The sequence below is a fragment of the Sciurus vulgaris genome (genome assembly GCF_902686455.1).
Source record: "Sciurus vulgaris genome assembly, chromosome: 1".
Classification (NCBI taxonomy): domain Eukaryota; kingdom Metazoa; phylum Chordata; class Mammalia; order Rodentia; family Sciuridae; genus Sciurus; species Sciurus vulgaris.
This window is the reverse complement of record NC_136461.1, coordinates 36,535,802-36,601,291: the sequence shown is the minus strand read 5'-3', so window position 1 is coordinate 36,601,291 and position 65,490 is coordinate 36,535,802. Positions and strand designations below refer to the sequence as shown.

The 65,490-nt window shown below is 35.0% G+C and overlaps 1 protein-coding gene across 4 annotated transcripts; it reads left to right on the top strand.

Annotated features, from left to right (window-relative positions):
* The first annotated feature begins 11,444 nt into the window (after positions 1-11,444).
* STIL (STIL centriolar assembly protein) lies at positions 11,445-63,837 on the top strand. 4 transcript variants are annotated; one of them, XM_079141719.1, is made up of 18 exons: positions 11,445-11,658; positions 14,069-14,154; positions 14,517-14,603; positions 17,805-17,912; positions 20,422-20,534; positions 20,835-21,022; positions 22,432-22,679; positions 25,864-25,947; positions 27,433-27,519; positions 31,373-31,523; positions 33,274-33,383; positions 37,276-37,390; positions 38,952-39,908; positions 45,990-46,155; positions 50,357-50,576; positions 54,778-54,988; positions 56,184-56,434; positions 62,105-63,837. In XM_079141719.1, the coding sequence occupies exons 3-18, from the start codon at positions 14,560-14,562 to the stop codon at positions 62,892-62,894; spliced, it is 3,843 nt and encodes a 1,280-aa protein (XP_078997845.1). In that variant the 5' UTR covers positions 11,445-11,658; positions 14,069-14,154; positions 14,517-14,559; the 3' UTR covers positions 62,895-63,837. The 4 variants fall into 4 exon arrangements, with proteins under 4 accessions (XP_078997845.1, XP_078997843.1, XP_078997846.1 ...); XM_079141717.1 differs by having other exon boundaries at positions 54,775-54,988; XM_079141718.1 differs by lacking the exon at positions 11,445-11,658 and adding an exon at positions 12,893-12,984 and having other exon boundaries at positions 54,775-54,988.
* Positions 63,838-65,490: the final 1,653 nt, after the last annotated feature.

Here is a 65,490-nt window from a genome sequence, read left to right as displayed (position 1 = left end):
CAATAGGGCGATGTCGAGCTGAATAAACGCAGGAAAAAATAAGTACAAACAACCGTACGGTTTTGAATGAAACGAAAGAAAAACAAGGATATGACTTGGTTTGGGTAGAGAAAGGGCTTCTGAAGAGGTGACCTTTAACCCAAGACAAAAGGTTAGGAAAACTCAAGAGCAGACAACTCCTGGGATAGCGTGACCCACAAAGGGAGGAAAGTATTTGGAGCCCTGAGACCAGGGCTCTGTGGACTGATGGGAGACTGGAAGAACAGGTAAGGTCATTCAAGCCTTTTAGTTACGGAAAGGAGCTTGAAATGAAAGGTCCTTAACTATAATTCCATTTCACTGCCCCTTTTAGTAGGGGGAAATCTTAACGGAGAAGAGTAAGAGCCCCAAAACTGAGGTTGGTGAACACAAACCTTTCAAAAGTTGGAGAGAGAAGGAGGACGTTGAGAAGAGCCAGAGAGGTAGAAGAGAAACGGGGAGAATGTACCCCCAAAGACAGGAGACTACTTGGAATGGGATTGGGGTGGTGTGGTGGCCAACAAAGTATTAAAAGCAGATATACAGATAAATTGGGTTGGGCAACAAGGAGGCACTGATGATGTTGCCCAAAGAAGGTCACACAATGTATTTAATGTGAAGGTACACTGAAAGAGTAATGGATAGGAGATGAGGAATGAAAATAAAAGGAGTTAAGGCAAAATTTATTTAGGATAGGAGATAGCAGTCATGTTGTAATAATATGATAGACACTACTATTATGTGGTTACTTAAATGAATTACATTAAATAAAACTTAAAATCGAGTTCTTTGGGCACACTGATCACATTTCAAGGGCTCAGTAATCTCATGCGGCTAGTGATAACTATTGGACAGTGCACATACAGAACTTTACAAACATCACAAAAAGTGCTATGATAGAGCTACTAGGAATAATTTGGTAGAAAAGAAGAGTCAGCTTCTTTTTTTAAAATATTCTTTTAGTTGTAGATGGACACAATACCTTTATTTAGTTATTTTTTTGCAGTGCTGAGGATCAAACCCAGTGCCTTATATGTGCTGGGCAAGTGCTCCACCACTGAGCTCTGACCCTAACCCAAGAGCCAACATCTTTTTTTTTTTTTTTTTAATTTGTTCTAATAAGTTATACATGACAGAATGCACTTTTACACATTATACATAAATGGAGTATAATTTCTCATTATAATGGTTGTATATGATGTAGAATCAAACAGGTCATGTAGTCATATATGTACATAGTATAATTATGTATGATTCATTCTACTATCCTTCCTATCTTCATACCCTCTCCCCTCCTTTCACTCCCCTCTACCTAATCCAAAGTACGTCTGTTCTTCCCTAGCACCCCCCCTTATTGTGAATTAGCATCCACATATCAGAGAAAACTTTTGACCTTTGGTTCTTTGGGATTGGCTTATTTTGCTTAGCATGATACTCTCCAACTCCATCCATTTACCTGCAAATGCCATAATTTCATTCTTCTCTAAGGCTGAGTAATATTCCATTGTGTATACATACCACATTTTCTTTATCCATTCTTCTGTTGAAAGGCATCTAGGTTGGTTCCATAGTTTAGCTATTTTGAGTTGAGTTGCTATAAACATTGACATGGCTGCATCACTGTAGTATGCAGATTTTAAGTCCTTTGGGTATAAACCTAGGTGTGGGATAGCTGGGTCAAATGTGGTTCCATTCTTAATTTTCTGAGGAATCTCCATACGTACAATCTCCATGCAATCTTCCATAATGGTTGCACCAATTTCCATTTCCACCAGCAACACTTCTTCCACATCCTCACCAATATTTATTGTTGTTTATTTTCTTGATAATTGCCATTCTGACTGGAGTGAGATGAAATCTTAATTTGCATTTCTTTAGTTGCTAGAGATGTTGAACATTTATTCATGTATTTGTTCATCAGTTATATTCTGTGAAGTGTCTGTTCAGTTCCATAGCCCATTTATTGATTGGGTTATTTGGTTTTTTTGATGTTAAGTTTTTTTGAGTTCTTTATATATCCTGGAGATTAATGCTGTATCTAAGGTGCAGGTGGTGAAGATTTTCTTCCATTCGATAGGCTCTCCATGTTATTGTTCGCTGAGAAGAAAGCTTTTTAGTTTGATTCCATCCCATTTATTCTTGATTTTACTTCTTGCACTTTAGGAGTCTTGTGAAGGAAGTCAGATCCTAGGCTGATATGGTGAAGATTTGGGCCTACTTTTTCTTCTTTTGGGCACAGGGTCTCTGTTCTAGTACCTAAGTCTTTGATCCACTTTGCGTTTCATGCGGTATGAGAGATAAAAGGTTTAACTTCATTTTGTTACACATGGCCTTCCAATATCCCCAGCACCATTCGTTGAATAGGCTATCTTTTCTCCAGTGAATGTTTTTGGCATCTTTGTCTAGTATGAATTAACTATTTATGTGGGTTTGTCCCTGTGTCTTCTGTTCTGTATCATTGCTCTACATGTCTGTTTTGGATGCCAATACCATGCCGTTTTTGTTACTATGGCTCTGTAATATAGTTCAAGGTCTGGTATTGTAATGCTTGCTGCTTCACTCTTCTTGCTAAGGATTGCTTTAGTTATTCTGGGTCTCATTTTTCTGTTGGGGGCTGTGCCATGTTGGCGGCGCCGGGATGGCGCCCGATCACCTCGGCAGCGAGGAGGTTAATAGACATAAGCACACTCAGGTGATTTTCTCGTCCACACACACAATGTATGCGCATGTGTTCTCGAGCACTAATTGCCTGCTCGGAGCATCTCGCCTAATCTTTGCGTAAGAGGCATGGCCCTGCTCTCCGCATCCTGGAGGTGATAAAAGCGTAGGCGGAGCGAGACAGAGACACAGCAGCCATTAGAAGCAGCCAGAGGGAAAAACACGCTACAGCAGCCATTACCAGAAAAACAGAAGAAGGACACACGTGCGGCAGTAGCCAGAGAAGACACGCCACAGCAGCCATTAGCAAAAAAGCCAGAAGAAAGAACACAGCAGTGAGTAGGGGCAGCGGCGGAAGGCAGATCGCGGAACAGAGAAAAGCCTGTCTTTCTTTCAAAGTTTCTCTCTTAAGCAAAGTTTCTTTCTCTCTGATAAGCAGGGTCTCTCTCTCTCTCCTCTCAAAGCAAGTAAACCTCATTTCCTCTATCCTCTATAAACAAGCAAGAAAGCAGTGCACTAAAGAGAAAGATAGAAGTGCCTCAGTTTCCACTCCACCACCCATAAGACCCGTGCAAGTTGTTGCTGCAGGCGGTGACAAATATCCATGGATTATGGAACCGCAAAGAGCCAGCGACGTTTTTCCAAATGAATTTCACAATTGCTTTTTCTAGTTCTATGAAGAATGTCATTGGGATTTTTATAGAATTGCATTAAATCTGTATAACTTTTGGAAGTATGCTTTTGGTAGCATGACCATTTTAACAATATTAATTCTGCCTATCTGGGAGCATGAGAGGTCTTTCCATCTTCAATTTTTCTTTAGTGTTCTGTAGTTTTCATTGTAGAGGTATTTCACCTCTTTTGTTACATTGATTCCCAAGTTTTCTTTTGTTTTGTTTCTTGAGGCTATTGGGAATTGGATAGTTTTACTAATTTCTTTTTCAGTTTCAGTAGATTCATCACTGACGTATAGGAATGTGTTTGATTTATGTGTGTTTATTTTATATTCTGCTACTTTGCTGAATTCATTTATTAGTTCTAGAAGTTTTCTGGTGGAATTTTTTGGATCTTATAAATGTAGAATCATGTCATTGGCAAATAGTAATAGTTTGACTTCTTCTTTTCCTATTCCTATCTCTTTATTTCTCCTATTTGCTCTGGAGAACCAACATCTTGAAAAGTGAATTCAAATGATTTTCAAAGCACATGAAGAAGTTCTCATATGACATAAAAGTTCTTAAAGAGGGAAAAAGTTCACTTCTGATAGTTGCAAAAATGGTACAATTGTGGCAAAGTTTGAAGATTGATGAGAGTATGAAGATGATAGAGGGGCTCTACCTAATGTTTATTTTCTCAGTAAAGAAAGTGCAGGATCAGCCTAGAGTAAGGAGAAAGAGTAAGATGGCTAAGGAAAGAGAAAAAATGAAATAAATACCTTTGAGTGTGAATATGTTGGTTTTATAAAGAAAGCTAATTGATAGGACTTCTGGGTACTGTTAAGAGCTCACTTGGTATTTAAGATAATTTAAAATAATTAAAGATGTTTGGCTGTTCAGGTGAAGGCAGAAAAGGCAGGTTGTTGAGTTCGTTTAGGGTTGGGTTTTCCTGGCAATTAAAAGAAGAGAGAAATCTAAGAGATTTGAGGGTATTTGCAATGACAATATTTATGATGATATATTTAGAGTCAAAACTATACAGGAAAGTATACAACTAATTAGAACAAAATTTTAAAAATTGTTAAAAACTATACAGGAAAGTAATGGCATGTGAGGGCTAATAGTGGGGCCTGGTGGGGGAAGAGACCAAGGTATTAGGGCATTGACTGAAGAATGGTTGCAGTGGGTTATTTAAGAAAGTGAATTAGCAGTACAGATTCTGGTGGTCAGTGTGGTATGTTTGGAATTTAAGTTTTAGAGATTGTGAGTTTCTCATCATGCCTAGGTACAGGTTAAGCTCATGTGAGGGTGAGGCTACAAGAATGGAAAGCTGAAGAACACATGCCTTGTTATTGAGATGACAGGGTATTAGATTTATCATCCAGGTAGAAGTTAAAGTCAAATATTATCACAGTGAACACAGACTATGAGGAAGGAACTAAGTTGTTGAGGGCAGAGTGATCAGGAGGTAAATGACAGCAAACAGGAGAGGGAAATGGTGGTATAGCCCTCTTTCTGACTAATTCTTTTCCTTCCACTACTTATTTCCTCTTTGTTTACCCTGTTCAAGACCACAGGCAAAAATGGCAAAGTCAGATTCAAACACAGTGTCTATAGCTTCAAAATCGGCATTGTACTATGCAAATGCTGACTCCATAAAAAGTTTTATGATCAAAAAATTACTCAAAGTATTATATTACAGACAAGAAAACTGATCTCAGAAGGATGTATAGCAAAAGCTATCCTTGGAACCCACCCCTACCCATATTTGTTTACTTATCATTAAGCACATTAGGTTTTTTGACATGTATTCAGTACATAAATACTATTCCCAGGGTATAGCTTTGTTCCTAGTGCAGTGTCTAGAGATTTAAGAAATAGGGCCTTGTCACCACTCATCTGTCCTATTTATAAAAATTGCCCATTAGAGTTAGCTCATCTGTCCCCATATTGTCACTCTCCTTGGATATATTCTGTTCATGTTTCTGGATTCAGCTCTAGGAAATTTTCTTGGAATTGCCAAGACTGGGTTATGTGCATCCTTCTTGTGTTTCTGCCAACTCCCTTATTACTTCTGTTGGAATGCTGTGTTGTATTGGGCAACTTGATACTAGATTTGGAGCTTCTTGAAGGAATGTGTTTGATTACTCTTTGTAAAGTATTGAACTAAATAAATGATGATGTTATTATTACAACATGATTCCCTCTCTTATGTATGTTGGTGTCATGCTTTGTATTCAGACCTTCATTGCCATCTATCTTATTGTGATCCATTTCCTACAGTGTTGCTTAGCTTTTTGCATGACTTGATACTTAATGGAGTTTACTAAAATGAAGGCTCCTATTACTCACATTTGCCTGGTCATTACTGTAAGACTTTGTCAAGATTTGAGGACATTAGTTAAGGGAAACATCATCTTTAAAAATCTCATGTGCTAAATCTGGCAACAAACAATATGCTTACCCTCTTGGGAGTAACATTGTCAGATGAGCTTAGTTCTATATTGTAGAACTGCAGGTAGGCCAGTGAAGGGAGATTGTCTTCAGCTGATATTATTGCATCTTTGCTCATTAAACTTTGCAAGTTTAGGTAGGTTGGTATACCTACAGTTTTCTTGTCTGCAGAATAAGAATGATGGTACTCAGTTTAGCAAGGTTTTGTTTTGTTTTGTTACCATGGATTGAACCAGGGATATTTAACCACTGAGCCACATCCCCAGCCCTTTTTATTTTTTATTTTGGGGCAGGCCACGTTAAGTTGCTAAGGCTGGCTTTGAACTTGTGATCCTCCTGCCTCAGCCTCGGGAGCCATTAGAATTATAGGTGTGTGCCACTGTGCCTGGAAAGCAAATACTTTTCAAGAAGTTACCAGTGTGTGATAAATATCCGAAAGGAATTTCACATAAATTGACAGATTGGCAATTGCCTTTAAAATTTAATTCCTTAAAAAACAAAGCTATAGTTGTTTTTAGAAAGCTGCCATACAACTTAGCTCAGAAGTATAAATAGGGAAAGTTGAGTATTTGGAGAAATTTAAAACAGTAAATAAGTAACTGAACAAGAGAAGAAGAGAAATAATTGATTCCAACCTCCCTGTTCCTGATGATAAGACTAGGTCTTAACTTCTCACAAACAGCTTGTTAGCAGGCAAATCAGGGTTTATAACATTGAACATTTATCTGATCTCATCATAAAGACCATGTCACATAGATCCTGAAAGGGAATAAGGAAAAACAATGCATTAGTGTAATGTAATTATAATGTAATTATTACATTACAAGCATTATAATATTATAATAAGTAATTACATTAATGTAATATAATTACTTTATAATTTAGTTACATGAATTAATGCAACCCCCGCTATAACAGAATACCCTAGACTAGGTAGCTTTTAAATAACAGAAATTGATTTCTCACAGTTGTGGAGATGAGAAACCCAAGATTTAAGATGCTAGCAGATTCAGTATCTGGTGAGGGCCTGCTTCCCATTTCATAAAAAGAACTCTTCCTGTGACTTCAAATGGGGAATGCCTTTAAGGGGGCATTCTGGGGGATTTCTTTTATAAGGACACTAATCCCAACATCAGGACTCTACCTTCTAAACTGATTACTGACAAAGGCCTCACTTCCTACTATCACATTGGGGTTAGGATTTTGACATATGAATTTTGGGTGGGACACGGACATTCAGTATACAGCAGTTAGGGTATAGAATTGTAGATGAAATTTTCCCTTTACAATTTTTTTCAATATAACATTGTACAACAAATACATACTTTTTTTTTTTTCAAGTATGACACACTGAAAATGGTTTCCTGTGAAATAAAGAACTTGGGATAGTAGCTTTTCTCAGAAGGGGTCAATAGCCAAAGCGATTCCACAGTGTCTTGAAATGATGCACAAATATGTACAAACAAGGACCAAAGAATAGCATGGTATATATTCAGTCTATTTAAATGGGCCTGCAAATCTAACAATAATTTATATTTGCTTTGGCTGATTACCATTTATAACCTAGCCTATAAAACTGTGCCTTCCTTGTTCTGTGTCTGCAAAGTCCTTTCAATTCCCCATACTATCTAGCACAATTAGTGTGTAGTAGGTCCTTGGTAAAGCATTTGTAGAGTTTCCTTCATTAAATTTGCTCTTTCTAATTTAACAAGTCAGTTCCCTTAATCTCTTTGAATGTAGGGCAGTGTTTTTCTCATCTATTTAAAATACCAATTTCAATACACCTAGACTAATAATATCTGGACAGCTTTCAATTAATTTTCAATTAACTTTCACATCCCTTATCATTAACTTTTTCATAATAGTGGATAACATGCAAATTATACCATAATTTCAAAAAATATTTTAAATTATAAGATTTGTTTGTTTGTTTTGGTACTGGGGATTTGAACACAGGGGTGTTTAACCACTGAGCTACATCCCCAGTCCTTTTATATTTTCTTTTTGAGACAGGATCTCACAAAGTTGCTTAGGGTCTCACTAAGTTGCTGAGGCTGGCTTCGAACTGTCGATTCTCCTGCCTTAGCCTCCCCAGCCACTGGGATTACAGGCATGAACCACCATACCCAGCTGAGACACTAGCTTTTTAATCACCTCTAAGCTCTTCTAAATATAAAGCTAATATTTCAGTCCCAAAATGAAGTTGAAATTACTTTGAATTTTGATTTTAAGTTTTTACTTAATGCATCACATTAAGTGTGTATATCCTTTGTAGAAGCTCAGTGATAATAAAGTGTTCAATTGAAATCTTTCTGGTATTTGAGTTATTAAGCAAAAACAAAGACATGTTATTTTAGTTTTTAAAAGAATTAGTGTATACATTGTCCAGACATAGTGGCCCATCAAGTTTGAGGCCAGCCTCAGCAACTCAGCAATTTAGTGAGAACTTATCTCAAAAACAAACAAAATGTACTGAGGTATAGCTCAGTGGTAAAGCACCCTGGATTCAATTACCCACCACAAAAAAAAAAAAAAAAAAAAAAAAAAAAAAAAAAAAAAATGGTATATGCTAATAGGCTTCATGTAAAAAAATTTTTTTAGTTGTCAGTGGATTTTTTTATTTTATTTATTTGTACATGGTGCTGTCTATCAAACCCAGGGCCTCCTCACACATGCCAGGCAAGTGCTCTCCCACTAAGCCACAACTCCAGCCCCCAGGCTTCATTTTTTAAAACAGCTTAAATGGGTACCGGGGATTGAATCCAGAGGGGCTTTACCACTATACTACATCCCCAGCCTTTTTTTATTTTGAGACAGGGCCTCATTAAGTTTCTGAGGCTGGCCTGAAACTTGCAATCCTCCTGCCTCAGCCTTCCAAGTTGCTGGGAATACAAGCATACATCACCATGCTGGCTAAAACAGCTTAATTTTTAATATTTATTTACTCATTTACTTATTTTGTAGAGCTGGGGAGCAAACTGAGGGCCTCATACATGCTAGGCAAATGTTCAAGCCCCCAAGAACAGTTTTAGATTGCAGAAAAACTGAGACTATACTACAAAATTCCAATACCCTACACCTGATTTTTCCTCTTTTAACATATTAGGATGCACATTTTTCACAATTAATAAACCAATATTGGTACATTACTACTAACTTGTCAATAATTTATTTGGACTGTTTTAGTTTTTACTTAATATCCTTTTTAAAAATTCCACTATTCCATTCATGATGCCACATTAAATTTAGTTATCATATCCTTTTTAGGCTTCTCTTGACTTTCCCTGGTTTTGATGAAGTTAACTTTTTTTTTTTTTTTTTTATAAGATAGAGGATTCACTTGCTATATTACCTGGGTTGGTAACTGATAGTCCCACTTCAGTCTCCCAAGCAGCTGGGACTTCAAGTGCATAATACCATGCCTGACAAGTTTAATAGTTTTGAGGAGTTCAGATAAGGTATTTTTATAGGATTGCTCATTATTATAATTTGTCTGATTTTTGTCTTAAGATAAGACAGAGGTATAGACAGAAAGTAGGGCATTGGGAAGAAGATCACAGAGGTAAAGTGCCATTTAAAATCACATCATATCAAGTGCACATACTACCAACATGACTTAGGACTATTGATTAACTGGCTGAAAGAGTGTTGTTAGATTTCTCCACTGTAAAGTTACCTTTACACCCTTCCCAACCAATTTACACTCTCCCTTTCCATATTGTACATTTTAAGAGAATGTCTTTATGTGCAGTCTACACCTAAGGAATGGGGAGTTAGGTGTTATGCTTATCCTTTCCTTTTTATATAATCCGTATCATTCTTCCATTTCTTTTCCACATACCTTAAAGTAGCTTTAAAAAAACCAAGTTTCATAAATAATGAGAGGCCCACACAGAGTTCTTTTCTTCTACGTCCTAAATTCAATCTGTAATCAAACCCTACTGAGTCCATTTTCAAAATACATCCAGAGTCCAACAACTTTTCCCCATCTCTGTTGCTACCATTCTGGTTCAATCCATCGTTAATCTCTCTCCTAGGTTATTGCAGCAGCTTTCTAACTGGTTTCCTTGCTTCTGGCCTCAACCAATTTATTTTCAATGTAGCAACTAATGATCCTTTTAAAACCTAAAATCAGATCATTTCAGTCCCCTATTTAAACTCTTCCAATGGCCATAACTCAAAGAGTACAGGCAAGTCCTTACTGTGGCCTGTAGGGCTATTGGTAGTCTGTTGACACTCCTAATCACCTCCCATCTCAATTTTTTTTTTTTTTTTTTTTTTTTTTTGGTACTGGGAATTGAACCCAGGGCACTTAACCACTGAGACAATCCCCAGCTGTTTTTTCTATTTTGTGTTGAGACCGGTTCCTGCTAAATTGCTGGGGCTGCTTGTGATCCTCCTGCCTCAGCCTCCCCAGCTGCTGGGATTACAGGTGTGTGCCACCATGCCTAGCCCATCTCAATTATTATGTTTTTAATATTTTTAGTTGTAGATGGACACAATACCTTATTATTTTTATGAGGATCAAACCAGTGCTTCACACATGCTATGCAAGCGCTCTACCACTGAGCCAGAACCCCAGCATCCCCATCTCAATTCTTAATGTTTCCTTACTAGCTCTGCTCAAAACACACTGGCCTCCTGCTCTTTTTTGAAGATGCCTGGACGCTCCCACCTCCCATGGCAAACACTGAGATGTGTTTATAAGATCTCTCTCCAAAAATAACTTGCCAATGGCTGCAATAAGAGAAGTTGGATGATAGCTTCCTGCTTGACGCCTTTGGGATCTGCCTTAGCTTTAGTGTTTGCTCTTTCTGGGAAGCTACAGATGGTCATCCAGCACATGAAGAGTTTGGAGCCGCCAGGCACAGTGGTGCACACCTCTAATTCCAGTGGCTTGTGCATCGTGATTTTGGAATAGGGGAAAGGGGTCTGGGAACCAATCCCTCACCATACTAGTTAAGGTACAATTACCACATTGGTGATCTGGCTGAGTGGCACAGGTCTGAAGTCCCTGCTGTTCGGGAGACTGAAGCAGATGAACCGCTTGAGCTCTAGAAACCCAAACAATCTTAGATAACTTAATGACCCAGGTTCAAAAAAACAAAACAAAAAATCCGATATTAGCTGTGGAAATAATCATAAATAACCGTACCATCATAAGACTATAAACATAAAAGATCAATACTAAGTATAATAACGATATTAGTTCTGGAGATAAGTATAAATGGCTTATAAATTTGTCACATTCTTTTCTCAATGGGAAAAAATTTTTAAATATGCTTTCGAGGTGAGAGGATCTTTAAAAAAGAAAAAGGAGGAAATCCAATTTTCCCTTCCATTTGTCCATTTAAGTAAAGGTCTTGAAAACTGTTCCTAAGTTACGTAGAAGCCAGCCTCCCGGCAACGATCCGGTCGGCGAACACTTCCGGTTTCCCTTCCTCACCACCGGAGGCAGGGTTTTTGATTGCGCGTGCGCGACCCCGCCCCACCCCCGGAACCTAACCGTTGACGAAATGGAGGTTTTAAAATCTTCCAAATACGCTTCTTGCAGCACCGGTCGCGCCCTCTGTACTCCAAAGAGCCTTGGGATTGGTCGAGCGGGAACCATTGCAGGGTTTGATTGGGTGGCACACCAGCACGTCGCGGCGACCTTGCGTGACGCATCTTGCACCGCCCCTGCTCCCTGACTGGCCGGACTTCTGACCAGTCAGTAACCGCGGCGCGCCCTTCGGTTTCGCGAGGTAGTGTTTGCCGCCTTAGTTCCCGCGACCCCAACGTCCCAGAGGCGGGGCGGGAGTCAGCGGAGGCTGTCCTTGGAGTAACCTCGGTTCTGGCCCAACAAACAGACCTCAGTTCTTCAGAGGTTGCGGTGAGTGGGGCTTCGTGCCCCTGGTTCCCTTCGTGCAGCGGGGCCCGGGAAAGGACGGTGGGTAATGTTCAGGGCTCTGTATTGGGTTCTATTCTTCAGGAGCCTAGGGCGGATGACGAAAAGAAATAGTGGGAGAAATTAAATGGACTAAGAATTCTGTGTTCTCGCTCTTGCGTTGTTTGCAGTGTCTGGCTCCAACTCTGATATATAATAAGGGATCGGTTAGTGTTCGAAGTTCATGGTTTATTGGAGGGACTATGTCAACAGCAAGGTGTAAACATGCTGTGTGTGAACACAGAGGCAGGTGTAATATCACCGTGGTGTCTAGAAGATTTCGCAGAGGAAGTGACATTCGAGTTGGATGGTGAAGGATGACGGGTTTACCAGGGCATTCCAAGTCAAGGGGCAGACTGCGGAAACTGGAGGACTGCAAGTAGTTCAGTTTGGGATGTAAATGAGTGGATGAGAATGTGGTTGGAATAATAGGGTAACATTGCTAAGGTTCTTTATTCTGTATATGAAGAAGAGCCATGACCTCCCCCCATTTTTTATTGGTGCATTATATTTGTACACATTGGTGGGATTTATTGTTACATACTCGTACAAGCACACAGCATAACAATATAATTTGACTATTATCGCGCCCCAGCACTTCTCCCCTCCCTCCACACCTCCCACTCCTTGGTCCCTTTTCTTTACTGATTCCCTTTGATTTTTAAGAGATCTACCCCACCTTCATTTTCCTTTTCCCTCTCTAGCTTCCACATATGAGAGAAAACATACGGCTCTAACCTTCTTAGTTTGACTTACTTCGTTTAACATAATCTTCTCTAGTTGCATCCTTTTTCCTGCAGATGCCATAATTTCATTATTCTTTAGAGCCAAAGACTTTTTAAGCAGGAGAATAATTTGATCCTATTTATACAGATAACTTCTAACAACAGTGAGAAACTTTTCAGTAAATCTAGTGAAAGCTGATGAAGTCAGCCAAGGGTGGTATGGAAAAGTATTTAATATGAGGAAAGACAGAGAAAGAAGAGGTGAGGATCATTTGATGGTTCTCATTTGATACATGATGGTGCCATTACCTAGGAAGAATATGTTTTGCTAGGTATAGGTGTTGGTAGTTTTAGTTTCATTAGCTTTAATTGCTTGTGTAATACTATCAGAATAAATTACCTTATGTATATTGTTTTAAAATGAGAATTAGACCAATAATTGCCATCTTTTCATCCTAATACATAAAGGAAGAAGAAACAAGTATGGAATTTTAAAACACTTCTATTTAATGAAGGAAATAAAAGCCACTTTGTATACTTTTGAGAGGTATTTTTATCACTAGACCATTGTCCATGACAATCAAGTGCTGTAGAAGGGCTATGGTGGGGGAAATATAAATATGATGGGAAGATCAGTGGAGTAGGAGAAGAAGGGAGGGACAGGAAAGGAGAGGAAATAGGGAATAAACTTGACAAAATTATGCTATGTTTGTGTATAACTATACCACGGTGAATTCCACCTTTATGTCTATAAAGCATCAATAAATAAATAAATGGAAGGTAAGCCAGTAGAGTAGAGAAAGGAGAAGAGGAAAGAGGAGGGGAGGGAAAGTGGGGGAACTGGGGGCTGAAATAGAATAAATTAAATTCCATACATGTGTGATTATGTCAAAATGAACCCAATTATTATATGCAACTATAATGTACTAATAAACATTAAAAATTTTAAAAGTAAGTCCTGTAGAGTTAAAAGCTTGCATCCTATTGGAGTTGCATTAATTCTTTATAAAGTCCAGATATCTCTAATGGGACTTTTTAGTCAACCTTACAAGGGCTCAATAGGATTTTGTTCTTATAGATATTTCCAGCCTCAGATTTTATCAAAAAATCTTTTCTAAATGGCTTTTGCACTTACATTAGTAATCTGTTCCTCCCTTATTTTGCTTTAGACAATTCCTTTGTGGTGGAATTGAAACTATAAGACTTTAAAATATATGGGAAATACTGAACTGTAAAGAAAGGGATATGAGGTCTTTTACTTCAGATATATATGTATTTTTTTTAATTTATTATTTTGGTACTGGGAATTGAACCCAGGGGTGCTTACCACTGAGCCACATCCCTAGCCCTTTTAAAAAATATTTTATTTAGAGACAGGGTCTTCCCGAGTTGCTTAGGGCCAGCCTCACTAAGTTGCTGAGACTGGCTTTGTACTCTCTTGATCCTCCAGAGCTGTACACCACCACACCCTGGGCTCACTTCAGAAATATTTAGATGAAGCTGTTCAGTGAGCAATTAGAAATGTAAGTTTGAAATTCAGAAAAGAAGTGGAAGCTAAAGGTTTTCACAAAATGGGAGTGAATTAGAGTACTGAGGGCATGTATGAACATTGAATTTTTTTTTTTTTTTAGTGCTTCAAGTCAGTTTCTGGGGATATGCTATTTCTTTTCCATTGCCACAGAACTGAAGATTCCTCGATGACTTCTTTATAGACCTGGTGAGTTTTACTCTGTAGTTAGACTATAAGGCTTTTGTTAAAAATTTCTTTTAATTAAGTACTACTTGTCCTACCCAGCTCAAAGCTGAAGTTGATAAAAGACTTTGTGGCAAAGTCTGTGCTTTCCTTAATGAATAGATACATTGGTAGATTTTGTTGCCTAAAATAAGTATTAACACTAATTTATAGGCAGAATGTCTCCAAAGTATGAAAATGATCAGCAGAATCTACAAGCATTTAATCTTATAACTTTACAGTCACACTTCATGTAAATAACCTAATTTTGCCTGTGATTTTGTTACTATATGGTTAAATCATATTTCTTCTTATTCTTTGTTTTATCATTCTCCTTATTTCTTTAGGATACTGAGGATTCAAAATTGAATACATCATTTATCAAATGTTATGGACCCTGTATGTCCTCTTGCAAGACCCCAGATGAATACCAGGTATAGAAATATTTTTACAAAATGTTTTTTCACAGCTGCTCACATTAACTTGAGAAGGTAAGCTGCAAGAGAAGAAAGGATATCATCTTTAGCATAAAAATCTGGGCCTATGTCCCAGCTTAACCACTTATTAAGTGACTGACTTTAAGTTCATTAATTTAAGCCTCGTTTTCTCATTTGTAAAATGGTGATGATAATTACAAAATGAATATTGTGAAGGGATAAATAAGATTATTAAAAGCATCTGGCACATAGTAGGTACTCAGTTAATATTAGTTCCATTCCCTCCATTTATTTCAGCTCCATAAGAGATCTTTTTCTTGATGGGAAATAGTACCTGAACTCTGAGACTATAAATTATATTTGTGTTTGTTTATATCCTAAACAAATGGGAAAGTGTTTGGATTCTCTCCCTTTTCTAAACACTAATTCCTTGATGGGAATTATTTCACATTGAATATTCCAAGTTTCCTCAAACTTCCCTGCCTTTGCTAGTAATGTGTGGTAGGAAGGAGGAGTTTGCCACCTGTCTTCTGATTTTCTCAATCTGTCATTACTTGGTGGGGCAGGTGCCTTTGGATCATTTATTGTTCTTTTTCCCTAGGGAAGAATAATTAATGCTGACATGTGAATTTTTTTTTTCTTTCAAACTAAACTTATTCCCATGGGGTACCTTTATTCTCTGTATTATCTTCCTTTGTGCCAGATTTTCTTGATGAAGACAATGGGAAACATGATCCAAGGAAGCTATCATATTTCTTTTGCCTTAGTTTTGGCCCTTCTGTTCTATCCCACTGTCACCTCTTATTCTTTGAAAGTTTGTCAACTTCTGTTCTTTGAAATGTACAGTTGTGTAACAAGTTCAAAATATTCTCTTTTTAGTTTTATTAGCAGATTGACTATGGTCAAATTAATTCCTTACTTAATGTATATGTATGCATATGATTTAAACTGGCTATTCCTTAACTCTAATTTCTTTTATTTATTTAGTGACCTCAGGTTTTTCAGTGATCTCTAGGATTTAGGGCAGCAGTTCTGATTTGTACATGTGTTTAGGAGAGGAGTTAAAGCCCCCTTTGAGTTTTGATAAAAGTGATGCATCTTATTCCTTAAGAAAAAGCAGTTACATACATACATCCAAAAGTTTGGCACCCAGTTTCAGGGTGCAAGTTTCAGTTTGTGTCTCTCTCACTCCAAAGTCTACCTGTAGACTCCAGAGTAATAAAAAACTAATAACAGCATTTATTGAAGTCTTACTAGATATCTAATGCCATGCTAAGCACTTTGCATGCATTATTCTTTTTTGGGTTGGAGACAGTACTCGGAATTGAACCCAGGGTGTTCTACCACTGAGCTACCTCCTCAGCCCTTTTTATTTTATTTTGAGAGAGTATCTTGCTAAGTTCCCCAGTCTGACCTTGAACTTGCAATCCTCCTGCCTCAAACTCCTGATTGGCTGATTTCATAGCATGTGCCACCATGCCAATCACGTGTATTCTTTAATCCTCACAACAAAACTGTGAGATGAGTATCATTATTACACAAACATTTTTTTTTCCTTAAATGAGGAAAGTGTAGCATAGAGAAACTAATCAACCCAAAGTCATATAGTTAGTAAGAAATATAGTCAGGATTTAAACCTGACTTGACTTCCCTATGCTGCTGAGTAAGTAAACTGAAGTGTAATAGGTTGGGCTTTAGAGCTAATGTGGACTCCTGAAAGTGAAAAAGAAAGAGCTAACACTGAGTACTTAGAATGAAGTAAGAATTATTTTAAGCAATTTACATGTATTGACTTATTTAATATTTAGTGTAACTGTAAAGAAGTACTGATACCCCAATTTAACAAATGAGAAAACTGAGTCAAAGAGAAAGTAATTAACTTGATCAAGGTAACATAGCTAGTAAATTTAGAAGCCAGATTTCAGACTTCAAGCAGTTAATTGTTAAACTTCTTGCTGTTTTTTTTCCTTCTTTTCTCCCTTACCTTCCTTTCCCAACCAACCTCCATTTTATGTATTTATTTAGTTTTTAGCTTTATTTTGTTTTAAAATTGATATATAATAACTGTACATGGTTATGGGATACAAAGTGGGTTTTTTTTGTTTTTTTTGGGAGGTACTGAGGATTGAACTCAGGGGCACTCGACCCCTGAGCCACATCCCCAGCCCTATTTTTTATTTTATTTAGAGACAAGTTCTCACTGAGTTGCTTAGCACCTCGCTTTTGCTGAGTCTGGCTTTGAACTCTCAATTCTCTCGAGCCACTGGAATTATAGGTGCCCGGCCAATGTGATGTTTTGGTAAATATGTACTATATTGTGTAATTATCAAATCAGGATATTTAGCCTATCCATTACCTCAAGCATCACTTCTTTTTGGTGAGAACATTAAAAATCCTCCCCTCGTTATTTTGAAATACATAACTACAATATTGTTGATAAGTTGCACAGCTCTGCTATAGAACCCCAGAACTTATTCCATATAACTAACTGTAATTTTGTACTCATCGACTAATCTCTTCCCAGTCATCTCTTTCCTCCTACCCTCCCCAGACTCTGATAACCACTTTTCTACTAGGTAATTCTGTGAGATCAGCTCTTTCAATTCCAGAAATCAGTAAGATCATGCAGTACTTGTTTCTCTGCCTGTCTTATTTCACTTAACATAGTGTCCTACAGTTTCATCCATCTTAGGACAAATGATAGGATTTCTTCTTTTTTTAAAATGGTAAAGTAGTATTGCATTGTGTATACACACCACATTTTCTTTATCAGTTGATGAGTACTTAAGTTGATTACAAATTTATCTATTGTGAGTAGTACTGCAATAAGCATGGGAGTGCAGATATCTCTTGGTCATACTGATTTCATTTTCTTTGGATAAGTACCCAGTAGATTGCTGAATCTTATAGTAGTTTTATTTTTAATATTTTGAGGAACTCCATATTTTCCATAGTGGCTGTACCAATTTACATTTCCACCAGTAGTCTGTAAGAGTTCCCACTTCTCCATACTATCATAACCCTGCCAGCATTTATTTTTTGTATTATTCAGCTCCTTTATCCTTTTTTTTTTTTTGATTGCCTCAAACTTCTGGGCTTATCCTCCTGCACCTGTAAGAGATGGTTAACTGTTCCTTATAAAATTTCTACCAAGTGTACTTTAACTTGTGCTTTAATTGTAAGTTCTTTTTGAAAAAGGTTTCCTTCAAGCAAAATGGTACCTTTCCACTTTCCTCCATCAAAGCGTGCACTTTGGAACCCAATGCCAATTGGAGAGTTCATCTGCTTACATCTCAATTACTACAGGTATAAGATGTTTCTCTTTTCAAATCAAACCAGTGTAAACATGTGTCATAAAAGGATGTGCAAGGAAAGTTGATTTCTATGACCAGTTGTAGGTTGAGTGTCCCTAATTCCCAAATCCAAAGTTCTGAATGCTCCAAAATCCAAACTTTTTGAGTACTAACATGGAAAATTCCACATCTGACTCAAATGTGCTTTGTCACAATCAGAATGAAGGCATACAGCAGAGTTGTATAAAATTACCTTTATACTGTGTGTATGAGACGTATATGAAACATAAATGAATTTCATGTTTAGGCTTGGGTCTCATCCTCAGGATAGATACCTCATGTATATGCAAATGGTTCAAAATCTGAAACACCTGTCTGGGTCTCAGGCATTTTGGATAAGGGACACTTAACCTCTATCCATTTTTCTTTACTTTTCCATTAAAAGCTCTCCTCAGACGAATATTCCATCTTCTTCCTAAATCCTTGTGCTTTTGAGAAGTAAATAATTAAAATGTTTAAAATATAATACTTTGCAAATCTAAAGTTCTGAGTATTGTAGGAGTTAAAAATGTGAAATATGATAAGAACTAAAAATGTTTTTCCTCATACTTCGACATGTTGTCTTTGGAGAACATTGAGAAGACTGAACTGATTTTGAGTAGATCACATTAGAAGGAATATAAAATATTGTGGTTTTGTTTAGGACCTTAAACGAAAGACATATAAGTTTATACTTACAGTAGCTGAAAATTGATTCATTGAGATTTTATATATAAGAACCAACTTATTTAAAACAGTATTTTAAGAAGTATGGATTATAGTGAGGAGAACCTAGAGTCAGATTAGCAATGAGATGGTTTTATATAATCATAGAGATTTATGCCATAGTAGTTTAAAGTGTTATAACTGGAGTCAACCTGCCTTTAGTGTCAAATCCTCATTCTACAACTGATTTATGTGACCTCAATATATTAAGTATCAAGGATCAGTTTCCTTATAAAATGACTACAATATCTATTTCATAGTACTTTTGTTTTGGGTGATGGGTATTAAACCCAAGACCTCACACATGCTAGTCAGGTGCTCTACCACTGAGCTACACTTCCAGATCCTCATAGTACTCTTACAAAGATTAAATGAGACAGGCTCTGTAAAGCAACTGGCACCATGCCTACAATAGAAAGTATTCAATAAATGGTATCTGTGAGTAGTGTATCAGTATTCAGATCAAGAGGAAAGAACAAAATAAGGTGTTTTGAAAAGATTTTATGGCATTTGATGATTGAATAGAGGAACTGAAGGAGAGATAAAAGTAAAAAAAAAATTTAGATTCTAAACTAGTTGCAGAAAATGGTGGTACCATTGACAAAAATGAAGAGAATCTTGTAGAAGTTTAAATAAATATTTGTTAGACCTGTTCATCCTTTTCTTCATGTTTCTTAACTTGTCTTTTTTTTCTGTTGTCTTTCTGTGCTGTGTTTTGGGTGATTTATTTTTCAACTGTACTATTTTCTTCTTCAGCTGTGCTTAGCTGCCATCTAAACTGTTTATTTAGGGTTTAGTTTTTTGTTTTTGCTTTTGTTTTTGTAGTACTGGAGATCAAACCCTGGGCCTCATGCATGTCAGGCAAACACTCTACCACTGAGCTACACATTAGCCCATTAGCTTTTTAATTGTGGAAGTACATATACCATATATGTGAAAGAATGTTTATGATATATATGCATAGTTTATAGAATAACAATAAGCAGCTGTGCTTGAAGGCACACGCCTGTAATCCCATCAACTTGGGAGACTGAGGCTCCAAGGAGGGTTGCAAGTTTGAGGCCAGCCTCAGCAACTTAATGAGACCCCATCTCAAAATAAAAAATAAAAAAGGCTGGGATGTGACTTAGTGATAAAGCGCCCTGAGTTCAATCTCCAGTTCCAAAACAAACAAATATTTGTGTATCTATACCTAGTCGAGTATATAATCCATTGAATTTTTAAGTAATTATATTTTTTTACTTCTGCAAATTCTATATAGCCTCTTTTTATCTGGTCTTTATTCATGTTTTCTTATTCCTTGATCATATTTTGGTTTCCTTCTTGTGTTTCTTTAACTATTTTAATCATTTTATTTTGTATTTAATAATGTTACTGTCTGAAGTTCATAGACAATAATATAAACAAGTGGATATGACTGTTTCAATCAAACTATTTTGTTTACAGTAGTATGGTAAACAATGTGTAAAACTTTCAGTCAAACAGAAACATATTGGCTTTATTGTTAATTCATGCTCTGGTTCATAAAGTTAATCAAATGTCTAAAGAACAACTATAGTTTGTATATCAGGTAATTGTCATTTTGGTTTTCAGGTGGTCCTCTCTACTCCTTGCCTTTGACCATGGGATTTCCTGACAGTGATCTTTCTGTACATTTTAAATGTTGTGTTTTATGTTTTAGGCAGTATTTCACAATGAGGATTTATTTTAGGCTATCAAATTCACTATGTTCATTAAAGACTTTGGTTATTTTTTAGAAATCCAAAGCTTGTGGTGACTGAAAAGGCCCTCCGGCTTGCTTACCGTCATGCTAAACAGAATAAAAAAAATGTGCCATGCTTTTTACTTGGTTCTCTCACAGTAGATGAAGGTAATTATACTTTGGAAAATTACTTGAATGCCTGTAGTAGAATTTACATTTATTGATTCAGACAGCTATTGCATATGCTTTGTGGTAAATTTTTTTTTCTTGCTGTATACCAAGGATATGAAGAAAACTGCCCTTCACAGTCTTCATGATCTAATTGAGTGGAATATATAAACAAGTCATTTTCTATATAAGATCTTAATATGCCGCTATATGAGCAAAGTGCTTTGCTTTAATCTACCCTTGCTAAGTTGATTTATGTTTTTTAATTAGCATGCTGTAAACAGTTATTTTTTTCTTCAGATGAAGAAGGTGTGACATTGACAGTAGATCGCTTTGACCCTGGTCGAGAAGTACCTGAATGCTTAGAAAGAACCCCTACTGCTTCTCTTCCTGGAGACTTTGTGATCCCTTGCAAAGTTCATACTGAAGGACTTTGTTCAAGAGAAATGATAATTCACAATGTAGATGACTTCAGTGCAACTTTTAAGGTGATATTAATAACTTTCTTAATTTAACAAGAATCATAGTATATGTAGTATGTAGTATTTTAATAAGCCCATGTTTGAGAAGTGTAATAATTTCTGATTAAATTATTGTGGAACTGGGCATGGTAATCTCAGTGACTTGGGAGGCTGAGGCAGGAGGATCACAAGTTTGTGGCCAGCCTCAGCAATTTAGTGAGATACTCAGGAAATTAGCAAGACCCTGTCTCAAAATAAAAAGGGCTGTGGATGTAGTTTAGTAGTAAAGTGACTCTAGGTTCAAACCCTAGTACCAGAAAAATTTTAAATTAAATAAAAAATAAACTATTGTGGGGCTAAAATCCAATTAAATGTGGTTTCTGAGGGCAGGGATCCTGGGTAGATGATATGGATAGCATTCTGGAAGAGGAGCAGTGTGACCAAGATAAGATAGTTCAGGATGTGCTCAGGCTAACAGTAAGGGTATAGATTTTTGCTGAATTTGTGGGCAGTGAAACTAGAGTATTAATTTGGTAAGATCATAAAAAGCCCTGTCAGTTATGTTAAGGAATTCAAATTTTGTCATATGGGCCATGTAGCCATTGAAGGTTTCTGAAAAAAGAAAATATTGTACCATCAGGAACTGATTTAACCTGGGAGGGCAGACTGACTGAAGCCAGAGAGAATAGTTAACTAGGCTATTGCAATAGCCAGATTTATATTAGAGAGGTATCTATAATATAATAGTCTATAATAGAGAGGTAGCACTGAGACTAGAAGAGGACACATGGGCTTCAGCAAATACAGAGGAAGAACTGACTTGACAATTAGGGTTACAAGAAAAGAACCAAAGAGAAATCATCTTGCAATTCTCTAAGGTTGAATCAGAATTTATTTGCATCCATTTTTTTCCCACATAGTAAATATATATTGGGGGTAACAGTCCCCATCAAGAATATGAAGTGCTGCTAGGTTTTATAAGTTAGAAATATGTGGTAGAGCTTGGGACAAAAGTCTTATTTGCTTTGATGTAATTATTCACTTTATCTTTTTGTTTTGTTTTGTTTTTAGGTACCAGGGATTAAACCCAGGGGTGCTTAAGCACTGAGCCACATTGACAACCCTTTATTTTTTATTTTGAGACAGGGTCTTTCTAAGTTGCTTAGGGCCTTGCTAAGTTGCTGAGGCTGGTTTTGAATTCATGATCCTCCTTCCTCAACCTCCTGAGCCACTGGGATTATAGGTGTGTGCCATTGCACCCAGCTCACTGTATCTTTTGATTGCTTAGAAGAAAGGAGAATTGAAATGTTATAAATTAAAACTAATTTTGTTCATGTAAGATATTATATGTGTATATGCACCAGTATAAAATAAACTTTTAAAAATATAGACACAATTCAGAGTTTTAAAATAATTATATAATACTGGTTTTTCAGGCTTTACAGCACCATGTATGTAGCAAAGATTCCTTGGACTGTAGTAAGCTGCTTTTCCTAAGAGCTCATATTACTTCCAGGGAGAGTTTGGACAGTGTGGATTTTGACTTGCACTGGGCAGCTGTAACTCTAGCAAATAACTTTAAATGTGCACCTGTGAAGCCCATCCCCATTATTCCAACAGCTCTGGCAAGAAATTTGAGCAGTAATTGGAATATTTCTCAAGTTCAAGGGACTTATAAATATGGGTAAGTAAAAGATATATTCTAAAGTTTTGCATATTTTTTGATTAGTATTTTTTGAGCATCTCCACATACATAATATATGTGGAATCAGGTGTAGTCAGTTGAAGTGAAGTTGTTAATTGGTTTGTTTTGTGTATGGAGGGGGTGGTTTGGTTTGTTTCTTTTAGAGCTAGGGATTGAACCCAGGGCCTCACAAATACTAATAAGCACATGCTCTACCACTGAACTGCAATCCCAGCCCATTAGGTTTTGCTGAATATAGAGCTTTTGTTCAGATTTGTGCTCACTATACTACAAAAATTTGGTAGTAAAAATTATATTAAAATTAGTTGGGGGATTGGGATATGGCTCTATAGAACACTTGCCATGCATTATCGACTGAATTATTTTGCCTAGGTTTTACACCATTTCTTTTCTTTCCTTTTCTTTTTTGTTCCTTTCTTTCTTATTTCTTTCTTTCAACTGTAATCTGTCTGTGAACCTAAAAGAGTCTGGAAAATTTAATTGTAATATGCAGTCTTAACTATGAATAAAGAGCAATGCAGATATAGAAGCGATCAATTAAATAAAAATTTGTAGTACTCTTGCTTACCAAAATGTCAACTTCTTGACCGTGGAGTTTCTTCCCAAAGCTGGAGCAGAAACCTCTCCAGCTTCCTATTCTTTAGTGTCTTGGGAAATGCAAGCCAAAACATAAGCAGAGCTGCTTCCCTGAATCCTCATCCATTTTATTTATCATCTACTGAACAAGGTTAGACAATGTAAGCACACTGTGCTTTAAAGTTGACCAGAGGTAGTTTGAAGGATTTTACTTCTCACTTCCTTTCAACACTGACTCCACCCTAGTTCCTGTTAGGTCCCTAGAGCCAAGAATGTTTGCCAAGGTACACTAAATTCCAAATCTTATCCTCTAAAAATGCTGCTTCAAAAAAAAATGAAAAAAGAGAGAACTTTTCTGCAAAGAAAGTTCTTGAAGTAGCAAGAAAGTCCCCATTTTGACTCCCATATTCTGACCAGAGTGCTTGCTGGTCGGAGTGACACAAAGTGTTACTGCATTCCAAAGTCTTGAAATGATTGAATCATAATGATCAAAAAGTGTTTCATTTAATTCCTTTGGAGTAATAAAGTGCTTCTCACCTGGGATATGGAATTTTCAGTAAAATTAACCAAAAAATTTATTTGTTTTACTTTGTACCTGTGTTCATTTACTCTCTTAAATAGCATGAATTTACCCTTTTTTGAATTATTCATCTGGGACCCTTTAGTGTGCTATCCAATTGCCTATTCCCCTTGCCACCACCTATCTAGAATTACCTATTGAATTTGTGACATTGCCCTTTTCTCCAACCACATTCATGTTTTTACTCTACTATTTATATTAGGATCCATTATAGAAAAGTATTTGGGTAGGAACTAGGAATAGATTTTTTAAAATATACTTGTCCATTAAGTGTATTGACATTTAAACCCTATGTGCTATATATAATGGAGGTTTATACACAGTGATAGGAAGGAAGTAAGGTATGTCCAAATTGCCTGAGAAAATCATGGGAAATTTAAACCAATTCTTTTAAGGAATAGGACTTTATAAGGTGGGGGAGAATTTTTAAAACAGGTGTGTTATTATTGGTAGCTAAATTTAAACCAGATCAGGCTTAATCATCTTGTTTAATTTATTATATTGGTGTTTTAGGGTTATAATGATAGGATATATTATCAGTGGTACTATTAAGATTTAATATCATTAATGACATTGTTTTTATTTCTGATATAAAGCCATAACAGTAAAACTATCTCTCAACAATTCTGTAGTTTTCATATTCTTGTGTGTGGTGCTGGGGATTGAACACAGGACCTTGTGCGAAAAAGGCAAGTGCTGTACCACTGAGCTACATTCCCAGTCCCAGGTTTTTTATATTTTTAAGACTTACAATTATAAATCTAATAATAGAGTATGTCCTTTTAGGGTAAAGTATGCTCTTAAGGGATATTTTTGTTTGTTTGTTTGCTTATTTTGTGCAGTACTGGGATTAAACTCAGGGCCTCATGCAAGCTAGGCAATAGCTTTATCATTGATCCAAATCCCCATCTCACTGCTTTTGAGTTTTATCATCATGTTCTTTGACAGAGGTTACAGCAATTTGGCACATGGATGGTTGTTTATATCTCTCCTAACTCAGTCTCCTTCAATGAGTAGGAGTGTTATCAAGTCACCTGAATGCTTGAATATTTCCAGTAATAGGAAATCCAGTTTTCACAGTGTAGCCTGAATTTGTCTGCTTTAATGTTAACACTTTAGATTAAAATAAGTTGGAAGTAAAGTTGAAGAGTAAAACTTTTTTTAAAAGTGGGGATGTAGCTCAGCGGTAGAATGCTTGCTCAGTATGCATAAGGCCCTGGATTCAATTTCCAGCACCACAAAAAAAATAAAATAAGAAATAGATGTAGGGCTGGGGTTGTGGCTCAGTGGTAGAGGGCTTGCTTTGCACGTGCGAGGCACTGGGTTTGATCCTCAGCACCACATAAAAATAAGTAAATAAAAAATAAAGGTATTGCATCCATCTACAACTTAAAAAATATTTTTCAATGTATAAAATCTTCAATGATCATTTTAATATATATAGTGTGTATTTATATGTATATATAAATATGTGTACACATTTATATATATATATATATTTTTTTTTTTTTTTTTTTTAATTGGGGATTGAACCCCAGGGGTGTTTTACCCATGAGCTACATCTCCAGCCCTTATTTTATTTTTTGGAGGGCTACCGGGAATTGAACTCAGGAACATTCAAGCACTGATCCACATTGCCAGCCCTATTTCGTGTTTTGTTTAGAAACAGGGTCTCACTGAGTTGCTTAGCACCTTGCTTTTGTTGAGACTGATTTTGAACTCACAATCCTCCTGTCTCAGCCTCCTGAGCCACTGGGATCACAGGTGTGCATCACAGTACCTGGCTATAAGTTTTGAGATATTAAATTTTCTTAATCTTTCCATTTTACAAGAGTCTTTTTTGACTGAGTTGAACATTTAGAACTGTTTGTCTTTGTGTATGTATGAGAGGAAATTTTCATTTGAATCATGTCCCCTATCTAAAATATGTTTTATAACTCAAATTGTTTCTTTTTTGGTAAAATGTACATACTTTTAATTATTTTTGCATAAATGTCTTCTGTTTAGATATCTTACCATGGATGAAACACGCAAATTATTACTTTTACTGGAATCTGATCCCAAGGTTTATTCCCTACCATTAGTGGGAATGTAAGTAATTTACTATTTGTGAAAATCTTTTCAGCCAAATATGTATCTAAAATGTATATGATAAGCATGTCAATCAAGTTGTACTGTGAGTAGATCATCTTATGAAACCAAAAGTCCAATTTTTTTCTTTTCTTTCTTTCTTTTTTTTTTTTTGGTACCCAGGATCATTTAACCACTGAGCTACAACCCCCAATTCTCTAGTCCTTTTAATTTTTTATTTTGAGACCAGATCTTGCTAAGTTGCTGAGGCTGGCCTTGAACATTGATCCTTCTGCCTTCTGAGCTGATGGGATTACAGACATGTTCCACAGGGCATTCAAGCCAGTGGCTTTTTAAGCTCTTTTATTAGTAGGATCAGCTAAAATAAGATTTGTCCTAGTCTTAAGAAGAATTCCATATGTAAAACATGTAAAAGTGAATACTTCTGGTTGAGTTGAAGAACTAGAGCCCTATTTCTTCAACCTTCTCTTACTACCCCTTGTCCTTAAGGTTATTTGAAATATCCAGTGATCAAAATAACACTACTTAAAATTCACCATCAGGCAGTTTTGCAGATATTCCCTTTAATGTTAATGACTTTTTCATTAGAGTTAGTGGTTAATGTCATTTAGGTAGATTATTCAGAAATTCATATTCATTCATTTATTGAATACTTTCCATATACATAGCATTGTGTTTGCTGCTGTGTTGGGGTTTAACGCACCTTCTTAGGTACTTAATAATCAAAGTGAGGTGGTAAAATACTCAAATACTTACACAGAAAAATAATGAAGTATATGATTTACTGTGAATTGAGACGCATGGACAATGAACACTGAGTATTTGTAAGAAAGAAATGATGGGGGCGATTTTCTTACAGAAGGTGAATTCATGTTGGAACTTTACTTGCTTGGATAGTAGAAAAGAGGATTGGTAGGAAAGAGCATCCTTGTAAAGGAATGATATGTGCAAAATTAATGAGAATACACCTATGTCTCTGGACCATGAAATATACTTACAGTTTGCTATGGTTCTGGTATTGGCTATGGGTTATTGATGCCTAAGTGCACATTTATTAAGAGCTGTCTATATTTTAGGCTATATATATATGGTACAGCATTTAATTCTCTTACCAACCATATAAAGTAGTTTTAGGTTACAAATTTTGGTCTCCTCTAATTCAGCCCATTCTTTCCAAACTAGGCTAATTCATTCTTTCTTCCTCCTCACTTCTACGAACCCTTTTCTCTCTCACATCTCAGGTGAAAGAGGACAGAGAGAAAGAAACAAGTACTTGTTTTTCTTTTGTTCTCTCTCGGTGTAGATATATTGATATAGATTTCTATATACTCTCCCTCTAAGTTGTCAGTGTGGCCTAGTATTAGTTATGAGACTTTTAATGGATTTTTGGTAAATATCAGGGGATCTGCTGTATTGCCTTGAGAAGGATATAATCTAAAGTATGTTAATTTGTAAATGACTATAGTTCTAATTTTTTTTTTTCAGTTGGCTGACTGGAATTATACATATCTATAGTCCTCAGGTTTGGGCTTGCTGCTTGCGATATATGTTTAGTTCTTCTATTCAAGAAAGGCAAGTGATAATTTATTCTGTAGTGTTTTACTTTGTTCTTACCACTGGTTATATTTTATTGGTCTCATTTAAAATTCATGTAATGCTTTAACCATTTATAATACTTCTAAATAAGTACCGAAGGAAAACCTACCTTATATTAAATGGGACTAAAGCTAGGCAAAAATGATGAGGTGGCATTATACTTGGAAATGTTGAGAAATTCACTTGCCTAACCACAGAAGTTAACATTTTTAGAGTGTGAAAACACCTAGAGGTCATCTATTATAGCATCCTATTTTACAAATGAAGACACTGACTTTCAGTTTAATGACTAAAAATGAGTTTGGATTTGTTCCCTTGCAAGTGTTTTATTAAGTTACACCATGCTACTACTAGTACACTAAGAAACACTTGAAATATTTAATTTTCTTTCTGGAACTAAAGCATAAGCATTGGAATTAACAGGGAAACTTTATGTCTAGATGAGCTCCTCTTTATTTTGTACACGATGCCACTATTTGCCTCTTATTCTCTTTATTAAGTGAGAAGTTTTTTTTATTGTCTATCTGTTAATAGACTTTTTGGGTTGTGTTATCACTGAGCTAAATCCCCATTCCTTTTTTATATTTTGAGACAAGATCTTGCTAACTTGCTTAGGGCTCTGCTAAGTTCCAGAGTCAGACCTCAAACCTGAGATCCTCCTCCCTCAGCCTTATGAGTCCTGCTTGTGCCATCATGCCTGGGTGTAATAGACATTTTTTTTAAAAAATAACTTTTAAATGAAAAGGCAATACAAGTACAAGGCAATAAATTAGACATATGTAAAGATACACAATAAAAGGAAATCTCTCCTAGACCTCATTTTCAGAGGCAATCATTGATAAATGATATCTTGTGCTTCCTTCCTAAAATATTTAATGTATAGACAAGTGTACTTTCTCTTGGTCTGTAAAAATTAAATCACAATTGAGAGCAGACCATTCTTCCTTTTTCTGTATTTTGCTTTTTTCTCTGTATTATATCTTGGAGGTCATTACATCTTGGCATATACAGACTTAATACACATATTTTAACAACTGAATGGTATACAATATATATTATACTTTCAAAACTGGTCCTTTTGCTTTTACAATAGTAGACTGATCACATTACTCATATCTTTTTATTTGTTTGTTATTGGGTACTGAACCCAGGGGCTCTTAACCACCGGGCCACATCCCCAGTTCTTTTTTTTTTTGAGACAGGGTCTTGCTAAATTGCTTAGGGCCTCACTAGGTTGCTGAGACTAGCCTTGAACTTTCAATCCTTCTGCCTCAGCCTTCCAGGTTGCTGGAATTGCAGGTATGCTCCACCACACCCAGCCCTTATATATCCTTGTATGTGTATATTAGTATATCTGTAGGATAAATTCCTACAAGTGTTTCTCCTGAGCCAAAGAGGATTTTGGTAGGTTTTTAAGTTTTGGGGGGATATTGCCAAATGCCCTTCTAAAAAACTATCAATTTATAGTCTTTCTAACAGCATATAAGAATGCCTGTTTTTGTCCCCACAAATGCACATATTATTGAGCACCAAGCATTGTTCATGGTATTGGGAATAACATAAACGAAATAAAGATCTTGCAGAAATAGGCACTAACAAATATTTTTAAAAGGTGGTGAGTACTTTGAAGGGAAAAAAAGCCAGAAAAGAGGAAGGATGTGTATATGAATGAAGGTGGCAGGTAGAGTTGCAATCTGTTGTTGCTAGAGAGATTGGGTAAGAGGCAGGAGATGAGCTCAGAGAGAGAGGCAAAGGGCCATTGTTAAACTTTCATCTTGGCTAATCTAACAGATGAAAATGTCTTTTCCCAGTGTTTTATTACCTCTCATGGGAACTGACTATTCCTGTGTTGCACTTTTTCTCGTAGATTGTGCATTTTTTTAATATTGCTTTGAAAGATTGAACTTTTGCTCTCTTATTTCTCTCTCACTTGGGCACTCTGCACTTGCTCCCACACACACGCGTGCATGCATGCGTGCTCTTTGTCTCTTTCTCTCTCTCTCTCTCTCTCTATATATATATATATATATATATATATATATATATATATATATATATATATATAAGATATGCTACATATTACATATACATATGTGTGTATATGTGCATAAAATATCACAAAAAATTCTCAGATTGTCATTTCTTTTTTTAATTTTTTTTTTTAGTTGTAGATAGACACGTTTATTTTATATATTTTTATGTAGTGCTAAGGATCGAACCCAGAGCCTCATACATGCTAGGCAATTGCTGTACCACTAAGCCATAACCCTTACAATCCCAGATCGTCATTTCATTAGTTTTGGTTAACAGTATTTTTCTTTTGTTGTTGCTGAGGGCGTACTAGGCAAATGCCCTACCACTGAGTTTCATGCTCAGTGTCAGACTTTTTAAGTAAAATTTATCAGTCTTCCATCTTGCATAGAAAGGATTTGCTCACACTAAGAGTATTATTGAAATTAAAAATCTTTTGCATTTTTTTCAGATGATTTTATAGTTTTACTTTTTACATTTTATTTCACCTTTGCAAAAGAATTCAGGCTATTTGCAATAAAACAAGTGTTTTCAATTTTTTGTTATGATTTAGTACAGTTAAATTTATTATCAATTACTGATCTTTCTTTAAATTCATATTGATGATAAATGCTCAGTAAAATTAATTTTGAATCTCTTTTTTTCTGTGTTCAGTCTAAAGCATTAGACAATTTCTTTGAAACCAGAACTCTTAATTACTGCCCCAATTTAGTTCGTTGCTTTACAATGTTCTGAACAGTGGTTTTGCTTGCCCTCAGAAGAAGGGACTAAACAGTACAGGCATTCTGCCTCTTCGTCCTATGCTTTATTTTGTTGATAGTATAATATCCCCACATTATTTCTCATTCGGTATTTTACAAAGTAGAGACAACTAATAAATGCAGTTTAGATAGTTGGTTTTAGTATATATTTTAAGGACCCTTGAAGACTTTACAAATATTCATTGAATCATTTAGTGACTGATAAAGTTAATGTTCATTTTCTCAGTGTTTATAATAGTGAAATATAGTAAACAAATATCCATTTTTAAATGTCTAGGTGAATTAATAATGGCAGATCTATAAAATGTAACACTGGGCAATCACTGAAAAAATAAGGAAGTCTGAGGTATGATAAAATATATGGAAAGACATAACAAAATAGTTTGTTTGAAAAAATCCATCTTTCTTATGTAAAATGTTTGTGAATGCCTAAAATAAAATTCTGGATTGATTTTTTCAAGATAGGATATTACTGTGTTGCTTAGGCATGTCTCTTAACTGCTAGGCTCAAGTGATCCTCCTACCTCAGCCTCCTGAGTAGCTGGCATTACAGGTGTTCACTACCGCACCCAAATTCAGGATGTGTGCGCATTAAACTGAGCTCTGGAAGTTTACACATTGAATTGGAGAAGGCCATGGAGTAGTTTTCATTTTTCATTTTATACATTCATTTTGTTTGATGTTTTTATGAGGAATAGGCATTTCATAATCAAATATATCTTAACATTAAAAATTGATAATATTGGGGTTGGGGCTGTAGCTCAGTGGCAGAGCGCTTGCTTGGTATGTGTGAGGCACTGGGTTTGATCCTTAGCACCACATACAAGCAAATAAAATAGACATGCTGTCTATCTACAACTACAAAGAAAAAAAAATTTTTAAATGATAATATTAAAATGAGCATGAGTTTGTTTCCCAGTTTTATTTCAAAATTGGACTCTTTACTCAAACTAATAGATTGGAAGACTTACTTCAGAGTTCTTTGAGTACAATCTTATTATTATTAAATTTTAATTAAATTGTATTTTTTTTCCCAGGGTTTTTTCAGAATCTGGAAATTTCATCATAGTTCTTTATTCTTTGACACATAAGGAACCTGAGTTTTATCAATGCCTCCCGTGTGATGATAGAATACCTGAGCTTCAGTTTCAGTTACTAACCAGCAAGGAAACATTACATCTTTTCAGTGTAAGTGATTTGATTACCTACTACATTAGTGACCATTTCCAGTTGCATTTTGACAGTTTAAACCTAATGGCCTTTACCCTTTAAAATAATAATAATAATTCCAACTGTTAAACTCTTTTTATTTAACTTCAGTCATTGAATATTAACTTTGGTTTATGGTTAATTTTTGTTCAGTAAATCTTAGATTGTATGTCTAGAACCAAATTATAATAGAAGATAAAAGATTATCCACAGAATAACTTTCCTGGGTTTCTCTAAAATTTTTGAGGAATGCATCAATAGTTTTTTATGTTGTATCATTTTGTACTAATGAGAATTAATTATGATTTTAGTGTTTTCTTTGTTTTGACTGTTATTTTTAAAATATAAGTATAACCTAGTTGGGGATATAGCTCAGTTGGTAGAATGCTTGCCTTGCAAGCACAAGGCCCGGGTTCAGTCCCCAGCACCCTAAATAAATAAATAAATAGGACTGGGGATGATGTAGCTTAATAGTAGAGCATTCCAGGAGTTCAATTCCCAGTACTTAAAAAAAAATAAAAATAAAAAAATAAGTATAACTAATGTATGAAGTTTTTCACACTTAAACATCATTGTTTATATAATATAATCTAAGAAATTGAAATAAATTATGTCTATTAAAATATAGAGAAATTTATTAAGTGATGATCAAAGAAAAAGTAGATTTTTGAAAGTATAGGTATCATCATATAAAATTAAATTTGGCCAGCATTGTGGCACATGCCTGTAATTGCAGTGACTTGCAATTACAAGAGAGGCTGAGGCAAGAGGATTGCAAATTCAAAGCCAGCCTCAATAAACTTAGCTAGGCTCTAAACAACTTAGTGAGACCCTGTCTCAAAATAAAAAAAATAAAAAGGACTGGGGATGTAGTTCAGTAGTAATATATCCTTGGGTTCAATCTCCAATACCAAATTTAAAGACTGCTTTTCCTAAGTTTTAAAGTTGTGTGTGTGTGTGTGTATGTGTGTTTGAAACAATGGTCTTGCTGCTGGGACTATAGCCATGTACCACCACACCCAACTTAAAGACTTTTTTTTTTTTTTTTTTTTTTTTTTTGGCAGCACTGGTGATTGGACAATCTCTACCACTAAGCTACATCCCCAGTCCCCCCGACACCTTTTATTTTTTTGAGACAGGGCCTTGCTAAGTTGTTGAGGTGGTCTCAAACTTGTGAAACTCCTGCCTCGGCCTCCCATTTCACTGGGATTACAGTTGTGTACTACTGTACCTTATTTAAAAATCACTTTGTAATAAAGTTGTTGGTTATCTTAGGTCTCAGATCAATAATAAATGAAAAATATTTTTTATTTTATTACAAAAAATTGAATACCTCTAAATAACCATGTATTTCCATTCTGATCTTTTAGTTCATTTTTAGGTTCTCATATTGTACTTATTATTATCTTAAATGACCTCTAATAATTTGTTTCTATTCTAGAGACATACAGCATTTATAATTTTTCTTTAGATGTCATCCTCAGTTTATAGTTATTTTATATTCATTGAATACCTGGTTACTGAATAAATTACATAATACAGGTGATTAAGTTTTAACTTTCATTTACAGATCTAGTAAATGGGCATTTTACAAAAGATGGTTATAGTTACAGAAATCAGAAGATCCCCACCAACTCCCCCAGTGTTTCAGAGCTACTTTTCATCTAAATAGAATTCTCTGGTATTTTTATTTAAGTCACATTTCAAAATATGACTTACCTCATTTCAGAATGTTGAACCTTCTGACAAAAATCCAATCCATTTTGAACTGAGTGCTGAGAGCCAAGATACAGAAGCAGAGTTTTTCAGCAAGTTTTCCAAGAATCTTTCTGCTAAAAGGTATAAGATAACTTTTTATTATCAAATATATTTTTTATTACATTAATTAGTTTTTGGTAATTAAAATAACTATTTTTGATAAAACTGTAAATCTTATGTACCATAGGTGTCTTTTCTTTAAATGCATTCTTTCATAGTCTCTAGAAAGTTGGCTGATAATTTTAATGAAAAGACAACTCTAATATAATTATCCTTTGAGTTGATTTACTGTATAGGAAAACAAAAAAGACATTTGTCAAGAAATTATCTTGCCTAGGAAGTAGCATTCTGTTTCTTTCCCCATTTTTTGGGGGGTGCATTATAGTTATACATACTGATGAGGTTTGTTGTTACATATTTGTACATACACACACTATACAATATAACTATGATTTTGGCCAACATCACTCAGGCATTCTATTTTTAATATCTTTTGTTTGTTCTTCCCTGCCTTATAATTTTAAACCTGGCTCTATCAGACAAACTACTATAAAAAATAACTCCTATACCTAAAAAATAGTTTGTTTAAAAATTTTCAAAGTGTATATACTTGGGGAATATTAAATAAGGGCTTATAATTTCTTGTGTCATTATATTCTACCTTTTGTGGTAAGGAGGATATCACCCTTGTATTAATCAGTGTTCTCCAGAGAAACAGAAACAATAGGATATGTATAGAGTTAGATATTTATATTAAAGAATCGACTCCTGTAATTGTGGAGTTTTGGCAAGTCCTGAATCTGCAGGGTGGACTGGTAGCTAGAGACTCAGGGAAGAGTTGTAATTTGAGTCCAAAGCCTATTAGCTGGCAGAACTCTCTCTCCTGAAAGATTCGTCTTTGAGTTAAGGTGTTTTTCAGCTGATTGGAGAATGCCCACCCATATTATGGAGAGTACTGCTTTTCTCAGAGTCTACCAAGGTTACTCTCATATAAAAAATAACATCCACAGAAACACCTAGAATAATGTTTCAACAAATAGCTGGGTATTCTGGCTTAACTAAATTGACACGTGAAATTAACCATCCCATCCCTAATTTAGCTTTGTTATGTATTCTGTTTATGTGCCAGGTAATGTGCTAAGGGCCGGGGGTATGATGGTGTTAGTTTATTCTTTGATTCTTTAGTTTAGAAACAATTGTTATTTTTAATGCATCATAACTATCAACTCTTCTATTAGTCAACTTTTTTACTATAACTCAAACCTGTCTTTGGACCCTTTAATGGTATCTGTTTCAAATATTGCATGATAAACAGTTACAGAAACCAAATTTCAGTCTATTCAAGGTCTTTTCATCCCCTTTTCTCTGGGATTATGTGTAAAGGATCGTAATGGTGTGCCAATACTTGTGATAAGGGATGACATGATTTTGATCCATCCGTGCTGCCGTGTACTGAGATGTTGTCATTAGTATCTGGTCTTTGGCAGACTTGTGCACATTCCTGCTGTAAAACTCCTATGACCTTATTCTGGCTCTCTCTGTCATGTCTGTGCTGCACTGAGCACATGGAATATCATTCTGTATTCCACTTGTCCTTCTTTTATTTGGCAGGAGTGTTTTGTGTGTTGGTGCTGAACCATCTGCTTAAACACTCTATGCAGATATTCTTGTTGCAGTACTTTGCAGAGAAAGATCTTCGTATCTGCCTCTCCAGACTATCACAGTTTGGTGGAAAGTTCTTGTCTCCTGTTAGAATTTCAAATCTGCTTTGGAGTTACTTGTTCTATTATCTTGCTGCTAGAAACAATTCAACTTTCATGAAACAAGATCCAAATTCATTTTTTCTTTCTTTCACCTTTATTTAATTATTTATTTATTTATTTATTTATTTTTATTCTTTTTAGATATGCTTGACAGTAGAGTGTATTCTGACTAATTATACATAAATGGAGTTTAACTTTCTAATTAGAATCCCATTCTTGTGGTTGTACATAATATGGTGCCATACTCATATATGAACATAGGAAAATTTTGTCCAATTCATTCTACTGTCTTTTCTTTTTCCATCCCTCCTGTCTTCCCTTCATTCCCCTTTGTCTAATCCAATGAAATTCTATTCTCCCACCACCCCCATCCCCAACATTGTCTGTTAGCAACTGAATATCAGAAAGAACATTTGGCCTTTGGTGTTTTGGAATTGGCTTATTTCACTTAACATGATAGTCTCCAGTTCCATCCATTTACTGGCAAATGCCATAATTTCATTCTTCTTTATGGCTGAGTAATATTCCATTGTATATGTATACCACATTTCCTTTATCCATTTATCAGTTGTAGGGCACCTAGGCTGGTTCCATCGTTTAGCTATTGTGAATTGAACTGCTATAAACATTATGTGACTGGGTCACTATAGTATGCTGATTTTGTCCTTTGGGTATATACTAAGGAGTGGAATAACTGCATGAAATGGTGATTCTAGGACTGGGATGTAGCTCAGCAGCAAAGCATTTGCCTCACATACACAAAGCCCTCGGTTTAATCCCCAGTTCCAAATAAAAAAAAAAGACCCCCTTCCCCCCCAAAAAAAAGGAAAATGGTGGTTCCATTCCAAGGTTTCTCAAGTCTCCATACTGCTTTGCAGAGTGGTTGCACCAGTTTTTAGTTTCACCAACAATGTATAAATGTACCTTTTTTCCCCACATCCTTGCCAGCATTTATTGTTTCTTGTAGTTTTGATAATTGCCATTCTGACTGGGGTGAGATGTAAATCTCAGTATAGTCTTATTTTGCCTTTCTCTAATTGGTAGAGATGTTGACCATTCTTTCATGTATTTGTTGTCCATCTGTATTTATTCTGTGAAGTGTCCAGTTCTTTTGCCCAATCATTGATTGGGTTATTTGGTTTTTTTGGTGTTAAGTTTTTTGAGTTCTTTATATGCAGGAACCTTTCTAGTCTCTCTTAGCTTCCTTTTTTTTTTTTTTTGGTACTGGGAATTGAACCCAGGGGCACTTAACCACAGAGCCACATCCTCAGCCCTTTTTTTATTTTGAAACGGGGTCTCAGGACCTTCCTAAGTTGCTGAGGCTGGCTTTGAACTTGTGATCCTCTTGCTTCAGCCTCCTGAGTTGCTGGGATTACAGGTGTATGCCACCACACCTGCTCTTAGCTTTTCTCTGACTTTACTTTTCCCTAAAGCATCCTATTTAGTTTAGACAAAAACATGATGCATACAGTATTTCAAATCCTTAATCTTAAACCCTAATTTCAGCTTTAGAAACTTAGTACTGACAATCGGAATTGTTCTGTATTCTGCTGGAGTGTGCCATTTTTGATACAATAACCGTAGCTGACTAAATGGGAGGTGATATCTCAATGTATTTTCCCACCATAGATATAAGTACATAGGAAAATGTAATTCTTTAATGATTTTTCTTTTTAGCATAGTGTTTGTGTTTAATACAGTGTGCATGCCTATCACCAGATTATTAATTTTTTATAGTAAGCCCCCAGTCTTGTAACTCCCCACATAGTCAACCAGAAGTTGCTCAGTGACTATTGATTTTAGGTTGTTGTTTTTTGTTGTTGTTGTTTTTAATATTTTGTTTTAGTTGTAGGTGGACACAATACCTTTATTTTATTTTTACCTAGTGCTGAGGATGGAACTCAGGGGCTCACTCATGCAAGGCAAGCACTCTACCACCTAGCCACAACCCCAGCCCACTATTGATTTATTATGACATTTACATAGGGATAAACTTGCCATGATCAGGTGAAAAGGGTAATTAATTAAATAAGAATCTGAGTAGACCAGCTTTCCTGGTGAACTAACATCGACCTGAAAAAAAAATCTGTAGTGTTAGATACTAAATTGAATGATCCAAATACTACTTATTAAAGGACTTCATTCAGCTTAAATAAGAATAAAATATTCTAGGTTGTTGAAGTTTTTTCTTGTCTCCTTTTCTACTCTAGTTCTTCCCTGAAGTTATCTCCTGGAAAAATACCAGTAAATGATCATGACTCTGGTGTTGAAGATGAAGATTTTTCTCCAAGACCAATTCCTAGTCCTCATCCAGTGAGTCAGAAGGTATTCCTGGTCTTATAACGAATTCACCTTTGTGATTAGAGACATAAAAGCCTCTTCTTGTTAAAACACTAACTAGGACCTAAAATTTATTTAAGTATCATTCTAGCTTATCTATCTCTATATGATTTTACACACACAGCCCTCAAAGGTGTATTTAATTATCATTACATTTAATAATGCATACACATATTTTTTACATATGTGTAATAATATATATGTAATGATTACATATAATTGTTATGCTCAGAAAAAGCTGAGGCATAGATTGGTTAAGTTACCTGCCTAAGATCACACAGTAAGTAGTAAAGCTGGGATTGTTAATTCAGGAGCTTTGGTTTCAGGATGTGTTAGAGGTTTTTTTTGTTTTGTTTTGTTTTTTAAGGCAAAGTCTTGTTAAATTTCCCAGGCCTTCAATTTGTGATTCTCCTGCTTCTATTAGGTCACCACATCCAGCCCAGAATCTGGTGCTTTTAACAGCCACACAGCCGGGGACAGTGGCTCATGTCTGTGATCCCAGTGGTTCAGAAGGCTGAGGCAGGAGGATCACAGGTTCAAAGCCAACTCAGCAATTTAGTGAGGCCCTGAGAAACTTAGCAAGACCCTGTCTCAAAAAAAAAAAAAAAAAAAAAAAATGGACTGGGGTTGTCTCTCAGTGGTTAAGGGCCCCTGGGTTTGATCCCTGGTACCAAAAAATAGTAATAATGATGCACAACATTTTATAATGTCACCAAAGTTTGACTTTTGTTGTTGTTGTTGTGGTGGTGGTGGTGGTTACTATATTCTGAGAAAACATTTTACTTGCATTCAGAGGTTAATTATTACTGATCCCATCATAATTTTTATGCTGCCAACCAGTGGGTTCTTTTAGAATTTTTATATACCTTACATGGATTTGTTACTTATTTTATATTTATTATTTTTCCTATTGATACTGGGATTGAACCCAGGGATGCTCTGCTGAGCTACATCCCCCAGCCCTTTTTAATTTTTTGTTACTTATATTAGAAGAGAAAGGAGTGGGAAAGATTTTTTAAATTAATATCAAGATATACCAAATTCCCCACAAGGAGCATTTTGTTTAGTCTTCTGTGCTCTTTTTCCAGCCCTTTTAGATGACATCAGTAGGAATGACAGAGTAATGTTGTTTAGTGAAAAAATATTTTGAAATACTTATTTGAAAATTACTTGTTATTTGATATACATAAGCATTTACTACTAGGTCTGTTGAAACATTCTGCCTGTAATAACTTCTTTGCAGAGTGAAGATGTAAAATTAGTGTATAAAAGTTTCTCATGTTAGTTCTATGATCTAAGCAATGTTAATTACTGTTCCAGTAAAAGAAGTTCCATTATTAAGTAAATCTGGGAGATGCTTAGCTATATTCTTTCGGAATAAAGACCTTGTTTGTTTTGCTTATAATTATATTCATACTGCCTAACTTAGTAGATATCCAGAAAATATTTATTGATGGTATAAATTATGAATTACATATAAATGGCTATTATAGAGAAATACTAAGCTAAGGAAAGTAAGAATTTCTTCTTTCTTTTCCATTTGTAGATTTCTAAGGTCCAACCATCAGTTCCTGAACTTTCACTTGTGTTAGATGGTAATTTCATAGGATCAAATCATCTGTTGAATCCGTTAGAAATGAACACTGAAAATCCTCCTTTGTTGATAAAACACTGTGAACACTTGAAGGTAGTGACACCCGAGCTTTCCAATGAGAAACACAGTCCAGAAGCCGAAGCCACAGAGGCTTCCTTAAAAGGGATATCAAGTCAGTTTAACCAGGGCACTGTTCCTTTAAAGCACTGCAAAGTAAGACAGCCATCTACCTGTAAGAAAGGGAACCCTCATTTCAGGAACAAGAGTGTTAAGCCATCTTCTCTCAATGTGCCGTCTCCTAATAATACAACCGAGAAGCTTCAAGCAATTTCCGCTGAAAATGTACAGAAAGAAGAGTATCCTCTAAGACCCTCCACATTCAATTCAAGGCAGTCTTCTTTTGCTGCACAGTCCCATTCACACAATTTTGTTTTTTCACCTCATAATTCAGGAAGACCAATAGAAGTTCAGATACCACCATCTTACTGTTCCACAAATATCTGCAGCTGTTGTCAGCATCATGGCCATATTCAATATAGTCCAATAAATTCTTGGCAAGGAATAAATACAGTAGGATCTGTTCAAGACCTACAGTCTGAAGCCCTTCAGAAGCATTCATTGTTTAACTCAAGTGGATGTCCCGCTGTATATCATAAAGCATTCTATTCTTCAAGTAGTCCTATAGCCTTCAGACCTCAGGGAGGCATGGGCGGTTGTTCTTCCCACATCAGTGCAGAACCATCACCTGTGACAGGACCTTCACATACAGACTCACATAACCCACATCCATGTGCAGTGTGTATGCACACAACCAAGACTGAGTCAGATAATGGAATGATGGGACTGTCTCCAGATGCTTATCGGTTTGTCATAGAGCAAGACAGACAGCTGAGACTACTTCAGGCACAGGTTTGTGTGAAGATTTCTTAGTTTTGTTAAATTCTTTGTATTGATAGGGTTTCTTGAAAACTGGTTTCTTACTCTTCAGTAATTACATTTTATAGAAAAGAGTTATAGAATGTCAGAATTAAAAGAAACCTTAGAAATTGAATTCCAGTACCTCTTATTTTACAGATAACTGAAGTGAGGATTAGAAAGAATAATTTAATTTAGTACCACATTGCTACTTAATGGGAACACCTGGGAAAAATTCAACTTCGCTGTTTCTTTCTTTTTTTCTTTTTTCTTTTTTTTTTTTTTTTTATACTGGGGATTAAACCCAGGGGTGCTCTATTACTAAGCTATATCCCCAACCCTTTTTATTTTTTTTATTTTGAAACGGTCTTGCTAAGTTGTTGAGGCTGGCTTTGAACATGGAATCCTCCTGTCTCAGCCTCCTGCATTTCTGAGATTAAATGTGTGTGCCACCACACCTGGCCAGCTATGCTGTCTTTTTGTTTTTGTTTTTTTAATATTTTTAGCTGTAGATGAACACAATACCTTTATTTTTAAAATTTATTTATTTTTATGTAGTTCTGAGGATCAAATCCAGTGCCTCACACATGCTAGGTGAATGCTCTACCACTGAGCTACGATCCCAGCCCCAGCTTTACTGCTTTTTAAACCTAGGTAAATTTTTTGAAATTATAAAATATAAATTTAATTTTAACAAATTGTTATAAATATGTAGCAAAATTTTAATGTAGTTAAATATTTCTACAATGAAAAGAATTCTTTACTATCTTGTCAAAAAAAGAATTGAGGCTAAAAGGATTCTTTAAGCTGTTTATAAATCTTAGTAACTTGGGATTTGTATATGTAAAATATTAAAAATACAGACTGTGGCTCTGATCTAGATTATCTAAATCATTACACAAAATATGATATAGGAAATGCATGGTTAAATACAGTATTTTCATACGTGAAATACTTTTTTAGCTTTTTGTAGGTATCTTTTTTTTTTTAATACTTTAGACATTTTCCTTGTAAGTACATATAAACTCTCTTACTCTACAATGGAATTTGCTCTGCTTATGTACACAGATTTTTCTAATTGTTCTACTGATTATGTCAACAGTTTGAAGTATCTGTTATTGTAAATAATGAAGCAGTGAGAATCCTTATATTTGCATCTAACTGCATATGTGCCAGTATCTGTTTACTACAGATTCCTAGAAGTAAAATTGTCAAAGTAAAAGGTAAAAAGTCAAATTATATGACTTTGGATAAATAATCTGTAAATTCAGTTTTTGTCATTTTGATGTTGTTGCTTTTGGGTTTTTTTTTGTTTTTGTTTTTGTTTTTGTGGTGGTTGGGCTTGAATTTAGGGGCTTGTGTGAGTGTTAGGCAAGTATTCTACTGCTGAGCCACACCCCCAGCCCTGAGTTCAATTTTCTCATATATAAAATAGGGGTATACATGAGTTGTATGGAGTTCTAAGGATTGAATGAATTAGTAAGTAAGGGCTTAGAATCATACCTGCTATATAGTTAATGCTCCATATATATTAACTGTTACTTTTATTTTTATTATCATTATTGTCTCAGTTAATGATATTATCTGTCATATAGGCACCAGCCAAATTTAAAAAAAAAGGGGAAAAACACCTTGGCTCTTGGTGCTGAGGATAAAGCTCTGGTAGAGCACTTGCCTAGCATGCACGCGAAACCCTGGGTTCAATCCCCAGCACTACAAAAATAAAATCAAAAAACTTAAGCTCTAATTTGTAGATATATCCTAAACTTAACTATTCTTTATTGTCTTTCCCACTATATCCCAATTCAAACCATCCTCTAATCATGCTCAGTACTGTTCCGTATTTCTTGTGCTTGGAAACTCCACAGCAGTTTTTTTAAAGAACAGATCAGATCATGGCATTCTTCCTTAAAGTCCTCCAATAGTTTTCCATTACAACTAGAATAAATTCCAAATTCTTTACTTTGGCTCCCAAAGAGCTTTGTGATTGTGCTTCTGTCTCCCTCTTCCAAATCATCTCTTAACACCCTCTTATATGTGCACTACACTTCAGCCACAGTGTTAGGCTTTTTGTTCTTCAAACATGCCAGAACATGCTTATACTTAATTCTTCTTTTTTTTTTTTTCTTTTAGTTGTAGATGGACACAATATCTTTATTTATTTACTTTATGTGGCGCTGAGGATTGAACCCACTGCCTCATACTTGCCAGGCAAGCACTCTACCACTGAGCCACACTACCAGCCCTTATACTTAATTCTTAAATTTGCATTTCCCTTTACCTGAAATGCCTCCTCTGGTTCTTATAATGGCTAGTTCCTTTACATCATTCATGCCTTAATTACATGTTGGTGTTTTTTTTGTTTTTGGTCTGAGATATAAAGTAGCTCTAAGGAGGCACCTTATATTTATCACTTCTCAGCACCTTTAATAGTACTTGTTGCTTAACACACGTTTTGCTATTCAAATGAAAGTGGCTGCTTGAGAGGTTATTCCAATGTTTTCTTTTTTCTTTTCCTTTTTTTTCTAGATAAGGGATGGGAAGAAGTCTCTTCCCTTGTCTTTAATAAAAATAATTAAATATCTTTATTTTTATGTTTTTTTTTTTGGGGGGGTGGTGGTGCTGGGGATTGAACTCAAGAGCCTTATGCTTGTGAGGCAAGCACCCTACCAACTGAGCTATATCCCCAGCCCCAAAATCTCTTATTTAAGCATTTTCTATTAAGTCCCTTTCTAACTAATTTATAAGAGCTTATATGTTAAAAAAATTTGTTCTTTATCATACATATGGAATTTTTTACAGTTTGTCTTAGTGTTTTGTATAGTTTGACCATTTGTTTCATACAAAATAATCTAGTTTAGCTATAGTTATTTAATATTACTCATTATCTTTCTGAGTTGTATATTATATTTAGAAAAGTCATCTTCCCATCAAGATTATAAAAAATTTACTCTCCATCCTTTTCCTCTGGGATTATACTAGTTGTTTTTATTTTGTTTGGATGTGGGAGATAAGATTTTTTTTTTTCTTTTTAATCAGATGGCTAGACCCACATATTTATTGAATAATATATCTTTTGTGCGTGTGTGTGTGTGTGTGTGTGTGTGTGTGTGTAGTACTGGGGATTGAACCCAAGGGCACTCTACCACTGAGCCAATTTTTAAAAATTTTACTTGGAGACAGGGTCTCACTAAGTTGCCCAGACTGACTTTGAAACTTGGCAATCCTTCTGCCATAGCCTCCCTAGTCCCTAGAATTACAGGCATGCAACTCTGTGCCCAAGTGTATCTTTTTGTTAATGGTTTAGAAATGTATTTTATAGTATAATGAAACTATCATGTTTGCATCTATTTCTGAACTGTAGTGTGTTTGTGTTGCATTTAACTGCCTGTCTATTCCAGAACCAGTACCATTAAATTTAATTACTATAGCTGTATTTGTAGCTGGCCCTCCATATCCATGAATTCAACCACAGATCAGAAATATTTGAAAAGAAAAATTACTTCTATACTTAACATGTGCAGACTTTTTTCTTGTCATTATTCTATAACCCATATAATATGACATCTATTTACATACATTCCTCTTGTATTAGGTATTAAATGTAATCTAGAGATGGTTTAAAGTATGTGGGTTATGTACAAATACCATACCTTTATATAAAAAACAACATCTATGGATTTGGTGTCTGTGGGAGATTTTGAAAACAACCTAATGGATATGAGGGGACAACAGTATGTTAATAATCCAATCTAAATGCCTTTTTTTTTTTTCTTTAATGCAGGAGACAGAACTTGAGAGAAACTGGATAGTTGTAAAATACCAAATTTCTTCCCAAAAGATCCTTGAACTTTCTAAAAAAAGAAAAGTATACTAGCTCTTTCAGATATTAAAATGCATTATAGAACTCCAGTGATTAATTTACTAAAATATTAAAAGTTATTAATAGAGGTAATGGGAGAAGGGCTTCATGAATGCTAGGCAAGTGCTCTATAGCTGAGCTGCATTCCTATTCCTTTTGTAAAATTTTATTTATTTATTTGTGATATAGATACCAGAGATTCAATTCAGGGACACTCGGCCACTGAGCCATATCCCCAGCCTTATTTTAGAAACAAGAGTCTCACAGAGTTGTTTAGTGCCTCTCTTTTGCTGAGACTGGCTTTGAACTCACAATCCTCCTGCCTCAGCCTTCTGAGCCACTGGGATTCCAGGTGTGTGCCACTGTGCCTGGCATAAAATTTTATTTTGCGACAGGGTCTCTCACTAAGTTGCCCAGGATGGCCTGGAACTTGTGATCCTCCTACCTCAGCCCCTGAATAGCTGCTGAGAAAGCACATTTTGAAAGCATATTTAATGATTAATTTTAGGCCCTGAATATGTATAAAAAGTCTCTTATTTAGTGTTTCCTATGTGTTCTTTCTAAATCTCACTTTTCTCATTGTAAAATAGGAGAAATGATCAGTATTATCTGTAGATTTGAAGGTTAAATGTGTTTATTATAAAGTGCTCATAATGTAGGACCTGACTGTGATAAGCATTCAACAAGTTAAACTGTTTTATTTCTTTTAATACTCAGAACGACCTTATTTTAGGTTATATTAAAGCTCATAATATCCCAAAGGTAGCAGAGTACAATTTAATCTGTCTCATGACACCAGATCCCATGCTCAAAACCACTATAAATATGTATGCTATTTTACATATTAATTCAGTTTATATTTCTACTGACCCTAATAATTTATTGATAATATTTATACTGACAATGTTAATCCACTAAAATTAATGAGATAACATAATGGTACCATTTATAGGAAATAGAAAATCAGTGTTTAAAAAGGGAGGCTTGGGTTAGGGATATAACTCAGTTGAACAGTGTTTGCCTTGGATTTGATCTCCAGTACCTCCAGAAAATAAAGGGAAAATAAAGAGAAATAAAAAAATATTTCCACACAAAAACCTGTATATAAATGTTCAGATCAATATTATTAATGATAGCTTTAACTAAATAATCCAGTCATCCATCAGCTAATGAATAGATAAATATGGTATAACATATATTCATAAAATGAATATTCAGCAATTAAAACTATTGATAAATGGCATAACATGGTTGAACCTTGAAAACTTTATGCTAAGTGAAAGAAGCCAGACACAAGGCCATACACTATATAGTTTTGTTTACATAAAAAAGACTAGAAGAGGCAAATCCAGAAAGACAGAAAGTATTTTAGCAGTTGCCAGGGTTTGGGGGTAACTGTTAATGGTTTTTGAGTCTTTTGGAGTTTGATAAAAATGTTCTGAAATTAGGTAGTGGTGATGATTGCAAACTTTGTGAATATACTAAAAACTAATGAATTTTTTTAAAGTGGTGAATTCTGTGATATGTGTATTATACCTCTGATTTTAATGGAGGAGAGGCTATTGGTGTTTAAGCCTCAGTTTTGCTACTTGTTAGTTATGTGACATGAACAAGAAACTTAAATTTTCAATGCCTTATTTTTTTTTAATGCCTTATGTTTTCTTAGCTGTAAAATGTATTTTATAATAGTGCACTCTTTATGGGATTTTTGTAAAAATCATACATAAAAATGTCTAGTATAGTGTCTTGCATACAAGAAGCATTCAAAAAAGTGTTTGCTATTATTTATTATTATTTCCAGTTTTAGCATGACCAAACATGGGCCATTATTAAGAAAATCTTATGTAAAATGTTCAATATTTTGGTACATGGATTCAGAGCATACCATTCTTCCTTGATATATTAGTGAAGTAGGAATAAATGTTGAAGTATTAGCCATTCAGACTTTTCTATATGAGTGTCAGCTTACGAATGCCTACCTAAACACTTTCATGTTTCAGTTTTAAATTTTTACTTAGCTTAAAGTGTTCTTAATAACTAATGATAATGACTCTATACAAAGTTTCATGGTATGGTCTAATTGGAATGTGAGAAAATATAGTTAAAAGTCAGCTCTTTATAACTGGGGCACTTTGTAATTTGTTATTAAACTCTGCTGCCAATGTTGTTGATAACGTTACTGTCAGTTTAAAGTATGTTTTTAATTGATACAGATTCAGCGTTTGCTGGAAGCACAGTCTCTGAAGCCTGGTTCCCCTGAGACAACTATTGTTGAAGACTCTGTGAAAACTACAAAACAAATGGAGCTGGTTTCCATGGAAGCACCATCTTCCCCTGGCTCACACATGAGAAAAAGTGTAAGCATTGCTGTGAGCACAGGTAATTTCATTTTGTTTTCACTTATAAGAAATTTTTAAGAAATGCTTTTCATATCTGCCTTTTGGATTTTTATACTGAAATTGATGCACTGTACAGTCGAACAAAACCAAGGTGATGAAACTTCAGTCTGTTATCTCACTCCTTATGAAAGAAAAGTGCACCTGAGAACAGATATAAAACCGCATAACTTGATACATTGTTTGGTTTTACTACTTTTCTAGGTGGAACCCAATTCTTTTTGTTTTGTGTGTTTCATTGGTTTGTTTGTTTTGGTACGGGGGATTGAACTCATGGGCACTCAACCACTGAGCCACATCCCCAGCCCAATTTTGTATTTTATTTAGAGACAGGGTCTCACTGAGCTGTTGCTGAGGCTGGCTTTGAACTCGTGATCCTCCTGTCTCAGCCTCCTGAGCCACTGGGATTACAGACATGCACCACCATACCCTGCTTGTTTATTTGTTTTAAGGTCCTAGGGATTGAACCCAGGGCCTCATGCATGTTAAGCCCTGACTACATCCCCAGCCATTTTGTTTGTTTGTTTGTTTAAACATGGGACTGCTCTACCACTAAACTATAGCCACAGTCTTTTTTTTTTTTTTTTTATTTGAGACAGGGTCTCACTAAGTTGATGAGGCTGTCCTTGAATTTGGCAGTTTTCCTGCTTCAGCCTCCCAAGTAGCTAAAGTTAGATCCAGTTCTAATAAAAGAAATCATCAGTGGTTTGAGGGATCAGGGTAAGGTTTGTTTTATCTATGCAGTGTTATTGAGTGTGGGCATTAAAAGTTATGTAGGTTTTCAGTAGGTAGAGCTGAGATATGGGAGAACAGATTGGGTAGAAAAAATAGTATGGACTCTATGAGAAAACATGGGGCTCTGAATTGTACTTGTGTTAAGAATAAAAAGGAAATGTCTTATAGGCTGTTGATAAGATTAGGTAACTAATTGGATGTAGCAGTTGAGGAAGAATGAAGACTAATAAATTATTCCGGCTAAACACAATGTAGTATGCTGAAATTGGATTCTGAATTGGATTCTGAAACAGAGAAAGGATACTGGTGGAAAAATTGGTGAAATCCAGTTAAAGCCTGGAGTTTAGTTAATAGTAACCAACATTAGTACCAATGTTGGTTTCTTGATTTTGACAAATGACTATTGATAATGTAAGATGTTTTCATTGGGGAAATTGGGTGAGGGGCAAATGGGAACTCTGTTTTTACTATAAATTCAGAATGAATTCCAAAATAAAGTTTAAAAATAAAAATAAGAGGCATTCTAAGATTTAAGTATGAATGGTAACATCAAATATAAGGAGTCAAGTTATGGAAGACAGAGGAAAGAGCATGAAATCAGTCTAAATAGATGCAAGCTTTAGCTACTCTTGGAAATAGAGATACCCAAAGGTCAGAAGAATAGGTGTGCAGGTGGGTTGATAACAGACTTGCAGAAGCAACAGATGAAGATTTGAGGCTGGAGAATAAAAATTTAAGAGAGAATAAAAAAGGAAGACAAATTCCTATATTTTTCAGAACATATTTATTATGTAGAAGGGAGCAAAGAGGGAGGGAAGCAAGAGCCATGTGCATATTTTTAAGTCAAATTCAAAGAAGGGGAATTTTCTGCAAGGGTATGGGGATGTTTTGTGGAAGCCAGTGCCAAGAATTGAGCTGAACTTGAGGAAAAGAGTACAGCTAGAAACTAGAGTACCAGTAGGACTATTCTAATGCCTGTTTGACTCAACTCTCTGCGGTCTGGCTTCCACTGCTTTGCATTGTAAAAATAGTTGACCCAGAGCTTTTGTTACCGAAGCTAAGTTTGTGTTATACAATTCTAGCCATACGTACAAACCATCCAACTATCCCTCAGTCACAGTTTCAAATTGAAGAAAATCTTAGTGGACTAGTTTGCATTAGGGTTTAATCTCTGGTTCAGCGGAAAGGGGGTTGGTTGAGAGACACAAATAGGAATTTAGCTGCTGGAGTCCCACCTTTGTGGATTGCAAAGGCAAAAGTTCCCAGGGAAAGTGTGTGTGTAGGTGTGGTAGAAAAGGAGCTTGTGGGTATTATGAAGTAATAAATATACCAAAGTGCAGTCTTCTACATTCTCTTGTAAGATTCTGTGCATATTGTATTACAGTTGCTTAACATATATATCTATCACTAGACCGTAATCTTTGGCAATCTGGACTACTAGCTCATTCACCATTGTTTCTCTTAGTCAAACATTGGAACAATGTCTGCTGAATAAATAAATGACATTTGAATGAAGTCATTCACATATTCAAACTGATATTCTGAAATTGAGACGTTTTCAGACATGATATATGAATTCAAATATACTGAAACATCATAGATTCATATTCAGTTATTTATATGCATAAAATGAATTATTAATAGTCTTTTTAACCAAATGACTTTTCAAAGCACTTTTATTCTACATGTACTTAATTCTCTAAAGGTATATATTGATAATATAATCAGAAAGAGTAGCTTTTTCAAAATTATCCTTAAAAAAAAAATAATGTGGGGCTGGGGTTGTAGCTTAGTGATAGAGTGCTTACCTAGCATGTATGGAGGCACTGGGTTTGATTCTTAGCACCACATATAAGAAATTAATAAATAAAGGTCTATCAACATCTAAAAAATATTTTTAAAAAATAATGGAAGGGGACTGGGGATGTGGAAGGGCTGGGATATAGCTCAGTTGGTAGAGTGCCTGTCTCTCATGCACAAGGCCCTGGGTTCAATCTCAGCACCGCACCACAAACACACACACACACACACACACACACACACAAAGGAAGACTAAGTTAAATCTTGCTTTTTATTCATTTATTTTCATAAACTCACCCAAAGTAGAAACCATTTCAACTTGGATTTACATTTTGGTTATAACCATATTTTTAAAACCATTATATGTAGTAGTGTTTCCCAAGTTTAGAATACTGATCACTGATGATGCAAAAGATTTGGAGGTGATAAATATTTTATATTTTGTAAATGTATTTATTCTTTTTTTTAAGTTTTAAATTTTATTTTTGTTCTTTTTTAAAAATATTTTTAGTGACTGGGGTCATGGCTCAGTGGCAGAGCGCTCACCTAGCATGTATGAAGCACTGGGTTCAAGTCTTAGCACCACATATAAATAAACGAATAAAATAAAGGTCTATCAACAACTAAAAAAATTTTTTAAAATATTTTTAGTTGCAAATGGATACAATACCTTTATTTATTTATTTTTATGTGGTGCTGAGGATCAAACCCAGTGCCTCACACACGCTAGGCAAGTGTTCTACTACTGAGCACAATCCCAGCACCTGTTCTTTTTATTTATACATGACAGTAGAATGTATTTTGACATATAATACATACATGGAGCTATGTATATAGCTTCCCATTTTTGTGGTTGTACATGATACGGAGTTATACTGGTCATGTACTTATATATGGACATAGGCAAGTTTGTCCAATTCATTCTATTGTCTTTCCCATTCCCATCCTCCCTCCCTCCCCCCATTTCTCTCTGTCCAATGTGGTAAACCTCCACATACACTCCCCTTCTCCTATCGTTAGTCAATATCCACGTATCAGAGAGAACATTCCATGTTTTAAGATTGGCTTATTTCACTTCGCATGATAGCCTCCTGTTCTACCCAGTAAGTGTATTTATTATGAGTATTAGAAAAGCTATAACTATAAGTAGCAAAGCAAATGTACAATTTCACAGAAATGATGAGCTAGCCAAAAAAGTAAAGTGAGTTAGCCAGTCATGGTAATGCATGCGATAATCCCAGCGATTTGGAAAACTGAGACAGGAGGATCGAGACCAGCCTGGGCAACTTAACTTAGTAAGACTGTTTCAAAATAAAAAGGACTGGAAATGTAGCTCAGCAGTAAGGCAACCCTGGGTTCAATCCCCAGTGGGGGGGGGGGGGGGGGAGGTTATTTAACAAAAAGTATAAGCAAATATGTAAAAAGCTCTGAAAATATATGCAAATGTCTACCATGTCCCCTTTCCTTTTATCCCAGTTTTTTTCTTTCTACTTTTCATCTACCGTTTTGTGGCATTTCTGAGGAAATTTAATCTGAAAACAGTTGTAGGTAATTGTGTTAAAATAATATAGCTAATCTTAAGCTTTTATTTTCATTATTTTTATAGTTGAATATTTATTTCAGTATCTGTTAAATCACTTTACCTCCAGGTGCTAGCTTATTTTGTAATGTGCCAGGTGATGATCAAGATTCTCAACTGAAGCAAGATGACACCAAGATTTCCAGTGAGGACATGAATTTTTCTGTCAATATTAATGAAGTCACAAGTCCTCCAGGTAGTGCATCTTCATTAAGAGCAGTTGATATTCCCAGTTTTGAGGAGAGCAACATTGCTGTGGAAGAATTTAATCAGCCAATTAATGAATCCAAGTAAGATGTCCTTCATTCAGTATCCTATTTTTGTCTTTTGTCTTTTTTATTTTTTATTTTTTTACATTTTATTTTTAAATTGACAATTGTTTACCTTTATGGGGTACATTTAGATGTTCACAGTCTAGAATGATCAAATCAGGCTGTTCAACATATCCATCTTGTCACATAGTTACCATTTTTTTGATATGGTGCAAACATTTAAAATACACTCTTAGCAATTTTGAAATCTATCACGCATTGTTATTTACTATAATCACCATTCTGTGCAATTCTTTTCTTATTAAATCCCTTTTTTTTTTTTCATAATAATAAAAGGACCAGAGATGTGGTTCAGGGTTAAGTGCCACTGGGTTCAATCCCCCAAAAAACTTATATTGTTTTGTTCTTCTAACTTGAAACTATTTTCTAAATGGTATTTTCATTGCTATGTTTCCATAATACGGTGTCTACATAACTGACAATTTTGAGCCTCCTAGAACTGTTCCCAGATATCAGTCACTGAATATTTTAACAGCCTGAATAACTCAAAACATCTGAAGAAAACTTCAAATTACATATACTTAGTCCTCACCTTTGAGATTCTGATACTAGGTTCCAAATGTGGATGAGGCTCAATTTAAAAAAATTTTTTTACAATTCCTATTAAAATTACACATAAGAGTATTTTTGAGAGATAACAACCTGATACTTATACTTGAAATATTATCTGAGATTTGCTTCAAAATAATCTAATGGAAGATGAAATGGCTAAGAGTATAAATGAAATAAAATTGGCTTATAATTGGTAAGTTTTGAAACAGATTGTATGTGGCAGTTTGTTAGATCTCTCTTGGATCTTTTTAAAAATTTTTTAGTTGTAGGTGAACACAGTATCTTTATTTTTATGTGATGCTGAGGATCGAACCCAGGGCCTCAAGTATGCTAGGTGAGCACACTACCACTGAGCCACAATGCCAACCCTGTTAGATCTCTCTTATATGAAACTTTTAATTGTGAAATTTTCTATTAAAAAATAATTCCAAAGTAATTCAGGTCCTCAGCACATTTGGGAACCAATTCAGCAAATGTTCATTGAACTTCTGGCATGTACTGCCACAGAACTAGGCACTAGAGATCAAGCCATAGGTTAGACAAAGCTCCTAATTTTGTGGAATATAACCACATAAGCAACAAAAATAATATAATTTCATATGGCGACAGCTGCCGTGAAGAAAATAAACCAGAATGATCAAGTGCAGTATAACTGGGATTGTAGCGTGGAAATGAGCTGTGATATATTAAATAGAGTGGGAAAGGAAGCCTCTGCGAGAGGTGACCTTTGAGCAGTGACCTGAATAATGAGAAGGAACCAGTCATGACAGAATCTTTGGGAGGAGTGTTAGGTTAGAGGAAATACCAAATGTAAAGATCCTGAGTTGTGCATGAACTTGACAGATCTAGAAACAAGCAGGAGAGGTAGTGTGACTGGACATAGTGACTGAGAAGGAAAAGTGTAAGAAATGAAGACAGAGATCAAGGCAGGAGCCAAAGTGTACAGGGCTTTGTAGATTGTAGAAAGGAGTTTTGGATTTATTCCCTATTCATGAAAGCCAGGGGAGGATTTTAGACAATGGCATGGTATGATCTGATTTTCACTTTTTGAAGACCCTTTTCATTGTTTTTTTGTTTGTTTGTTTGTTTGTTTGTTTGTTTGACAAATGAAAATGAAAGGGATTAAAAGAGGAAATTGGGAGACTGGTTAGTGAACTTAACAAGCAAGTAAGATGAAGGTGACTTGGAGCTGTGGAAATCATGGAAGGGATCAAATATAGATAAGTTTTGAAGGTAAAAGAGTAATGTAGGTTTTTAAATACCTCGGGTAAAAGAGGTGAACTTGATGGCAAGGTGGCATGGGGTAGAGAGTGGATGACCTACTTTTATCCTAAGTCTTGTGATAATTGACATTTTAAATTCTGATTACAGTGATGGTTAAAACAATAAACATGCCCCTCCAGAAAACTACAGAGACCACCAGTCTCCTTATTTCAGTTTATTTTGTCTTAATCTTATAATTCAGTTAAGTACTCATTGTATGTACCACAGTATATTGAAAAGCTCTTCCATGTATATCTCCATGGCTGGATTGAGTTCCTACAGGGTCACGATCATATTCATTTCTATAATTTTTTTCTGTAGATCCGCATTTTATTTGGAATATTTACAGAAACTGAGGACAAAGAATGAACTGTGGTTATCTGTATTTATCCACCTTGACTTAGTTCTATTAACTGAAGAATGCTTTCGAGAATTATGGGGGTTTTCAAGTTAGAACTTTAAAAATCTCTAATCCTTTGGAGGTTTTTAACTTTAGTAACAGATCTGAGTTAACTGATAGAAGTTAATTGCTTTTTCAGAGCAATTAATCACCTTTATTGATTCCAACACATAACTAGATGTAAATCTAGTCTTTTATTCAGGAAATGTATTGAGTTGGATTAAATACTGTCTCCATTGTTGTCCATGGTGGTTCTGGTGCTTCTCTAGACTCCTCCCACATCTGGTCTGACTCATGCTGTAGTTCCCACTACAGCTACCTGGGCTCTCAGTCTCCCTTGGATGTTTTGCTGGATCAGTCTTGCTGATGTTCAGTGTGTAAAAGATAAGTTTATTTGCTTTGCAGCGTAATTGGTTATTGATTGCTTTTTCCCCAGAGAATAATGGAATGTGGTATTTATAGAGACTTTCTTTTAAAATGATTATCTTTTAGAAACCATGTTTTGGGTACACCTAATATTATATTAGTCATATTTTAGGTTTTTGTTTTAATTTTAAATCTTTTGTGAGATCTTTGTGATGTTTTGGTTCTTTTTTAGCTTTTTTTTTTTTTTTTTTTGCTAGGTTAGACACCAAGATGGATATTTTCAAGTCCTTGAACATATAGTATAAGTGATTAAGAGAATGGGCTCTGGTGTCAGACTGCCATAATTCGAATCACAGCAGTATGATTGTGGACAGGTCTCTAGATCTCTTGGGGACTCTGTTTTCTTATTTATGAAATGGGGATAATAAAAGTAACTATTTCAAAAGATTGTATCTCTATTAATTTTATCACAGTTTTTTCAACCCAGGGAAATAGATGTTGTTTTCCAATGAGGAAACTGAGGTCCAGCAAGATAAAGAAATTTTCCCAAGACATTGTAAACACACAGCTATAAGATAAATAAACACATATGCAGCTTAAGACATGAAAAGAAGGTGCTAATGGGAGTTAACAGAAGCAAGAGAACATATCCAGTTAGGGTGCTTCAATTTCTTTGTCTGTTAAATGGGAATGATATATAATATTTATCTCATAGACTTTTTTGGTAAGGTTTACATAAGATGATGTACTTGAAACTATGCTTAGACTAATAATAATGCTTCTACTAGCTAACGTTATTGCTTTCCTCCATTTTCTATAATCCACAGATCACTGTTCTAATAAGAAATACACTACTTCTTTCCCTAGTTACTTAAAATGTTTTATACTTTTTATTTCAAAAGTATAAATGCTCACTGTATAAAACGGAAAAAAATACACCAAAGCATAAAGAAAAGAAATACCATCAACTATATAATGTGATTGTACATGACAACTTGTGAATCTTCATTTGACCAGGATCTTAGCTATTATTTCAAAACTTGAAGTGAGCAAATGATATTTTTTAAATTTTTACTCTAAAAGATTTTATTGCATCAGGTTTAGGAGAAATAAACAGACTGTTTTCCAACTTTCAAAGGAAGTTGTCTGAAATCATTACACATAACATAACTTTAAAAGGTATTATTGTCCAAACCAGGCACATTGGTACACACTTGTCATCTCAAGTGCTCAAGAAACTGAGACAGCAGGATCTCAAGTTCAAGGCCAGCCTCAGCAACTTAGCAAGACTTTGTCTTAAAATACCAAATAAAAAGGGCTGGGGATGTAGCTTAGTGATATAGTGCCCTTGGGTTCAATCACCAGTACTACAAAGAAAAAAAAAAAAAAAAAAGGTATTATGGTCCAGTTTATATGTAGCTTATCAATATAGTATATTTATATATATATCACCAAAAGCTGAAATACAAACCAGATGCTGCTTGAGTCTTACCCCTTTCTTCCAAAGTTACTACATTTCAAATATACAGTTAGAGGTACCTTGATGCTAACATTTACTTTATATGTCCTATCAAGCAGCTCTTCTTCAGATGTGAGAAAAGAACCCGATGTGCCAATATTCTTTCCAAATGCCTTGCTTACAGACAGTATGAGCATGTGCTTACAGACTGGGCCAACAGAGGGTGCCAATATCAACACTGAAACATCAGAGAAGCCAAAAATTGAGCAAGTAATGCAATCCTTGTCTCATCAACCATCAGATAACCAGAAAATCTACCAGGATTTATTGGTAAGAACATATGGAGCATTTCATCTTTCGTGAGATGGTTTTTTTAATATAGGGAATACTAGTTAAACTTTCCCTAGACTTAAACTGTTGGGAACTTGAAATAAAATATTTTTACCCAATGAACAATATATCATTTATTTCTTTTAGCTTTCATAAATTATGATAACTTAAATGTAAACATGCCAGTTATCAGGTACTTAGCCAAAAATTTTTAGAAGTGTTGATATTGTGCTAAATTCATACTAAAGTTAATAACAGGAAAAACAACAAACAAGAGTTTGTGAAAAGTTTGAAAATTGAAAAGTTAGTGGAATGTTTATGGTAATATTTATTGATTTCAGTTCAGGTAAGCAGATGTATTAAATTTTTAGCTTAGTCTAAGAAAGGAGATTAAGAAAAGTGGATATATAAAGATGATTATGAGAGTCTATGCCTTTGAGAACATAGGAGAAACAATAATACAGTAACCACCATATGACAAGTTGAAAACGGGTATAAAGCAAAGAGACCACAGAATGAATAGGGATAACTATATTTTTCCTAGAAAATGTAGAGCATGAACTCTCCCATCCAAATTGTTGACTTAGGAACATTTAATTTCTCTATTTGTAATTGACAACTAATTAAACATACTTTGGTAGGATCCCACGTATTCATCAGTGAACACATATTTATTATTTGCCTGCTAGGTCCTAGATTAGTTTAGCTCTGTACGCTCAGGGAATGAAATGCTTTACTATCAGGAAAGCTGAGACAGTATCACAGGTCATTTTCATTTTTAGAAAGTGAAAAAAAAAAAAAAAAAAAAGAAATTCTGAAAATAACATTACTATTTTGCAAATAAAGCATGATTTAAAACTTGTTTTGTAGAATGTAGCATAAATTTTTAAAAACAAAATATTATTCAAGGAGCGTGAGAGAATATTATTCAAATTATTTAAAATATGTTGGCTTAAAAAACAAATATGTTGGTTTTTAAACAAGTATTCTCTTTCCTGTATGATCTGACAAAATCATTAGGATGGACTTCTTTTGTAAAAACTCCATTAACTTGCATATGTACTAGATATTTTGTAGAATTTTGATAAAATAATATAATTTTGCCTTCTCTTGGCCTTCCTTATGGTATTATTTAGGATCTTATCCTAAGATTGTTAATTGTGATTTTTAAATATGTAATTTTTCTTTTTATTAGGGTCAAGTGAACCATCTATTAAGTAACTCCTCCAAAGAAACTGAACAGTCATCTGCTAAAGCAGTACTTATCAGCCATGAATGTACCAGAACCCAAAATGTTTACCATACAAAGAAAAAAAAGCACAATTCAGGACTGGTGGACAAAGATTGTGTTCTGAATGCAACTCTTAAGCAACTAAGAAACCTGGGAGTAAAAATTGATTCTCCCACTAAAGTCAAGAAAAATGCACATAAAGTTGATCATGCCAGGTAACTTTTTAAAATGTGTTCTAAAAGATGAATAAATTTTAGCTATACTGTAGCATTCTCATGGGAAGAGGTATAAATTTGTACCTTAATTGATTCTTCATTTATTCAGGACCAGCTATGTAGAAAGAATGAGATTATCTTTATATTTTAGGTTTTTTCATTTAGTAGGAGAGAAAGTTATTTACATAAATAATTTTAGAGATATTGTGAACATTTCCTTGGTAGAGATGCCAACAAAATACTTTAGAGAAGACAAATGAGATTTATTGACAAAGTCTAAAAAGTCTTTCTGGAGGTGATAAGGTGATATGTTAGCTACTGGATGTATAGTTACAGTTGTGTTGTCTAAAAAGCAAAAACATTCCTTTTTCTAGGAGTGTGTCCAACTGTCAAATCCTGTTCAGATCCCTTTTTATCAAAAATAACCTTTTTATCGAAAACACCTGTCGGGTTTTACATACCTATGATCCAGGTGACTCTGGAGACTGAAGCAGGAGAATCAAATTCAAGATCAGGCTCAGCAATTTCCCAGGGCCTTAAGCAGTTTAGTAAGACCCTTTCTTAAAATAAAAAATTTAAAAAAGGACTTGGGAATATAACTCAGTGGTTAAGCATCCCTGGGTTCAATCCCTTGTACCCCTTCCCCCAAAAATTATAATTATAATAATAACATCTGGAAAATTTTATTGTTAAGGCTAACATGTTTTCTTTTAATTATTTTTGTTATTAAAAATCTAATAAAATTTCCTGGTTTAGAAAGCAAACAATACAGAGGAATATAAGGTAAAATACAAAAAACATCCCTGCTTCCCCAAATTCCTCAGTCTGATTCCTTTAGATTACTTCTTTTAACCATTTCTTTTGTATTCTTCTAGAAATATTTTACATGTTCAAGTATATATATGTGTGATAAGGTTTATGATTTGATTTTTTTAAATTAACATTATTAGACAATGCTAAGTGAACATCATCTACAGGTAATCATGCAGTATCTTTTTTAAATTTTTAAATTTTTTTCCCCCAGTGCTAGAAATTGTACCCAGGGCCTTACATATTCTAGGCAAGTACTATACCACTAAACTGCATCCCTAACCCCTGTGCAAGTATATTTGTAAGATAAATTCCTGGGTAGGCAGGATCAAAGAGTATGTGCATTTAAAGTTTCAGTAGGTAGTTTTTAAGTAATGTATTGCTTCACAGCAGCCTTCCTGTTTTAATGTCTTCAGTGTCTTGATTTTTTGTTTTTTTCCTGGTCTGGGGAGTAAACCCAGGGGAACTTTACCACTAAACTATATCCCTATAACTTTTTATTTTGAGATAGGATCTTGCTAAATTGCTTAAGGCCTTGCTAAGTTCCTGAGGCTGGCCTTGAACTTACAGTCCTCCAGCCTCAGCCTCTCAAGTCACTGAGATTACAGGCATGCACCACCACACCTGGCTTGATTTGTTTTTTAAATACCTCAAATGAAATGGAAAGTATAGCCTTTTTGTTATATCAGTATTAAATTATTTTAATCAAGATTGTTCTCCTAATTTAAATAACAATGTAGACTATAAATTTATACTATGAAATTAATATATGCTTATGATTAAACTTTTAGAAAATGAAAAAAATGCTCTCTGAACTAATAACTCTGCAAAGAAAGTTAATTTCTTAGGAAACAGTTTGCTGTTCTATTGCATATAGTTTGATTTATTTTTCTTAACAGAAAACAGGCACTTCCATTTAGTATTATAAGCAATACCCATTTTTAATTCAATTATCTGTGTAGAAGTTGAAAATTTCATAGACATCACACAGATAGTTTTTAGTTCCTAAAATCCTAATTAAATTCATACATTTGTTTGCTCAAGAAAATAGAAACAAATGTGAAAAAATTAAATTCTCACTGGACATGGTGGTACACACCTGTAATCCCAGCTACCTGGGAGGCTCAGGCAGGAGGATCACATGTTCAAGGCTGACAGAGGCAACTTAGCAAGACCCTATATGAAAATAAAATAAAAAAGACTAGGGATGTAATTCAATGATAGAGTGCTTCCCTGGCATGCATTAAGCTCTGAGTTCACCTCCAGTACTGGAAAAAAATTTTTTTCAATTTTAAGTTCAAAACAATATATTAAATTCTTTCTATAACAGAATCAGTTGGCCAACATCTTATAGTAAGTATAAGTAAGTATTGTAGCTATATCTTCATATAAAAAGTTTTAAAAAAATTTATAGTATGAACTTGCATAAAATATTGTAGAATTTTGGAAATAATTTGACATTTGTTATTTTGGAAATGGGAAATTTGTAAGAGTAGACCAAAAAAACCTCGTATGTTTACCAATCAAACTCAACTGTTATTAAAATTTTGCTTGTATATCTCCTTTTCTTTTTCTTTAATAATTCAAACACAACTCTTAATTGAGTGTTTATAATTTGTCAGAAACTAGAGTTTTATGCAGAATTGTTTTATTAAATCCTAAAAATAATCAGATAGATTGTTTCACAGTTTTCATTAAATTTAGTTTTTAATACACTTCTTCCTATCACTCCCTACCACATTCCAACTTACCCACCATGGGCACTTGCCAATATTTTGATCTTGGATGCTCCATTTTTCACCTTTCTGCTTGCCAGAATCCTTATCCTTCAAAGCTGAGCTTAGATATCACCTCCTTTATCAAGGCTTCTTGCATTCCTCAGAGCATATTTATTTTCTGTACTCTCAAAATGCCTTGTTCCTTCGATATGTATATGCTTATGGATGTGTATATGATATATATGTATGCGTTTGTATATATATGCTTATATGAGTATAGTGTATACTTGTGACAGCTTTTCCAGCAAGACTGCAAATTTAATATATAGTCATCTCTTGCCATCTGTAGGGGATTGGTTCCAGGATCCATGGACTTCAGATCTGTTATACTATTAGCATACTATTTGCAAATAACCTACACACATTTACCATATATTTTAGATCATCTCTAGATTATTTATAATACATATACAATGTCAATGTTATGTAAATAGTTGTTATATACTGTATTATCAAGGGAATAATAACAAGAAAAAGAATCTGTGTATGTCTAATACAGATGGAGCTTTTTTTTCCCTCAAATATTTTCAATCTACTGTGGGTTGAATTCAGGGATGTGGAACCCACAGGTATGGAGAGCAGACTCTAATTCTGAATTCCCATTGCCTCTACCACATTTAGTGGACCTCCAATGAGTCATTTGCTGAATGAATGAAATCTTGCCTCTTCAGATCATCACTGAAACTTACAACAAATGTTCATTTTCATCTTTGTGACTTTGTAGTGTTCACCTTTTTAACACTTACAAGTATAATATAACTGGTATACCAAATAATTGTAAGCTCATTGTTTAAAATTTGTGGCACCTTTTTCTATTTCTAAAACAAATTATAGAGCAGGTGTTCCAGGAAAGTAATCCTTGTAACCCATCTATGCCTCTGGTTCTATAAGCCAGCTATATTTTGTCATTGTATCTGTGAAACTCATATTCCTTTTCTGGTCTCCACGAGGTCTCCTCTCACCATAGAGTGACTGAGGCTGAGAAAAGAAGACTGCCTTTCTACTTTCCTATTTCAGAACACTGCAGACATTAAAACAATCCAGAGACAGGAGGGCAGGGAAAGAGTCCCAGACATACCTAGAAATTGTACAGGAGATGGAGATTCTGGGTTGAGGTCTGGCAGCAGCTTCTACAAGCAGTTTCCCAACTGTAGTGAACTTTTGAATTCAAAATATGTCTTAAGCAAACTAATTGATTCCTTACTTTGCTACCTGGCAGTCTGCTTATTATTGGAAAAAAAACCTGTGTGGGATAAATAGGAGATAATTAGTCAAAGAGGACAGTAAATCAAAGTTGATCTTCATCTTTAAATAAGTTAGAATAATTTTTTGAGTTTCCTTTAATTATTGGCATGTGAATCTTCCTCAGACTTATTCGTAGACTTATATTATCCTTCTGTGACTACACATCTGAGATTCTAACATAGTATATTTGTACTTGAGGCTTATAGGATTTGATTAGTAAAGTGGCCTCCTTTTTCTTTTCAGCTTAATTACCCTAGTATTTATATGCTTTTTGGTTCTGAGTATTATTAATTAGTTAACTTCTTAAATAATGGATGTCCCATTCCTCCCCAAAATGAAACTAACTTGTAGAACCTTCTAAACTGATATTGACAGCTTCATCAATCCTTGAACCATTCTGTAAGAAAAGGTGTATTTAAAATTGACCTACTTTTTCTAAATATTTTAACTTTTTTAATTAGAGGTTTGTGTTTGCTTTTATCAAATGATTTACATAAATATCTAGACATTATACTTAAATATATTTTAATATGTTTTGATTTAAAATGCAAATTGCTTGTGATTTTGAGGAGTTAGGCAGAGAAAGTAGACATATTCACAAAGCATTTTCACTACAAATATATCATGAAAAAATGTCTAAATTGGTAGCATTTCTTCCGTTTTTATTAAAATAGTTTCTGAAGCATTAAGTACCAAGAAGGTTGAGGGAGAATTCCAAGCTAGTTATAAAGACTAACATTATTGAGCACACTATTCATTGTTGGGTGATGACACCACTGATTTGGGGGAGTATCATTGGTTGGAAGTAGCTTCTGCCAAATTTCAGGTGCTTATAAGAATGAAAGTACTTGATCATTATTTGGTTTTTGCTGGGCTGTAAATATAAGTAGTGGCTGGCACATGTAAAACAACTGAATTTCTTTGTGGGATGACATGGAAAGACATAGTATGTTCTTTGACTAGAATATAATGTTTATCACAACAAATAGTGCATGAAGGACTCTGATAGCAAAATGTAAGGTGCTGAACACAGTGTAGTGAATCAGTTGTTACAAAGCTCCAGAGAGTATGGCAGACATGGGTTTCAGTCTCAGCTTGCCACTTACTAACTGTTCAGCTTTGGGGAAAAGAATATAAGGAAAAGACAAATCAGTTAATACCAACAAAATTAGTGTTAGATTATGTATAATAAAAGTTCATGTGTGTATTGTGGAAGCCTGTATCCAGAGACTGCTTAATGATTTTATTTATTGCAAATGGAAATCTTTTCAACTATGAGCAATTTAATTTTCTGAGCTACTTGCCAAAACTTGTACTGTCAAATCATCAGATGTGTTTTGTGATTGATTTTACTTTTATGTTTTACTTTACATTGAATATTAGCTGAGATCACTCATGTTCTTTAGGGTTAATGGTTGAAAATTTAATGAGACAGCAATATTGGAACCTTGTATTTGTTCTTAAAACCATAACTGATATACAAATTTACAAAAATCAGAGGTTAGGGATGTAGTTCAGTGGTGTAACACTTGCCTGGCATGCCCAAGGCTGTGGGTTTGATCTCTGGCACCAGCGTAAGTGCACAAACAAACAAATTTAGGAAAATTAATTTGTATTCCACTTTCAGTCTGTAAATCATGAATTACTTTCTGGGTTATCATATTTATCCCTTGAATGCGTATATGGGTCATTGGAAATTTAAACGTCCAAGTACTCAGATAAAAAGCACCAGGAGCTTAAAGCTAAAACCTTTTGTTACTTTCATAGACTGGAACACATTTAGAATGAACTATTACTCAAAATGAAGCAAATGATGGCTTATTATTTTGTCTTTCAGTGTGTTGGCATGCATCAGCCCAGAAGCAGTAATCTCTGGATTAAACTACATGTCATTTGCTAATGTTGGCATGAGTGGTTTAAACCCCACTGGTGTGGATTTGAGTATGGAGGCAAATGCTATAGCTCTGAAATATTTAAATGAAAATCAGCTATCACAACTGTCTCTCACTCGATCAAACCAAAATAATTGTGACTCATCTTTTAGCCTTCTCCATATTAATACAGACAAAAGCACAGTGGGACTTAGCTTGATTTCACCAAGCAACATGTCATTTGCAACCAAAAAATACATGAAGAGATATGGACTCATACAAAGTAGTGACAATAGTGGAGATGAAGAGGATCCTCCCAACTCTGCAGATAGTCAGAGTAACCATTCATTGAATCAGAACCCTACTTCCACACCTGCACAAGTTGGTCATCAGAAAGAGCCTTCTAGGAATGCCTATGAAACAACTAATTGCTGTAACTATGAATCCGTGGACACAAACACAGATGTACCAGTATTGAGAAATATCACAAATGAAGTTGTGCAGCTTAAAGCTGCACAGCATTTAAAGGAAAACCCAGCTTTCGTATTAAAGAACCTCAAGCCAAGTCCTGCAGTGAACCTACGACCTGGAAAAGCTGAGTTTACTCAACATCCTGAGAAAGAAAATGAAAGGGATGTCCCAATTTTTCCTGAAAGTTTGCAACCTTCTGAAACTTTAAAGCAAATGAATAGCATTAATTCAGTAGGTACCTTTTTAGATGTAAAGCGTCTCAGACAGTTGCCAAAATTATTTTAAACCTTTTACTCCCTCCTTTCTGATATAAGAACTGGGTGTCTTCTGAAGGTACTTAGGGAAAGCAGAGCCTTTTGGTAGTTTTGGGATTCCTAATCACTGTAGGAGTCAATCTCTTTCTTGGTAGCAGCTGGTTACAAAGATCTGAACAAATGACTCTATTGTCCATGAGATACCTGGCTAATAGGAAGCCAGATTCTTGTTCAGCATCACTGGAACTTTTAAAACAACAAAACGAAAAAACTCCTAACAATGATTATTTCAGTAAATTTAGATTACAGACGCTATTCAGCTCTTTCAACTGCTGTTTTAAAAATTCCATCTTTCTAGCATGTTGCATCTATGCATCTACCCAGTATCAGTAAAAACATAGTTAGCCTGACCCTGACTAAATTAGCAAAATTAGCCTTTCTCGAGTTTAGGGGGAAAGTTACTTTTTAAGATATTTCATATAAGGAGTATCTTTCTCTTAAGAAGTGTATTAAACTCTGGAAGCAAAACTTGTGATCTAGTGGGTTGATGTTCAACATAGAGCATTAGCTATTATAAAATAAGTATTGGGTATGAGTGTGTCTTATAAACTTTGTGATTTTTTTCAAATGTCTTAATATTTTTAAATACAACTTAATAAAAATGTCTAGGTTGACGGTTTTCCTTTGTTTTCTGCTACGGTTTATCCTTCCCCGTTTTTGTTTTTCAACTCCCATAAGATACAAAAATAATACAGAAGCCAAATACACATGTAATCCCAGCGACTTTGGGAGTGAGGTAAGAGGATCACAAGTTCCAGATCAGCCTCAGCAACCTTAGCAACTTAGTGAGACTCTGTCTCACACTGGGTTCAATCCCTAGTCCAAAAAATAAAATAAAAATAAAAATGTACAGAGTTCAGGAATACTCTTTACCCAGTGTCCCCAAGGATAACATCTTACAGAATCATAGTAAACTGTCAAAACCAAGAAATTGACATTGGGTTCAATACTAATAAATAAACCACAGACCTTTTGAATCTCCCTTTTTTTGTTGTTTTTGTTTTGCAAGGTGCTCCCAGGACTTCAAGCATGCTAAGCATGTGTTCTACCACTGTGCTGCACTCTAGCCCACACATTTTCATATGTACTTATTTAATATTTATAAAATTTTATCACTCAGATTCACACAACTATTTCTACCCTTTTGTAACATAACCTCCCTCCAACCCTTACCTCTGTCAACCAATGATCTGTTCTGCTTTACTAGAATTTTATAAGTTTAGGAATGTCCTATAAACAGAATCATACAATGTGTAACTTTTTGAAATTAGCTGTTTTCATTCAGCATAATGTCCTGAGATTCATCCAAGTATTGGGTATATCAGTAATTATTGCCAACTTCCACATGTTTAGAAATTGTTTTAAATTGTTATTTCTGAATATAAATGAAAAAGTCCTCACTCATTTCAGAGATAAAAAGCTATCTGACTGAAGTTAAGATGTAATTGCTTTATATTAAAGTTTGATCCCATAAACTGAAAGAAATAGACTTTGAATCTCTAAATACTTTTCCAATCCAACTGAACCCAGGGGTACTCTACCACTGAGCTACATCCCCAGCTCTTTTATTTTGAGACAGAGTCTTGCTAAATTGCTGAGACTGGCCTCAAACTTGCAATCCTTCTGCCTTGGCCTCCCAAGTCACTGGATTTCAGATGTGTGCCACCATGCCTGGCCAGCTGAGGATTTTTGGGACAATAACATGGTAAAACAATTTAAAGTTTGCAAGCCCATGTATAACAGCATGGTAATTCCCCACTGGAACCAGGGGACTAGTTAGTGAGTCTTTGTCTACATTGTCTTTTTTTTTTTTTTTTTCAAGTTAAAATTAAGATTCATAAATGGCAATGGTAAATATCTTTCACTTGGTTTTCATGTGCATCATTCAGAGCTTTTAATAGCAAAAAAAAAAAAAAAAACACTTGCATGTTTGCATGTTTTACTGGAGTAAATTTAAGTAATGGGATCGTTGACACCCACTTTCAAGTGTGCTTTGTTTAACTTTAGCACTCTGTTTCATCCAAGAAGTGAATGTGTGTACCATTTGTATTGCACACTATTGAAAAAACAGAATGTTAGTGAATTAACTGACAGCCTCATCATTTGTCTTCCCTTTATTGCTGGGAACCCTGTAATTTTTATACTACATAAGAAGCTCTCTATACAACAAAAACTGAACCTGAGACTTAGGCAAAATTCAGTTTGATCACTTACTACCACATCTAACTTACAACCTCTGATAAAATGTTAAGCAGTTTAAGAGACTGAATTTAGACTACAAATTGATTCAACAAAACACATCTTTTAAATATATGCCAAGAAAAGAGATGATTAAAAAAGGCTACTCTAGGAAGTTCTAAGAAGAGCGCTATGGAAAGTTAACAGCTAAGATAGTCTTTGGGTATCTTTGGAAAAACCATCAGTTCTGGGAAAATTGGATTAAAAACTGAAGAATACTTGCTTCCCAAGTGATGTTTCTCTGCATTTCTGTCATCCAGTCCCATAGCATTCTGTTTATAAGATACATGAGTGCTACTTCAAATGAAATAGGAAAATGTTACCCAACT

Excerpts from the sequence above, each read along its gene's own strand:
- STIL (XM_079141717.1), top strand. The coding sequence starts at position 14,560 with ATGGACCCTGTATGTCCTCTTGCAAGACCCCAGATGAATACCAG. Across the intron at positions 25,948-27,432 it reads TCCCTACCATTAGTGGGAAT|TTGGCTGACTGGAATTATAC; the intron begins GTAAGTAATTTA and ends TTTTTTTTTCAG. Across the intron at positions 50,577-54,774 it reads CAGCCAATTAATGAATCCAA|CAGCTCTTCTTCAGATGTGA; the intron begins GTAAGATGTCCT and ends TGTCCTATCAAG.